This window comes from Camponotus vicinus, unplaced genomic scaffold (genome assembly GCF_025532165.1).
Source record: "Camponotus vicinus isolate PSW18456_S1 unplaced genomic scaffold, iyCamVici1.0 SCAF_10, whole genome shotgun sequence".
NCBI classification, from domain to species: domain Eukaryota; kingdom Metazoa; phylum Arthropoda; class Insecta; order Hymenoptera; family Formicidae; genus Camponotus; species Camponotus vicinus.
In genome coordinates, this window is record NW_028141946.1 from 8,030,148 (window position 1) to 8,091,455 (window position 61,308).

The 61,308-nt window shown below is 28.0% G+C and overlaps 6 protein-coding genes and 1 long non-coding RNA gene across 9 annotated transcripts; 2 read left to right on the forward strand and 5 right to left on the reverse strand.

The window, feature by feature from the left end:
* Window positions 1-2,483: 2,483 nt before the first annotated feature.
* Window positions 2,484-7,344, forward strand: LOC145960459 (CLK4-associating serine/arginine rich protein). Of its 3 annotated transcripts, XM_083079959.1 has the most exons (14): window positions 2,485-2,758; window positions 3,047-3,144; window positions 3,212-3,387; window positions 3,459-3,674; window positions 3,771-3,946; window positions 4,083-4,156; window positions 4,227-4,574; window positions 4,676-5,083; window positions 5,164-5,268; window positions 5,389-5,437; window positions 5,980-6,043; window positions 6,111-6,216; window positions 6,287-6,535; window positions 6,767-7,344. In XM_083079959.1, exons 1-14 carry the CDS (start codon window positions 2,627-2,629, stop codon window positions 6,783-6,785), a joined length of 2,220 nt encoding a protein of 739 aa, XP_082936085.1. In that variant the 5' UTR covers window positions 2,485-2,626; the 3' UTR covers window positions 6,786-7,344. The 3 variants fall into 3 exon arrangements, with proteins under 3 accessions (XP_082936087.1, XP_082936085.1, XP_082936086.1); XM_083079960.1 differs by lacking the exon at window positions 5,980-6,043 and having other exon boundaries at window positions 5,389-5,441; XM_083079961.1 differs by lacking the exons at window positions 6,111-6,216; window positions 6,287-6,535; window positions 6,767-7,344 and having other exon boundaries at window positions 2,484-2,758; window positions 5,389-5,441.
* Window positions 7,345-7,678: 334 nt separating this feature from the next.
* On the forward strand, window positions 7,679-10,936 carry Cin (Molybdenum cofactor synthesis protein cinnamon). The gene is made up of 11 exons (XM_083079854.1): window positions 7,679-7,913; window positions 8,196-8,350; window positions 8,422-8,609; window positions 8,677-8,884; window positions 8,999-9,277; window positions 9,341-9,407; window positions 9,506-9,620; window positions 9,708-9,983; window positions 10,149-10,288; window positions 10,376-10,563; window positions 10,636-10,936. The coding sequence occupies exons 1-11, from the start codon at window positions 7,883-7,885 to the stop codon at window positions 10,864-10,866; spliced, it is 1,878 nt and encodes a 625-aa protein (XP_082935980.1). The 5' UTR covers window positions 7,679-7,882; the 3' UTR covers window positions 10,867-10,936.
* Window positions 10,937-25,730: 14,794 nt separating this feature from the next.
* On the reverse strand, window positions 25,731-28,520 carry LOC145960675 (beta-keto L-gulonate decarboxylase-like). Its single transcript, XM_083080295.1, has 7 exons — window positions 28,451-28,520; window positions 27,590-28,004; window positions 27,405-27,503; window positions 27,163-27,335; window positions 26,656-26,923; window positions 26,338-26,537; window positions 25,731-26,029 (listed from the first exon to the last, which is right to left on the reverse strand). The coding sequence occupies exons 2-7, from the start codon at window positions 27,969-27,971 to the stop codon at window positions 25,880-25,882; spliced, it is 1,272 nt and encodes a 423-aa protein (XP_082936421.1). The 5' UTR covers window positions 27,972-28,004; window positions 28,451-28,520; the 3' UTR covers window positions 25,731-25,879.
* A 2,900-nt stretch (window positions 28,521-31,420) lies between these two features.
* Window positions 31,421-34,230, reverse strand: LOC145960583 (beta-keto L-gulonate decarboxylase-like). The gene is made up of 7 exons (XM_083080161.1): window positions 34,141-34,230; window positions 33,272-33,691; window positions 33,100-33,198; window positions 32,858-33,030; window positions 32,353-32,620; window positions 32,039-32,238; window positions 31,421-31,697 (listed from the first exon to the last, which is right to left on the reverse strand). The coding sequence occupies exons 2-7, from the start codon at window positions 33,651-33,653 to the stop codon at window positions 31,548-31,550; spliced, it is 1,272 nt and encodes a 423-aa protein (XP_082936287.1). The 5' UTR covers window positions 33,654-33,691; window positions 34,141-34,230; the 3' UTR covers window positions 31,421-31,547.
* Window positions 34,231-37,195: 2,965 nt separating this feature from the next.
* Window positions 37,196-39,350, reverse strand: LOC145960685 (beta-keto L-gulonate decarboxylase-like). The gene is made up of 6 exons (XM_083080303.1): window positions 38,975-39,350; window positions 38,801-38,899; window positions 38,559-38,731; window positions 38,070-38,337; window positions 37,749-37,948; window positions 37,196-37,440 (listed from the first exon to the last, which is right to left on the reverse strand). The coding sequence occupies exons 1-6, from the start codon at window positions 39,252-39,254 to the stop codon at window positions 37,291-37,293; spliced, it is 1,170 nt and encodes a 389-aa protein (XP_082936429.1). The 5' UTR covers window positions 39,255-39,350; the 3' UTR covers window positions 37,196-37,290.
* Window positions 39,351-41,207: 1,857 nt separating this feature from the next.
* Window positions 41,208-42,671, reverse strand: LOC145961119 (uncharacterized). Its single transcript, XR_014435563.1, has 3 exons — window positions 42,526-42,671; window positions 41,714-41,900; window positions 41,208-41,442 (listed from the first exon to the last, which is right to left on the reverse strand). It is a non-coding gene; the product is annotated as an uncharacterized LOC145961119 (long non-coding RNA).
* Window positions 42,672-45,877: 3,206 nt separating this feature from the next.
* On the reverse strand, window positions 45,878-48,446 carry LOC145960846 (ester hydrolase C11orf54 homolog). Its single transcript, XM_083080541.1, has 7 exons — window positions 48,392-48,446; window positions 47,573-47,986; window positions 47,399-47,497; window positions 47,157-47,329; window positions 46,663-46,930; window positions 46,336-46,541; window positions 45,878-46,027 (listed from the first exon to the last, which is right to left on the reverse strand). The coding sequence occupies exons 2-7, from the start codon at window positions 47,946-47,948 to the stop codon at window positions 45,878-45,880; spliced, it is 1,272 nt and encodes a 423-aa protein (XP_082936667.1). The 5' UTR covers window positions 47,949-47,986; window positions 48,392-48,446.
* Window positions 48,447-61,308: the final 12,862 nt, after the last annotated feature.

A 61,308-nucleotide genomic window follows, 5' to 3' on the forward strand; every position in this document is an offset into this window, starting at 1 on the left:
AACGCGGTATATATCGAACGCGATATATATCGAACGCGCGCGACACAATCGGCATACGCTAACGCTCGTGCACTCGTAAATAATAACGTAGTTTAAGGTGCACAAGAATTTTAATAAATCGCGAGTAATATACAAGAATTCAGAATAATCGTAAAACGGATCACAAATAGACGCGCCTCCGCACAACTTGACAGCTGGGCTTAGACTCTCTGATAGTCGTTGTCTATAACAATATCTTGACAACGCATGCGAAAACGATCTTCTTCGAAAGAATTCAACGGGTGACGAATACATTCAGCGGGACGGGACGCGGGGACGCAACAATATAATAAATAATGAATGTGATAAATAATTTATATTAATGACTTACATCATATCTTATTGATCCATCCACTTCCAAAACCTCCTTTTTTCTTTTGCTTCCGTCGCTCTTTTCTCGTGGCACTTTAATCCTCGTTGCACTTACACTTATTCACGAAAAGTTCCTCGTTGCACTTGCAATTGTGTTTAGAGAAAGAATTTGATAATATATGAAACGTCTCACATCACTACTTCACTGCTCAAGAGCCACTGAGCGAATGATCGTAAGTCAAGAACATTACCGCGGTACTGTTTATATCGCCAGGGGTCGACTATGGAAAGAAAGAATTTGATAATATATGAAACGTCACTACTTTATTGCTCAAGGTTCTGTGCGAATGATAATAAAGCCGTGTAACGTATTAACAATAGCGCGATACTGTTTATCAAGGTTGAACACGGTGTTATTGATAATTCTCTCGTTGCCGAAATATTCTCTGTAATATAAAATATTCGCGCGCCGAATATTAAATTATAGAAGTATTTTAATTTATTGATTTAAATTGATTATTTTTTAACAATTTATCACGGAGCCTTTCGTTATGCTATTTATTTGCATCTATAATTTGATTGTTTTACTTTGTATTCTCTCATAATCCAAATTATTTTTAGATTTTCAAGTAGAACGATAAAGTAACACGGATGAAATATATTTGTGACTCTAGGTATTGAAATAATAATTATTGTCCGTAAAGATCGCAACGATCGAAGCAATAATTTAACATTTTGGATTCCTATCATTTAATCGATTCTCGATTAAATTGTACATTGTTTAATTAACAAGGATTGTTAAAATTTAAAGTATTGGTCGAAATATAATTAATTCTAATATTGTTAATGAAATATAATAAGCATCAATGATCGAAAGTTCATAACATAATTAAGTCTCTTATCCCCATTTATGTATATTTTGTTTCAATTTTTAATCACGGTAATAAATGATTGCGATTTGATAAAGATTTAAAGTTGCGATACAGTTTCATGTCGTGAATTAATTTTTAATTAATTAATTTATATTAATATTTAAAGCAAATTATGTTTCGATACTAATTGTAATCGTGTTTAGTAAAAAAATTACAATACAATACGAAACGTTTCTCACCACTATCTTATTACTCGAGAGTCACCGTGCGAATGATGACAAAGCCGAAACATAGCGCGCTACTGTTTATATTTTATATTGCCAAAGTCGAACACCGTGTTATCAATAATTCGTTGCCAAAATATTTTATATATTATAAAATATTTACGCTAACGCGGAATATTAAATTATAGAAGTATTTTCATTAATTAATTAAAATTGATTATTTTATTAAATAACTTATCACGGAACCTTTCGTTATGCTAATTATTTGAATTTATTCGATTATTTTATTTTCAAAGTCAAATTCTATAATATTTAGTTTTGTATTTTAGAAGACTGACTTAGAGCGAGCTAAATAAATAAATAAATAAAAAATAAATAAATGATGTTGAGTAGAAAAAGAACACACATAAATAAATAAATAAATAATAGCGTGGAAAAAGAGAACATACTAATATTTTTATATAATAAATTATTATTAATTAAATTATTTATATTTTTATTATTATTTATATTATTTATATTATCAGAGAGACATATATGTTACCCTCTGAGAACATTCGTGGACATTGGTTTTGTAGTTCATGTCCACATTTTCAATGTCCATAGAGGGAGTATCGTTTTCAGGGATCACCTAAAAGCAGGCCACGACCTCTCAGTCTTCTCTCTGTACATACTCTTCTCTTATTTTAAATAATGATGATGAGGGAGATAATGTGCACTTTGATGATTCAACTTCAAATAAAAGGTAAAGAAATCTTTATTTACTGATTTAACTTTAGTGATTTTCTAGCTATTTTTTTAGATAATATATATATAAGATAATATAATTTCTTCAGATAATATATAAGAATAATAAATATCAAATTGCTGTAATCTTATTATTACATATAATAATACATATATAATAAAGTATTTGTAAATTAAATTATATATATGTATGACGAAATAATTTAATATTGATCGCCACATTTTCAAAATAATCCGCCAGTGGTCTGAGGGTTAAATGCAACAATTCCAGTCGACGCCGAGAGAGGTCACTAGTCTTCTGGAGGGCAATATGTCCATCTCGTGGGATAAGAAAGCGTGTCAATTATTAGTTCTTCAATTTTTTGGCGACCACAGGCGGTCGAATGGCATCCACGTCAAGCTAGCCGCGCGAAATTAATCCTCCTGGTGAAAATGAGCTTCTCCGTGAAGAAGACCGGCGGCAGAATGTGGCATGAGGCACGCAAGCAGGAAAAGAAGATTCGTGGCATGCTGGTCGATTATCGTCGTAGAGCGGAACGTAGACGTGACTACTATGAGAAAATCGTAAGATCGCGAAAGATGTACACTTTCCACGTCAAACAAGTTGCCTTGTATAATTTACGCAGTAAAAAAAAAAAAAAAAATCAACGTATTAAGTTATTTCTCCGAAAATCTCTCTCTACTATATATATTAATTTTCAATATAGTAAGATAGTCTGTCAAATTTTTTTTTTATACGTTCCCGATTTCCTTACTCCGCTTTTCCTTTATGTTTAGAATTGAATTAACAAGGACATATCGGAAAGCTCAGAATTACCGTATCGTAATTGAATATTTTTATGCTTCGTTTAGAAGTCTGATCCTACGCAATTTCTCCAACTACACGGCAGACCATGCAAGATATATTTGGATCCGGCAATAGCTGCTGCAGGTGCTAGTCCCGCAAACATGTGAGTGTTGCAATAATCAAGCACTAGTATAATAGATTTAAATGAGAAAAGTTCATTTTATTGGTAGGATGCCATGGCAGAACAATGATGACAATCTCATAGATCGTTTTGATGTGCGAGCACACCTAGATTGGATACCAGAGGCACCGGATACCATTGATGTTGATATTGCTCTGACAAGTGAAGATAGACATATCAATTATGAACGCTATCGTATAATTGTACAAAATGAATTTCTGGGTGGTACGTTGTTTGTCTTGCAAAATTGCTTGATAATTTTTTTCATGTTTTTATCTAAATGTCTTTCTGTTTAGTGACTGAAGAAAAGTTTCTTCATCAGATACATGTGGAAGAACAATTTGGTTCATCCACAAAATTGGATGCTGCAAAGGATAAGAAAAAATCTGCCAATAATGCTGCAATCGGGTATAATTATGAAACAGAAGAACCGATACCCGAGCCAGTAAAATCGGGAGATCCAGTAATATCGGAAGAAAAGGGAGATGACGAAGATAGCGATATAGATTTAGGTACAATTATTTTATTTTACGTGATATTTAATGTACTTTTAATCTCAATATCAGAAGAAAGGGATAATTTTTTTTTAATATAACATTTTTTATTAGATATATGCGTGGACGTATCTCAAATAGAACCATCTCAGGCACATGAAATGAATCTGGTAGCTCAAAAATATGGACTTTTAGGTGCTGATTATTTTAGCTTTTTAACACAAGACTTTGAAGAAGCTGAAACCTTGCGACAAGCTCGAAAGCAGGAAGAGGAAAAAGCTATGTATTCGGTAAATGATTATATTAATTCAAGTATTATAATAGTAATATAATGATATATAAAAAATATAATTAATATTTAAAATATTATTCTGATATATATAAAAAAACTTTATTGTGATGCATATCTATTTTTATTTTAAATAGGGTCGACGATCGCGTAGAGAACGGCGTGCGTTTAGAGAAAAAAAAATGATAGGTCGTGTTATGAGTCCTCCTAGGTAATAATTTGTTATATTTCCTCGAATAGATTTTACATTATTATATTATATCAATTGTTTTTTTCTTTAGTTATGCAGCTAGAGAGAGTCCAGAGTACAATCCTTATAGAAAATCCTCTTCCAAATCGCGATCGCGATCCGCATCGCCTGTAAATACCGGACAGATTACTTATATCACGAGCTTTGGTGGGGAAGAAGAGACTCATGGTAGCACATCACATGTGTCTTCGTCGAATTCGAGAAAAGTCAATTATTCATATCTCAGACGACGGAGATCGGATAGTCCTGCTTTTAACGAGAGATCCATTAATAGGAAAATATCCAAATCTAGATCAAGAAGTTGTTCACGCTCCATTAGTAGGATTAAATCTTATAGAACACATGATAAAAAGCAAAGTAGATCCAGAATAAGTTCTAGGTAAGTGTTGCAAGAGAAAAAGAAAATTAACATATGGAAAAAAATTAAATAAATGTTTTATAATCTGTTATATGTTTTCAATATTCGTTCTTATATTTTAGATCTAGGGGTACGCGTTCGAGAGCTCGAAAGTACACAAGATCACGAACAAGAAGTCATTCTAGACGATCACGAACGCGAAGCAAGTCACGTTCGCGCTGCAAAAGTATCAGTAGATCTCGATCGCGTTCAATTTCTCGATCGAAGACGAGGTCTAGATCTCGTTCGCGTTTGAAGAAGTCGAGGAGCTCATCCTCGAGCAGTGTGTCCAAATCGAGATCCAGATCTAAATCACGCAACAGGAGCCGTTCAAGGGACAGCTATCGAAAGAAACGCTATTCGCCGTCAAAATCGAGATCCAAATCTCGTTCCAGATCAAAATCTCCATCGAGATCTAGGTCAAGATCAAGGAGTCAGTCTAGTTGTAAACGATCGCGCAGCGACGATAATAAGATGCCAACACTGCCAAGGTAAAAATTTTATGCAGATTTTGTCGAACATTAATGTAAACTTTATGCAAAGCTTATTGTTTTCTTTTTTTTTTATATAGATATTATGGTCGGCGCGGAAAATCATCAAGCCTCGAACTAGAGCTATCTGATAATGAAGAAAAATCCAATTCAACAACACCGAAAATACCGATTAACACAAGCATGTAAGCAACGAACGCGATCTCGATTTGTGATATATTTAAAATTATTTGAATGAATATACATGAATTGTCATATATTCAGGTCAGTATGAATTTTTAAAATCTTTTTCGAATATTTTTCAGGAACAAGCCAAAAGCAGGGTTAAGTACAAATTCTGGTGTCGGACACAAAGTCAGTAAGAACCATAACGCTTTCTTAGTCACTTAACGCGCAGAGAATAAAGACAAAACATACTTGTCTCTAAATAAGTACCATCCAAACGAGGAGCCTATAAAGCGCTTCTCGTTTTCGTTGTTGTATTACATAATTAACGTGTCAACGTTGTATATTTTATATTTTTATTTGATATTTTATTTTTAATATATTTTAGAACATTAACACATTTTGTTAGAGTCACAAAGAAATTGACATTTTCATGTTGATATGCACAAAATACATATCACCCAACGGATTTAAATTCAATTATACTGTTATCACATTGCTATCATTATTTTTTTTAATTTGCTTATAGCTGCGTTTTACTAATCATTCAATAGAGGATATACATTTTTTGTGTGTATATTCAGTTATGTTTTGTAATTAATAATATAACATATATATTATCAGTACATACATGTACATATTGATTTAAATATATATAGTGGGCTAGACTTTTAAATTATGCCAAATATCCGCTATTTAATTATAAACCTTTAAGAGTTTAAATCTTTCAGTCATTGAAAATCACACCTCAGGAGCGGCTTAAAAAGAAGATGCAGGCCTTATTAAACAGGCAATGTTAGTTGATGCGCAATAAAAAAATATCTTGTATTATAAAAAGGAAACTAAAGATGTATCTTTTCAGATAAAGCAGACAAAAAGGCAGAACAGTTGAGAATCGAGAAGATGGAGCAACAAAGACAGGATCGAGAAGATGAGATACGAGAAATGTCTTTGAAACTTCGTAGAAAGTAAATAATTTTTTGTGTGACGTGCAGATACATCCATTTGAATAATAATATTGATTTTCACTTCTCACAGGCAGAGAGAACGAAGGCATCGTTATGAAGGCCATAGTTCTGACACACGCTCTTCTATATCTCGTACACCGAGCCCGAACCGTAGTCCAAGGCATCATGTACGTCGTGAGAGGCGTGATATGGACGGCGATCGTGAACGCGAGCGGGATAGAGAGAGAGATCGACGCGATGATCGCGATCGGAGTCGAACTGAATCGCGTAGAAAATACAGAGATTCACCACTTCGTTCGTTGAGTCCGAGGAGCAGTCGGTAAAATGTCTCCTCCCTTGATTTATTTATTAAAGTCGAATTGCATCGAGAGTATGCAAATGCTGTATATACTAATCACATAATACAGAAAGAAAATTATTTCATCAATCAACGTTTAACATTTCTTAAACGACGATTAATGTTTATTTAAATAATTATCGGTGCAATTGCATTTGAGTACATAAAATAAATTTATATGCTGTTAATTATTCCTATTTTCCATTATTTCAGAGGCCTAGTCGACTACTGACTTCAGGAGACAACAGAATACAGTTAATCTTCCATCCAAATAAGTTGAAACATTGCAAATATTTCCTATACAACTGCATTCCTTCCTTGAGTCATTGTTAATTGCTTAAAAATTCATGTTTTGAAGGAAAAGTATATGAAATAATGTATCACTTAAGCGTGTAATTGTTCTAAAACGTGCGTCATATAAATTAGTTTGATCTTATCTGCTTTACAATATATATAAAAGTAACTGGTATAAAAAATATTTATACATAATTTATGCATATTTGCAAATATATAAGAATTAGAAGAACCAATGTAAAAATAATGTAAGCATATTTCTTACGTTGTTTGCTAGTAAAAGCTATATAAAAGTAATTAATGTTATTGCAAGAAAATCATGTTTATAACTTTTCTTTCGCACGAACAGAGCAAGGACGGATGGATCAACAAGATACGAATCTTTTATTGGAAATATGATACCATCATATTTCAGAATCAAATGCACTTTGCTATCTTATTATAGGTACATTATTGTTAGATAACTATTCAACACAATAAAGACCCATTGCTCAGTAGGAGACAAATAGTAATTATTTTTCACGCAACCATTTACATTAGTATTTACTAATTAATAGTTCTATGTTATTTTACATAAGTTACACAAAAGTGTTTCCTACTTATTAATAAATTTATTAAAGATTTTACTTCAGTGTGTATAATGTAGAGACTGGAAGGTCTGTTTTTACATTTGCAAGAAAAAAATAACTAATAGTATGATTTTTTGCACACGAAAGTGAATTATTGGAGATGTATCACGTACTTCACTTTATCATATGATGGTCATACTCTATGAAACAGCATAAATCACATATTGTTATATGTATATAAGATATGTGTGTATGTCTGTGTTCATAATAAGACTAATATAGTATACATATACACGTTTCCTTATCTTCATAAATTTGTAATCGTTTTATCTTGTGTGCATATATATGTATATATCATTGCATCAATGGCTATCACTAACTTTTTTAGATGAGAGATTGGTTATCAAAGTTACTTGAAGCTACCTCAAAATAAAATTCATTAAAGGATTATTATAAATTGTTAAAAATGGTGCTAATAAAATATGCAATTTTAACTGGTATGTATTATACACACACACATATGTATATATATGTACACTTTACATTAAAATACATACATTAATAAGATCAATTTTAATGGAAGATTGTAAAATATTTTAAATTATATATTTAAGGTTACATATGGTGCACTTTCATATTCATTATTCTTAACTATTAATAATCTAATATAAGTATAAATGACTATTTCTCATTTTATAGAATGATTTAATTATTATTTGTAAATGTCGATGCAAGTTGTAAATATATTTATTATATATGTATATAATGTAATTATTTAGTAAGCGATACTTGTGCAAGTGGTGAGAAAGAAGACGAAAGTGGCCCTACTTTGAAAAAACTTATCAATAATAAAAATGAAAACTCAATAGGAAATATACTTAAGGGAGAAGTATCTTGCAACGCAATTGTGAAAGATGAAGAGGATTTAATAATGGTAACTACATAAGCATACTTTATCTTGTATAGTACATTGATATTTTAATTTATTATATTTGTGCAATGCAGAAACATTTAATTGATTGGAGCGATGGAAATAAAGCTGATGTTATTCTCACTACTGGTGGCACTGGATTTTCTAACAGAGATGTTACACCTGAAGCTACTAAAAAAATTATACATAAAGAAACACCTGGAATATCTCTAGCAATGCTCATATCAAGTCTAAAAGTAACACCAATGGCTATGCTTTCTCGGTAATGTTTTTTTTTATTTTATAATTTTTAAAATTATGTAATCTTTATATTTTTAATATATTTTCAGAGCTGTATGTGGAATACGAAATAAAACACTGATCATTAATTTGCCTGGGTCAAGAAAAGCTGCGACAGAATGCTTAACTGCAATTGCACATGCGATACCACATGCAGTAGATTTGATTTTAGATAATAAAACAAAAATTAAAGATACTCATAACATTGTGCAACATAATATTACACCTTGTTTACATGATAAATCTTGCACAAGTCCAGTAAGACACTTTTATAAATAATAACTATTATATATATATATTTTTTTTTTCTAAAGAAAATAATGTATGTGTACGTTTGTAAGAGATTGTGCATATATAATTAATTTATTCCAGATAAATTTCGAAAATGTAGCAACACGTCTTAGAGAATCCCCGTTTCCTATGATTTCTGTAAAAGAAGCAGTAGAAATGATTCGTAGAAGTGTCGAAAAAGAAAGAGAAGTTGAAATTATAAATGCAAATGATGCCTATGGCAGAATATTATCTGAAGATATATATTCCAATTATCATTTACCACCATTTAGAGCTTCTATTAAAGATGGATATGCGGTATTAGCAAGTGATGGAAAAGGTAGTAGAAGAGTATTATGTGGTGTAAAAGCAGGGACTACAGTAAGTTGCAATAATAAATATGCAATGTAATAAGTTAGAACTACAAAAAAAGAACTGTTTTAGCCCACATTGGTTTCCTTTCAACCTGGCACTTGTGTACGTGTGAATACTGGAGCACCCGTTCCTGATGGTAAGCGATTTTATTGTTAATAATTATACTGCAAATTATACATTATATTGATTTATTCATCATAAGAAATTCACTATCATTTTTATTTCTAATTGCAGGAGCAACAGCGGTTGTACAAGTTGAAGATACCAAGTTAATATCAAAGAGTTCCAATAATATGGAGGAAGAAGAGATTGAAATAATGACTCAACCAGTAGAAGGACAAGATATCAGGTATAAAACTCATTATTTTTCACATATTTTCTTTGATGTAAATTTTAAACCATATATTTATTTATTTCCTCATATGTATTATTGTAGACCCATTGGTTGTGATATAAAAAAAGGAAGCTTAGTTTTAAAATCACACACAAGTATTAGTTCAATAGAGATGGGACTTCTGGCAGCTTGTGGCTGCAAACAAGTTACAGTTAATAATCTTCCATCTGTAGGTATACTGTCTACTGGAGATGAGCTACAAGAAGCTGGAGAATTTTTAAAACCAGGACATGTCTATGATAGTAATAGAATAACTCTAATTACACTATTAAAAGAAAATGGTTACTATCCCTTGGATTTTGGAATTGCAATTGATGAGTAAATAAATCGAAATTTATTATGTTTTCTGCACATATTGTTATTAATATATTTAATTTATTATAATTGTTTAAATGATATTAATTTATTAATATAATTATAAATTAATACATTACTACATACTAATATAATTAATTACATACTAATATAATTATTATTTTGTAGTGAGTTTACTATGGTGCACAAAATTATGGAAGCTATAGAAAAAGTAGATATACTTGTGACAACAGGTTCTGTGTCTATGGGCGATAGAGATATGTTGAAACCTATTTTAGAGAGATATTTCAAAGCTACTATACATTTTGGTATATATCTTAACTTTTTTTTTATTTGTCAAGATTAAATATTTGAAGTTTTCTCAGGAAGAATACATGAAGAACATTTTCTCTTAGGTCGTGTAAATATGAAACCAGGAAAACCAACGACGTTTGCAACATGTATGTATCATAGCAGAAAGAAATATTTTCTTTGTTTACCAGGAAATCCAGTATCCGCTATTGTTACCGCACATTTATTTCTTTTACCCCTTCTAAACGAGATGCGCGGTGATTTTTCCGAACCCATCATAGTACAAGCTATGGTTTGTAAGATTATTTTTATATTTCTCAAAACGTGGAAATGCTTGATGCATATTATTATACATATCTTCTAGTTAATGTCAACATATAATTTGGATCCGCGCCCTGAGTACGTAAGAGTGATTTTGAAATGGAGTGACAATGAAATATACCCGTTGGCCTACAGTACGGGGGACCAAATTAGCAGTAAGCTACTTAACTGTAAAGGCGCTAACGCGCTTTTAATGCTACCAGGACGGACAACGAAGATACAAAAGCTAGATAAGAATAGTATTCTACCAGCGATGCTTATCGGTTTTAAGTAATATCTATCAAAATCGCGAGCAAAACTTTGGGAAAACGATTGGGAAAATATATCTAATTTCATATTTCTTACTATTATATGAGTAAATTTTTTAGGTATCTTTTGTAGAACTTTTTTTTTCTCTTCATATATATATATATATGTGTGTATATATATATATATATATATATATATACACACACACACACACACACGCACACATATTTCTCTCTCTCTCTCTCTCTTTTTCTCTCTTTCTCTTTCTCTCTCTTTCTTAGTTCTCTAAATAAACTTTATATATATATATATATATATATATATATATATATATATATATATATATATATATATATATATTTCTCTCTCTCTCTCTTTTTCTCTCTTTCTCTTTCTCTCTCTTTCTTAGTTCTCTAAATAAACTTTTTCTTATAGATATTGAAAGAAATATGTTGCTATCTCTCTCGATTTACTTTTATGCCTCCTTCTAATGTGTTGAATTCATTAATACGATATTTTTAACTATTATACCTTTGTTTAACTATTATACCTTTGTTTAAATCATGGCGTTCTTTAATATATTTTCTCTGTTACATTCATATACCACATCTATAAATTTAGACAAAGTATTAAAATATATTTCATCAATATAAAGAAAAAGATTCAAAAAATATTCGAAAGAATTTTGTATTATATTTTTGATAAACAAGTAGATTTCTTGTAAGTCTTTTAAATATTTTTAACTTTAAATAATTTGATTAGCCATGTTTAATAGGAAATGTTTTGAAACAATTCATCAATCCTTTAAAAATGAGATAATTTATACGAATAAAGAAAAAATAATAGATGAGTGGGCAGATTATGGTTATATTTTATTTCAAAGCTAAAAGAATATTAATAGAAGCTAACTATACTAACGTTGTCAAACTGTCAAGTTCGCCGAATGTAATTATATAAGAAAATATATATAATTATATAAGAAAACGTGTATAGGAGACACTCAGTTTATGACTTTGGTTAGTATAGTAAACTTCGTTTGCTTATAAACAAAATAAATAGAACGTTAGATTTGTTAATTCTAATTGAAACTTTAAATTTTTTGTGCTTTGCTATATTTTTTTCCAAAATGATTACGATAATGAATTTACCTAAAGAGATAATTGCGGTAATTTTAAAATATCAAATTATCAACATAAAGGACATTGTGAATTTTATTATTTATATTAATTCTACGTGCAAACAATTCCGGTACATGGATTATGGTAATAATTTTTGGATGGAAAAATTCTCTCAGAGATATATGTAAATTTTTATCTGTTTATGACTTTTTTTATTTTAATTTATTTAATTTGATTGATTTATTATACAAAAAGTAAATCTTATAACAATCTATCCAAAAGTTGAAATAAAGGCTGCGTTCCAAAATTCACTGCCAGTACTGAAAATTTATAGTTTACGTGACGTACACTATAGATTTTCAGTACTGGCAGTGAATTTTGGAACACAGCCAAAGAAAATAACGGTTTATTTCAAATGACTTTTCGCATCATTCAAAATAGCCTCTCAAACCTCAATACCCTAACAAAACACATGTCCAAAAGATGTCCAGAGGTCATCGAGAGGACATCCAGAGGACATAAAATATCCTTTGGCTGTCCTCTAGATATTCTATGGACGTCTTTTGGACATGTGTGTTGTTAGGGTAACCTTTACATCCCATGTGTTGATTTCTAAAACATTTCCTAAATGTATTCAATTATATTACTATTGAAATATATTCAAACTTATAATAAGAAAAAATAGAAAGAGGAAGATCGAAACAAATAAAATACAAGAATGATGATTACACATAATCATATCCCAGCAAACACAGAATATTGCAGCAACATTGTTGCAATATTGTAATATTGCCGCAACATTGCTGCAATGTTGTAATATTGCCGCAATATTGCTGCAATATTCTGTGTTTGCTGAGTAAAAAGTAGGAGTATGATGATAGGAGTATGATGAGGTCTTGTTGATCTCACAATTGGATGGTATAGGAAAATCAAATTTCTGAAGCCAATCTTATATGTTTGTAATATTAGTAGATATCTTAAGAGAGCAATTGAGGAATGTTTGTATTTCGAGACTTTACCGCGTATTATCTGATTCTAATTGAAAATAACAAAATGTGTCACAAAGTAGTATTGTTAATGAGCAATGAACCTCATTAAACATATTTGAATTATTTTACATTTGTATATATATATATATATATACAAATAATATACATATACATATTTTATGTTATACACATAATATACATATATGTTAAAGAATATATATATATATATATATATATATATATATTCTTTAACATATATGTATATTATGTGTATAACATAAAATATCTTCTATTTTAAACATCGCTATAATATCAATATAATATCAACACAATTCTATAAATAGATCAATAAGAGAGAGATAGGTCAATATTTATAGGTCGATTTTTTTATAGAATTAAATACATTCATTATGTACATCAAATATTATGCTAGTAAAATATAAAATGCTGCTAAAATATTATCCAAGAAATATTATCATAATTTTCCAAATCTTTTCCAATAAATAGTTTATACAACACATACGTTATATAACACAATATATATTTAGAATATATAAAAATATTACTAAAAACATTAACATTATGCATTTTATAATAAATGATTATATATATATTAAAATTAATATAATAATATAAATATAATTTTAGTAATATATAATAATATAAGTATATTAAAATTATATATAAAAGATATTTTTAATTTTTTTTATTAAAATGTTACCTAGAGATCTCTTAGACAGAGCTTTCACCAGCTTGCATAATACTTTGTAATTTACAATTCAGCTCTCGTCTTGTGAAGAATAGTAACCTTGTTGGTTATAGATCGAGGCACCGATCACGCCCAAGAACGTGGAAAGAATGCGCTATTTGTAATACGAGAGGAAGAAAAATATTGTATATGTATACAGTTAAAATAATTAAGCATACAAAAATCGTGTGCATTTTAAAATTCTTTTACTTAATTATTATAAATATTTCAATAAAATATCGTTAGATGTTGATTAATAAATTTGATACTTTTGATTCAAAAAGAATAAAACAATCTAATTTTTTTATTGCAGATCTTTATATTATGTGTAGAATTTATTTCATTGAACAATTTTTAATGAAAATTATTAAAGTATTAAAATAAATTTTAATATTTTATCTAAAGAAATATGTTTCATTCTCTGAAATTATTTCAATATCAAGAAAAATTGGGCTATTGGAAAGAAGTTCATACATTCTTTTGAATCTTCGCTAAACAAAGTTTGGATTTCCGTTAAATAGGATAAGAAATTTTTAATTTCCACTAAGAGAGAGTGTATTCAAATCTTCATTAAGTAGGATTTGAATCTTTGCTAAGCAGAGTTTCAATTTAATGTTGTAAATATTTCCGACAATAAAATATTATTTTCATCTTCTGATATAAATGCAAGTGTAAATATAAAATAAAAATACACACTTAATACATAATTATACATACATATAAGGATAAGAAATTTTAAAAAATTCTATGTTTTTTTACGCGAATTGCAATGTATCTTTTCAATTTCTTTGAGATTATTTGATTTGAAGAGCGATACAATAAAATGCACTTTATTTTAAAAATTTCTTTGCTAGAATCTCTTAATAATTGCCTTATTCAAATGAAATTCTTAGTCAAATGAAATTCTCGGTTGCCGTCTGTCTCATTAGCATATATGTTCGAGGCTTGCGCGGTAATTGAAATTATTCAGCAATCCAGAAGTCTCCGAAGAACATAGATAATCTTGTGAGAGAAGGATTTAGTGTAACACGTTCGCTTTACGGATAATTGCACATCATATATATGAGTATATATATGTGCATATACATATGTGTATAAAGATCGATCGCGAATCCATTTAAAACAGGTGTATTAAATCGATACTCGAAATCCTCTGTATCAAAATCCTCTCGAAAGTTTCGAAATTTATTATTGCCTTGGAAAAAAGGACTATATGGTAAAAGAACGAAGAGAGAGAGAGAGAATATAACTGGGAACTTGAAGATTCATAACTTATAATGCGGGTGATGTTATGGACGTAAATCATAATGCGAGATATTAACTATTAAAGTGCGTTGGTGCATTTGCAAATGTCGATATCGGATCGATACATGCTATAACGCGTGTTATGAAGGAGAGAGAGATGCGGGTACCTTATGCGAGATTATGCTAATATATGACACAATGCGTTTGCGTAACAGTTTGCCTTAAAATATATAATAAAGATACATTTTTTTAATAAGATAACTAAAAGTATTGCATCAATACTATTCAAGTATTCTATCCTAAGTATATTTTCCCGATATTATTTACGCGGTTATCTGGAAAATAATGCGAAATAAAAATAAATAATTCTCAATAACGCATAAAATTCTTGTAAAAAATGTTATTCTATCACTTATATAAGTCACTTTCGCGCAAACACATGAATGGATATTTGGAAACGTAGATATCATCAAGCATTATCGAGAATTATTTGTCATATGGCGAATATTGAAACGAGCAAATTTTTATAATAAAGCTAGAGAGAGAGAAAAAAAAGACAATAATTAATGATAGAGCGGGAGTGTATCTCTTTACAATCTTATATAATATTATAAAATCGTGCAAGCGGATATAACTTTCTAGATTACGGATCTTTCTATACTATGTCTGATTTCTTCTTTAAAGTGCCAAGTACAATATATTTATCCGCATATATGATCGCACGCAATATATGCATACTGTTTGATTCGCGTTCTCTCATTATATATATGTGTACGAGAGTAACGCGAGAATACATATATACGCGTATATATACGCATATGCATATGCGAACGGCAGATAATAATGCTTGCACGTGTATGTACAAGAGTATCGGAGTATCGGAGAGGTGCTAACATCGTCGAGAGGTGCCGCAATTACGCACGTATTACGCACGTAAATCCGACATTTATTCGCGTTGCGTTCGATTTCTCTGTTTCGACGATTAGTCCGAGGTCGGCTAAAATCACGCGACTTTCGTATTCTCTCGACGTGATCCCTAATTTTGCGAACCGATAACGGTTTCACCTCGATAATACGTCTCTGGGGGTGCGGTCGATTTATCACTATCGGAAATACGGTCGCTTTAAATTGAAACTGTCACAGAGCTGTTCGAGAAGTTCGCGCGACGTATACTTCGTTATTACCGAGCGCGAACTTTATCGAGGTAACACCTATCTTTTTATTCAAGCTTTTTTCTCACGATAATTCTTTCTCTTTCTCTCTCTCTTTTCTTCTTCTCTTCCAAAAACTACTGAGTAAGATTTAGCGCCGATTTTCACTTTTGTATTCCTCGGAAGTCCATCGTTTTAATGCCATTTCTCGCATCTGCATCAGCACGATATTTTAATGAATAAAATCTATGTTTAATGCAAATGTTGATGTGATTTAGATGTTGCGTTTTTATATTTCAGTGCCAGTATTGTAATAACTGTTGAGTTAGAAATTTATCATTGGATATCATAAAATTGTATCAACTGAAGGAATAATTTTAAATCACAAATAATTGCTAGTATTTGGGGAAGAATTGCCAAGATGAAATTAAGATCGGTCATATCAATTAGTTTTGTAAATTATAAATGCGATTTTCGAGCTGTACGCAGTTTTAGAAACGGTACATATTTTAAATCATTCATCATTTCTTCAGATTATATCAACTACACATAATTGTATATTTTATTTATACAAATGCATTTTTAAATTGCAATCAAGATGTAATCGAAATTTATTTTATCCATAATGTATCTCGAAATTAAGTTATATATATTTTAATAGCAAATAGTTTATTATATAAAAAAATTCTTATTAAAATGATTCATATATATAAGAAAAATAATTTTCAAAAAGTCAATGTTGAATTGAGAACTTTCAACTTTAAATAATTATGTCTTTATTAAAAAGTGAGAAAATATATTTTTTTTCAACATATAATTATTGCTATATTATTTAATAATCTAATAATGATATTAATTGAATTGATTCAATAATGGGACATTTTTAGTATTAATCAAATGAATAAAATGAACATTAGAGGTAATGAACATAAAACTTGTATTTGATACAAGTAACTTGGTTCCATTCAATATAATGTGAGGCGGAAAATATACAATTAAAAATTTCCTTTTTCTTCTTTTGTTGGTTTCTTTTCTCGAACAAAATCAGTATTTTTTCTATTTGCAGCGCGGATTGAGGTTCGAAGAAGTTTTAGAATGAGTAGAGAGATAAAAAAAAGTGATAAATTCCGTTGATTCTGTCAATACCAACAGACGAGTGGAACTGCAAAGGAAAACTTAAGGAATTTTGATGTGTCATGCGAACGTAAATTTTATTTTGCTTATTTTTTCTTCAGATTTATAAAAAGATATATTGATTTCCATGACATATGTACAAGGCATCTATACGACCTCGCTCTTTCAGATTATTTTCTTTTTAATTAAAGTACTCAAAGAACAGATCAATGGTCTGGGCTGTATGATGGATATTCCAAGAACTCAAATCCTAAGTTTTGAAGTGTTTCAACTATATAACTAGTGGCAATTTAATATATTATATACTAATATTTCTATTATTTTTTATTAAAAGCAATATACTATTATTCTAATCCATATTTGGAAATATTGCTAATCGCATGAAATGTTTAGCATATTAATGGTTTTTTCCGAATATAATATTCTTTTAAATATAATAAAGAAGCAGCATAAAGTATAAGACTGTATCGGTTATATATAATAACGATTTAGCATAATTTTATCAAATTATAAATACATTTTTAATTTTTATTTAGTAAAATCTATGTAAAATTACCTAAATTAACTTACTTAGTAAAATTTTTAATTACTAAAATCATATAATTGTCTTTTTATGATAACGATATGATAATTTTAAGAAAAAATAAATCACGTAAATCCGCGTAAAAAATTTGAATTTTTAAAAATTAAAAACATAAATTTAAAATAATACTAACGAAATACATCACAGAATTGAAATTTAAAGATCTATTTCCTGATATATTTCTTCATTGTTAATCAAAATAGGAACGTAGATCATATGAATTACGTGTTATTCAATCACAGTATTAAAATATTAATATGTACAGCGTTCTAAATTTCTTGCATTTCAAAATAAAACATATAATCATGCGAAACTAGAGATTTATATGAAATATACTTCTTATGCTACATTGAAGTAACCAATGTACTCTATCTCATTCGGCGTGACTGGCCGGCTGCTTCATAATTGGAGAAACTGTTAAATTTGTAATGACTATTTATCCAAATCTGCAAAATATTAAACTTATGACATATAGATATTTTGTGATGTATCGGCATTAAAAATTAAATATTGATATTAGTGAATAGTTAAATAATGTTACAATAGTCGAGATAATGAATATGAAACTTTAAAATATAATATAGTGATCCATTTAACATGAAGATTTATAAAATTGCGTATAAATTCGAATTAATTAAAAAAAAAGGTAAAAGCAAAATCAGAATTTGTAATTTAGTAATGATTCACTTAAAAATGAAACATTTAAAGCAATGATTTGAAAAGTAACGCTTGTTTGTGCATTTAACAAGTAACTTGCAGGACCCTCATTTCTCAGCTGTATCAAAGTACGCTTTGAATATTGGCTAATGCACCAACAATTATTAGATTTCTGTAGTCTAATTCATGACACTTTAACCATTTGCAAAACTCTATTGATGTAAGAAACCTTTCCTGATAATATTCTAGTGTAATATGTTGCATCACTCGTCCACTGTTTATTACAAGCACGCCACCCAAATCTAAAATATGAAATATATATATAGTTTATTTATTACTTTTATTATTATTGTGAATCGATTTCATTATTTTTATTCCCCATTTATCTCGTTAATCAAACTGTATTCTTATATAGATAATTTTTTACCGATTAGATGCGGATAACGATTAAAGAGCAAAGAAATTCGCTTATTACCTAAACCAGATTATTTTTTTTATTTGGAGATTATTTTTGTTTTAAAAAAGATATACGTTTCTAGATTCTAATCGATTCTCCTTGAATTATATTATATATATTGTATATGCTTTAAAATAATATCGTTAAATGATTAATAATTTATGAAATATTATATAATCATACATCGTGCACATCCTAATGCTATATCTTCTAGATCTTTATAAATGTAAAATAATCTTCAAACAGAGTATAGCGCTCATTATATGATTTTAAGCGCATTTCATATAATATTATATAACACGCGTTACAAATGTTTAACACGACATATAATTTTTATTGCGAAAAGAAGTGATGATACGATTTGTTTATGTTAAATATAGAGCGTATTTATTTTCTTTTCTTACAAAAATTCATGTAATATCCAAATGTAATAAAAAAATTACAGTATGAATATTATCGATGAATAGTAATGAGTTAATATGATTTTGTTAAATTGTAAATACATTATAAATTTATAAATTAGTATAATCGCATAAATTGTTTTTAATGTGATAAAAATATGATAAATATAATTTAAAAAGAGATAAATCGCATAAATTCCATAAAAAATTTGCATTTTCTTTAATTGGCTATATAAAACTAAAATATTGTCGACAAAAAAAGTTACATTAATATAAAATTGTGATTTAATAAATTGTAGTGAAAACAGTTTTATATATTAATTTATATTACTTAATTTATGCCAATATAATAAATATAATACGTATTTACCTAAATATATATTTTTCGTGCATGTATATTAATTGTTTATCGAAGAAGTCTAACAAATTTTTTTACCTGTAGAAAAAGTAAGGGAGAAAGTATTCAGAAAAATATATCGAACTTTTTAACGTTTCCATGATTTCTTCTTCATTGTCACTCAAGGTAAAAACGTAGACTTATTTGAACTATATGGTTCAGTAAGTATGAAAATATTAATAAGTATTGCAGTTTGTTGCATTCTCCAAAATAAAAGTGATAATTCTTGTGCAAAGGTAAAGATTTATGTGAGATATCTCCAGGGTTGGGAAGTAACTCGTTACTTGTAACGAAGTTACAGTTATAGTTATTTTTTTTTCGGTAACTCTAACTTAACTCGTTCCTTTTTTCCAATTTGTAACTGTAACTTAACTCAATTACATATTTTCGGTAACTAGTAACTAATTTAATAATTGCTTTAATAGTTACTTTATATATATATATATATATATGTATGTATATATATATATTAAATCTTTGCAAATCGGATTGGACCACCTTGCACTTGCGCATAAACGCTTTTATCGATACTTTATGATCCAATGCGTATGCTCTCATTTTTTATTAATAAAAATTTTAAACATATTGAATCATTTAATATGTATTAGTATTTCATGATATGTGTTATATATGTATTAATCATCATGATATGTAGTATTTCATGTATCTTATAAGTATTAAAAAACTAACTAAAAAGAAATATAGTAATAAATATTTGTAATTTGGATTATTCGTGATGCATATATATATATATATATATATATATATATATATATATATATATATACAAATATATAATAAAAAATATAGTAAAAAAGTAAAGATTTAATTATATACATATACTATCTATCTTAAAATAATGAAATTATAAGAGCGATGCAATAAAATTATATTATTTTAAAATTAAATTATGTTTTCTTTTACATTAAATAAAAATTTTTGTTTTTATTTAGCTGTTTTTAAATTAAAAATGTATATTTCTCTCTTTAAAGTGAATGTCATTCTAAAATTCTCTATAATTTGCAAAAATTAAATTAATACCTTACAAGATTGTCATTAAAGTTTTATTACTGCGTGCAGATTTAATATTTTTATTAATATTTTTACTTCCATTGCAAAAAAGTAATTACAAAGTAACGACTCGTTACTTTTTGAGTAACTGTAACTGTAACGCGTTATTTTTCAGAATCGGTAACTTGTAACTGTAACTAGTTACATTTCTTAGTAAAAAAACTATAACTGTAACTAAATACTTTTATAAAGTAACATTCCCAACTCTGGATATCTCAAGATAATATCTTTATTGCATATACGAAAATATCACATGTGAACATCTCTTGACACATAACGCATTAATAGAAAGAACTTGATTTTACATCATGTATAGAAATATTTATGTTCATATTATATTCGTAAATGATTTGAGTTAGTATATGATATTTTACTCAATAACTGTTTCCCTGAACATATCATAAAACGACACATACAAAAAAGAATTAATTTTTTAAACAATCGTGACCACAACAAGAACGTTGACGCAAATCTTAAACATTTCGACAGGACATCTTTTATTTCATTACCATACGTTAAAGATGTGAGTCATGACTTGTGCCGTTTACTGCGAGGCAGTGGCTTTAACGTCGTCTATAAAATAACAAAAAAACTAAATACTTTAATAAAACGTGGTAAGGATATTTTACATAATAACGATAAAACAAATGTTGTATATAAATTAAATTGCAAAAATTGTAATGTGTCATATATTGAGCAAACAAAAAGGCATTTACATACTCGAGTGAAAGAGCATTTTAGCAATATAAAACTGCATGAAACGAATCATTCCGTTATAAGTAAACATAGATTAGAAACAGGACACGAATTTGACTGGACGAAACCTAATATATTACACAATGAGAAATATGTGCGAAAGAGAGAAATTGCTGAAATGTTTTATATTAAAAAATCCAATAATTCAATCAACCTACAGAAGGACACGGATAACTTAAACAACATCTATGACAAAATAATAAAGGTCGTGTAGTTCAATATTTTCGATTTAACATATTCAGTTTTTGATGAAGTCTCACACTGACATAACGTTTTATCTCTCTTTTTCAAATGTGGCAAGACGTTAATGATCTTGTAATTGTGATATGTAGAGTTTACAAAATTAAGATTTACATTGTTATACTCTTTTATCTGAACCGTATGTACTCAAATTGTTCACAGTTAATTCATGTCTATTGCTGTTTTTATTCAAACCATCAAAAAATTAAAAAATCTAATTATCGATTTCAATATTCCAGTGTATACTTGAAAAGGACCACAACCATATGGTCGAAACGTCGTAATTTTTAATAAATAAACAAGAATTTTGGCTAGTTTTAGTCGATTATATATATGTTTTAATGATACTTTGATAATTCTACTAGCGATATTAAGATAATTTAAGAAAACCTTTTAAAAATAAAATATTTAAAAACCGATATGAGATCAATAATGTTAGCCAAGTACAATAAATTTTGTGATATTAATTGGTAATCGATACTATTATAAATGAGTTAAGATTACCTTAATTCCTAAAGCATTTTTTATATGATGTATATAATTTAAAAAAGTTTTACACAAATTCTAAATCGCATAAATGACCTTCAGGTTGAAGTAAGATATGAAAACTTGGCGTGCCCCGTATTTAAATCATATAGTTTAAAACAGGAAAAAGCTACATTTTTTATGGGCCCAATGTAAAATTTGAAATTTCACTACGGACCGCGCACGCGCGTAGCTAAATTTCGAACTTATATATCTTGTCTCCTCTGTATTACCTGGAAATCACCACATAGAGATTAGGCAAAGTGAAATCTCTTTTTTTATGAGTTTTTTTATTTTCTCTGCAAGTAAAGTTTGATTGTTGTAAGCCGGATTGAAAAGCTTCGCAGGTCGTTTCTGGCCCACAGGCTGCCTGTTGCATATTCGTAGTCTAAAGCTTATTTTATAAAAATGTAAATTGTACTTACTAAATGAAAGGATTAACAAATATATATTGTATATATGTATATTGTATAATCAAATTTTTTATTTTATTCAAGATATGTAAACGACGGGAGCCTGGGGGGGGAGGGGGCACGCCAAGTTTTTATAACTTACTTCGACCTGAAGGTCATTTATGCGATTTAGAATTTGTGTAAAACTTTTTTAAATTATATACATCATATAAAAAATGCTTTAGGAATTAAAGTAATCTTAACTCATTTAGTATCGATTACCAATTAATATCACATAATTTATTGTACTTGGCTAATAGTATTGATCTCATATCGGTTTTTAAATATTTTATTTTTATCACTTTTAGCTTTTTTGATTTTTTTTATGTACTTGGCGTATTTTTTTACCTTTATAAGGTTTTTTTTAGGGGATCTCACTGCTTTTTGTAAAAATTTATATTATTTCTGCAGAAAATATATGTTAGATTTTTCAAAGATATTTTTTTATGTACTTGACGCATTATTTTTTACCTTTATAAGGTTGTTTCTAGAGGGATATTACCACCTTTTTGTAAAAAATTATATTATTTTTGCAAAAAATATATATGCATTTTTAAAAATCTTTACTAAGGGTAAGTCGCGTATTTTTACAAGGTTTCATTTTCTAGATATTAGAATTCTCTCCCAAGGGGTGGTTTTTGAATATTGTTATAATACGATAAATTAGTCTCCTTAGAAGTCTTATCTAACGGCACAGTTTTTATATTTTTGTGATACCATTTTCGAGATAGATTAGATTTTATCCCCAAGAGGTTTTTGAAAATTGTTATGCGATAAATTAATCTCTCACACGTATACACACACATATATACATATCACACGTATGCACACACATGTACATAAATGGTTTTGTCTTTTAAAGCATTTTTGCACACTAAAGCGAATAATCATATATGCGCGGTATGAACGCAGCTTGAGGAATAAAATCGCTTTAAATGTGTGCGTGTGAAGATACGTTCATGAGTCTGAACCTTATTATGAAGGAAAATGAAAAATGTCACAATTCTGACATGCGATTAACATTTCTCGGGAGTGACTGCACCGATTTTATTCAAACTGGTCACAATCGAAAGTTTGTATTCACATTATATGAGAAAAATGCCGTTAGATTTTTAATTACGGCTTTAGTTTTTGAAATATTTCAATCGAAAGTTTATTTGACGTCAATTTGACCTAAAATTCCGGATATGCTACTTGGTAGCGCCGCGTCGAGAACAGTGACTCTCAATGCTCGGATCCAATTTTTTATCAGTTCTTTATGTACTTGGCGTCGCGACACTACCGCGTCGCTTGATACATACATGATATGTAAACTGTGCAGTAAAATTTGTACGAACATTGGGTGTTAACAATTTTCTATTAATGATATACGTTCAATTTTCGGATGCTCAGTTTCGCTTAGTTTAGCTTTTCCGAAGTTATAAAGAATACTTTACATTTCCTATTAGAATTACATTATAACATTATAAATTCTTTGTATTGCTTTTAATATAAAGTAGTACAAACAGAAAAGGCAAAAAAGATAGAAATTACGAAGTAAAAATTGCTAATTAAGTTGTGTACGTAGAAGTAAAAGAATAATCTGTTATACGACAGAGAAATAAAATTTTGTATTGCCTATTGATTTAAGATTACTATTTTACAAATTAGATTTTTACAAATAAAAGTCATTTTTCATTGCTCACACATATTAATCCTTTATTCTAAATATTCTACAATAATATTCTATTAATATAAAATATGCGTATTTTAACGATTGATATAATTGATTCAGATGATATCCTATTGATTTTTTACAATGTTTTTTACATAATTATTTTAATAGTGTATATTATAACGTGATAAATATAACGCCATAAGTATGAAAAATATGAGTCAAGATGTGATAACATATGTATCGTTATATAAACATGATATGATTTTTCGTAAAACTATATTTTTTATAAAAAAGCTCAGTCTTTTTTATAGATGCTAATCTTTGTAGATTATCGTTTTATAAAAAGTTTACCTTCTACAAAAATGCTAAATTTATGAAAAGCTTACAAAATATAATTATATATGTATATAACATATACATATAAAAATTATATTACATATAAAATATATAAACATGTAAAATATGTACATATATATTTATAAATTTATTATATATATTATTTCATTATATATATATATATATATATATATATATATAATATGTATAACAATATATAAATATATGTATGTGTATGCATTTTACAAACTTTTTGTAAATTACTTATAGTATAATTTTACTCTAAAAATTTTGAGAATTATAGCATATTATTATTGCATAATAATATATTCCTATCATTTTTTTTATTAAAAACGTTATTTTACTTTTCTAATCCATATATGTATATATTACTAATCCCATGAAATGTGTCGGCACAAATTATTGATTCTTACCGAATATAATATATTCATCCAAATATAATGAAAAAATGACAGTATAAACAAATATAAGACTGTATCGATCATGAATGATAATAGGTTAACATAATTTTAAATTATAGATATATCTATATTTATATCTAAATTATAGTTATATCAAAGATTTAGAAACTTAATTTTAACAAGTAATTTTAACAAAAAGTAAGTCATGTGTAAATCTATGTAAAAAATTTAAAGCTTCTAAATTGAGAATATATAAACATATTTAAAATATACTATCAACGAATTACAATAATTTTAGAAATTGAATTACAATAATTTTAGAAATTGAAATCTACGTCCTGCAATAGATACGGTTTTACATTTGTTTTATATTTGTTGATTGTTGTCATTTAATTTTTTTTTAGAGAGTCATATTTATAAAATGTACTTTTTGTACATACACAAATTAATACTAATTATTTATAAAAGGTCTGACAAATTTTTTTTATTTAGATCAAAACTAAGACGGAAAGTTTATGGAAAGATATCGAATTTTTTACCGTTTCCTTGATACTATTTTTCATCATTAATTCAAACAAAAGCGTAGATCATTTGATCTAAATGATTCAGTCACATTATTATTAAAATATTAATAAGTATTGTGTTCCTAATTTCTTGCCTTCCAAAATAAAACATATAATCTTTGTGCGAAACTAGAAATTATTCGTTAGTCATATACACATTTTGTGCTACATTGAAGTAACCAATGTACTCTGTTTCATTCGGCGTGACATCGTTCATAAACTGGCCGGCTGCTTCACAATTGGAGAAACTGTGAAATTTGTAAAGACTACTTGTCACATGTAAAATCTGCAAAACATAAAGCTTATGACATATAAATATTTCGTGATGTATTATTGAAAATGAAGTATTAACGTTGTCAATAATGTTACAATAGTCGAGATAACGAGCACAAAATTTTACAATATGATATATTAATTCACTTAACATGGATAACGGAGATTTTAAAAATGCATGTAAATGAGAATTAATCGGAAATATAAAAGCAGAAAAAATAAAAACAAAACCAGAATTTGTAATTTAATAATGTCCATTTAAAAATAAAAATTAACAATGATTTAAAAATAACGCTTTTTCATATGTAACAAGTAACTTACAGGCCCCTCATTTCTCAACTGTCCCAATTCATTGATTGGAAGGTTGGTTAATGCACCAACAGTTATTAGATTTCTCTTCAATTCATGACATTTTAACCATCTGTTAAAATCTAGTAATGTAGGAAATCTTTCCGGATAATTTTCTGGTGTAATAAGTTGCATCACTCGTCCTCCATTTGTCATAAGCACGCCACCTAGAGCTAAAATATGAAAAATTTATTTATTTATAGATGAAATATTATCAAACAATTTCATTATAGTTCATTAATCTGTTTATTTCATTAATCAAACTGTACTCTCATATAGATAATTTTTTACCAATTGCATTATCGTCATAATAATAATTGAGACAACATTGTATTAATGTTATGATATCATCACTCGTTCTGCGACCTTTAGCGCGCACTTCAATCACGTTTCCTGGTCTGCCTTCACTGAAAAAGAAGTTGCCCAACATAGAACATTTCATTTTATTGGGATTGTTGGTGGTTTTCAATATTCTTTCCCCAGTATTAGCTTCCTCATAAACGATACAACTATTATTCATAACATTTCCAGGTGGTGAGATTTTTGCGTTAATAGTAAGCTATAACAGAAATGGGTTTTTATAATGAAAGAGAGAGAGAGAGAGAGAGAGAGAGAGAGAGAGAGAGAGAGAGATAAATATCATAAGTTAGCGCTATTAAAATTAGTGATAAATATAATTACATTAATATTTATAGCAAGATATATCATAAAATTAAAGCAATAAATATTTTGCACATTCTATTTCTTTTAAAGAAGCCAATATATTCCCTTTGTGTGAAAATTATCGATAATACATACATGACCGTTGGCAGGCATAGATTCCTTCGCGGCATAACCTGCTCCAATGACAAAGAAATTGGAGCAATATTCTAATAATAGACGTCGAATATTATATATAGAATTTATTAATGGGACGGGCACTAAGTTAACTAATTTCCCCACTAGGAAAACAGATGGGTTACCAGATAATCCTATTAAAATGTAAATGTATTATATTTAGAACACTGAAAGTCAAGAATGTTTATTATTATTATTCTTACCAACTGCGGCAAGATTGTATGGCGGTCGCCTTAGACAAGGACAGCTAGCTATCTCAATTTCAAATTCATTGAATAATTGATGCAGTGCAACGTATAGAACTATATTATTACGTATAAAGATATAAATTCGTTAAATATATAAAATATTACATATTTAAATTGAATAATGAATTTCATAAACGTACCATTTTTTATGTGTTCGAGAGAAAATGGATATAACGGGTAGCACGTTGATGACATGACATCTTGACCTTCATCTTCAGGATCTATAATGGCATCACCATTCGGTACATTTCCATCTTGATTTTCACCTTCATTAAAATGGTTTGGTATAATATTATTTTCAACTTCCATGTGATTATCTCCTCCAATGACATTGTTTGGTTCAATATCATCTTCGTTTTCGAGATGATTATTTTCTCTAAAAGCGTCACCGTTTGGTATAATATCATTTTCCATTTCCATATGATTATCTCTTCCAATGGCATTATCGTTCGGTAGAATATCATTTCCATTTTCGTGATGATTATTTCTCCTAATGGGGACAGGATGCGGAATGGGCTCCATGATGCTCGAATTAATATAAACGCGATATGATAACTATAAAATTATTAAAAATTGTTAAAAAGATTATCAAATTACAAAGAGAGTAAAACGTATAAAGCTATATTATTTCGTATTTTTAAAGGTAAAAGGATATTATATTAATTTTGTATTATAATATACATTCAGAAACGCGCACAAAATTATATGATTTGAATAGGCAAATCCGCTAATAACAAAGAAAGTTCGCTTATTACGTAGATTAAATAGATCATTTTTTTAATTAAATATTATTTTTGTTTTAAAAAAATATATATTTTTAGATTAATCGATTGCTTGCATCTTTTATATTGCATATATGTTAAAATAATATCGTTAAATGATTAAAAATTTGCGAGATATTATATAATCATATATTGCGCACATCTTCTAATACGAACAAATACACAACATATATACTTCTCTCTCTAAATATGATGTAGATATTATATAATCAGACTTACGCAAAATTTATGGTGCTTAGTTCGAGATATTAATTAATATTATCGTCGAAACTACGTTTCTCCTTTCATAGATCGCTAGGTATGAGTAACTACACGGAACGTTTCAAGAAGAACGGTCGTCTTAAATGTAACAGAAAACAGAAGGAGTAAACAAAATATTAGATTAGCTGTTACAATGATAAGTAAGACAAAGGTTAAAACAATTTTGAATTCATTCCACAACAAACTGAAATATAAATTCTTATAATTTATTCTTCAAATAAAAAGAGATTATTTGGACGAGATGTTAAATTCATAAACTTTTTTTTGCTTTAAGAGCTTGAAATTTGACTTCAAGTTATTAACGCTTCTCCCAAAACTTAAAATGGTTTATTACCTGGTGAAATCGTTATCTTTTAATGTGTTAATACTTTATATATAATTTTTACATGATATATATATATGTACATATAAATAATATTTATATAATATTTAAATAATATTTATATGTACAAAATATGTTTAATTATTTTTACTACATATACACAAAATTTTTTTGTAAATTATTATGCAAAGCTGTTATGCAAAAAAGCTAAAATTACTTAAAAAATTTACTTAATACTTAATAAATAATACTTAATAAATTTTAAAATATACCTTTTAGTATACTTTTAGTGAAGTTAAAATATCTAATAGAGTTTTGAAAATAACATGTTTGGAGCTTTTAGAAACGTAAATATAACAAATTTTAAGAGTGTAGCGTATATTATACATATAATCTTAAGCACATTTTTTAAAAGAAAAAACTCAAAACATACATTAAATGCTGAGCACAAAGTATGATTAATTAGCTATGCCTAAAAGATACTGTGATGATAATATTTATTTACGTGAAATATAAAATATACTATTATTATCTTACAGATATTCATCTATGTCTTAATTTATATATATATATATATAATATGTATTCCAAGAGTCCAATTATTTCATGCATGACTAACGCCAAAAATTTTCATGTAATTTTGTACCATATCATATTGAAATGCAGAAACTTTTGTTCGAATATGGAATTAGGAAATAAGTAGTCCTTCACTTCTAATACTACAAAAGTTAGAGGAGGAACATTTTTAATGAAATATAAGAAAAAGAGAAAAAGAAAGAGATGACACGCAGCAAAATTTTTCTTGACTACACTTAAGATTTTTTTTTAGAAATCCTTTTACGCTTGATAGAAAATTAGTTTTATTGGAAATCTTCAAAACGTTATCGTCTTTTCCGACTTCTATTTATACATACATGATATGTAAATTATGCAGTAAAATTTGTGCGAGAATCTGGTGTTAGCAACTTTCTTTTAACATACGTTCAATTTCCGGATGCTCAGTTCCGCTTTTCCCGAGTTACAAAGAATACTTTACTTCTAAACTTTATAATTCTTATCAAAATTGTAGAAACATTATGACGGTGTTGCTTTTAATATAAAGTAGTACAAACAGAAAAGGCGTAAAAGATAGAAATTGTGAAATAAATATTGCTAATTATGTCGTATACGTAGAAGTAAAGGTGTAATCTGTTATACGACAGAGAAATAAGGTTTTGTATTGCCTATAGTTTTATTTAAGATTACTATTTTACAAATTAGATCTTTAGAAATAAAAGTCATTTTTCATTGCTCACACATATTAATCCTTTATTCTAAATATTCTACAATAATATTCTATTAATATAAAATATGCGTATTTTAACGATTGATATAATTGATTCAGATGATATCCTATTGATTTTTTACAATATTTTTTACATAATTATTTTAATAGTGTATATTATAACGTGATAAATATAACGCCATAAGTATGAAAAATATGAGTCAAGATGTGATAACATATGTATCGTTATATAAACATGATATGGTTTTTCGTAAAACTATATTTTTTATAAAAAAGCTCAGTCTTTTCTATAGATGCTAATCTTTGTAGATTATCGTTTTATAAAAAGTTTACCTTCTACAAAAATGCTAAATTTATGAAAAGCTTACGAAATATAATTATATATGTATATAACATATACATATAAAAATTATATTATATATAAAATATATAAACATGTAAAATATGTACATATATATTTATAAATTTATTATATATATCATTTCATTATATATATATATATATATATATATATATATATATATATAATATGTATAACAATATATAAATATATGTATGTGTATGCATTTCACAAACTTTTTGTAAATTACTTATAGTATAATTTTACTCTAAAAATTTTGAGAGTTATAGCATATTATTATTGCATAATAATATATTCCTATCATTTTTTTTATTAAAAACGTTATTTTACTTTTCTAATCCATATATGTATATATTAATAATCCCATGAAATATGTCGGCACAAATTATTGATTCTTACCGAATATAATATATTCATCCAAATATAATGAAAAAATGACAGTATAAACAAATATAATACTGTATCGATCATGAATGATAATAGGTTAACATAATTTTAAATTATAGATATATCTATATTTATAGATATATCTATATTTATATCTAAATTATAGTTATATCAAAGATTTAGAAACTTAATTTTAACAAGTAATTTAAACAAAAAGTAAGTCATGTGTAAATCTATGTAAAAAATTTAAAGCTTCTAAATTGAGAATATATAAACATATTTAAAATATACTATCAACGATTTACAATAATTTTAGAAATTGAAATCTACGTCCTGCAATAGATACGGTTTTATATTTGTTTTATATTTGTTGATTGTTGTCATTTAATTTTTTTTTAGAGAGTCATATTTATCAAAATGTACTTTTTGTACATACACAAATCAATACTAGTTGTTTATAAAAGAAGTCTAACAAATTTTTTTTATCTAGACAAAGACTAAGACGGAAAGTTTATGGAAAGATAACATCGAATATTTTAACGTTTCCTTGATACTATTTTTCATCGTTAATTAAAATAAAAACATAGATCATTTGATCTAAATAATTCAGTCACATTATTATTAAAATATTAGTAAGTATTGTGTTCCTAATTTCTTGCCTTCCAAAATAAAACATATAATCTTTGTGCGAAACTAGAAATTATTCGACAGTCATATACACTTTTTGTGCTACATTGAAGTAACCAATGTACTCTGTTTCATTCGGCGTGACATCGTTCATAAACTGGCCGGCTGCTTCACAATTGGAGAAACTGTGAAATTTGTAAAGACTACTTGTCACATGTAAAATCTGCAAAACATAAAGCTTATGACATATAAATATTTCGTGATGTATTATTGAAAATGAAGTATTAACGTTATCAATAATGTTACAATAGTCGAGATAACGAGCACAAAATTTTACAATATGATATATTAATTCACTTAACATGGATAACGGAGATTTTAAAAATGCATGTAAATGAGAATTAATCGGAAATATAAAAGCAGAAAAAATAAAAACAAAACCAGAATTTGTAATTTAATAATGTCGATTTAAAAATAAAAATTTAATTTAATAATGTCGATTTAAAAATAAAAATTAACAATGATTTAAAAATAACGCTTGTTCATATGTAACAAGTAACTTACAGGCCCCTCATTTCTCAACTGTCCCAAATAATAGATTGGAAGGTTGATTAATGCACCAACAGTTATTAGATTTCTTTTCAATTCATGACATTTTAACCATCTGTTAAAATCTAGTAATGTAGGAAATCTTTCCGGATAATTTTCTGGTGTAATAAGTTGCATCACTCGTCCTCCATTTGTCATAAGCACGCCACCTAGAGCTAAAATATGAAAAATTTATTTATAGATGAAATATTATCAAACAATTTCATTATAGTTCATTAATCTGTTTATTTCATTAATCAAACTGTACTCTCATATAGAAAATTTTTTACCAATTGTTTTATCGTCATAATAATGATTGAGACAATATTGTATTAATGTTATGATATCATGACTCGATCTGCGACCTTTAGCGCGCACTTCAATCACGTTTCCTGGTCTGCCTTCACTGAAAAAGAAGTTGCCCAACATAGAACATTTCATTTTATTGGGATTGTTGGTGGTTTTCAATATTCTTTCCCCAGTATTAGCTTCCTCATAAACGATACAACTATTATTCGTAACATTTCCAGGTGAGGAGACTTTTGCGTTAATAGTAAGCTATAACAGAAATGGGTTTTTATAATGAAAGAGAGAGAGAGAGAGAGAGAGAGAGAGAGAGAGAGAGAGAGATAAATATCATAAGTTAGCGCTATTAAAATTAGTGATAAATATAATTACATTAATATTTATAGCAAGATATATCATAAAATTAAAGCAATAAATATTTTGCACATTCTATTTCTTTTAAAGAAGCCAATATATTCCCTTTGTGTGAAAATTATCGATAATACATACATGACCGTTGGCAGGCATAGATTCCTTCGCGGCATAACCTGCTCCAATGACAAAGAAATTGGAGCAATATTCTGATAATAGACGTCGAATATTATATATAGAATTTATTAATGGGACGCGCACTAAGTTAGCTAATTTCCCCACTAGGAAAACAGATGGGTTACCAGATAGGCCTATTAAAATGTAAATGTATTATATTTAGAACACTGAAAGTCAAGAATGTTTATTATTATTATTCTTACCAGCTGCGGCAAGATTGTATGGCGGTCGCTTTAGACAAGGACAGCTAGCTATCTTAATTTCAAATTCATTGAATAATTGATGCAGTCCAACGTATAGAACTATATTATTACGTAAAGACAAATATATAAAATATTACATATTTAAATTGAATAATGAATTTCATATACGTACCATTTTTTATGTGTTCGAGAGAAAATGGATCTAACAGGAAGCACGTTGATGACATGACATCTTGACCTTCACCTTCAGGATCTATAATGGCATCACCATTCGGTACATTTCCATCTTGATTTTCACCTTCATTAAAATGGTTTGGTATAATATTATTTTCAACTTCCATGTGATTATCTCCTCCAATGACATTGTTTGGTTCAATATCATCTTCGTTTTCGAGATGATTATTTTCTCTAAAAGCGTCACCGTTTGGTATTATATCATTTTCAATTTCTATATGATTATCTCTTCCAATAGCATTATCGTTCGGTCGAATATCATTTCCATCTTCGTGATGATCATTTCTCCTAATGGGGACAGGATGCGGAATGGGCCCCATGATGCTCGATTTAATATGAACGCGATATTATGAGATAACTATGAAATTATTAAAAATTGTTGAAATGGTTATCAAATTACAGACAAAGAGAGTAAAATGTATAATGCTATATTATTTCGTATTTTTAAAGGTAAAAAGATATTATATTAATTTTGTATTATAATATACATTCAGAAACGCGCACAAAATTATATGATTTGAATAGGCAAATCCGCTAATAACAAAGAAAGTTCGCTTATTACGTAGATTAAATAGATCATTTTTTTAATTAAACATTATTTTTGTTTTAAAAAATATATATTTTTAGATTAATCGATTCCTTGCATCTTTTATATTGCATATATGTTAAAATAATATCGTTAAATGATTAAAAATTTGCGAGATATTATATAATCATATATTGCGCACATCTTCTAATACGAACAAATACACAACATATATACTTCTCTCTCTAAATATGATGTAGATATTATATAATCAGACTTACGCAAAATTTATGGTGCTTAGTTCGAGATATTAATTAATATTATCGTCGAAACCACGTTTATCCTTTCATAGATTGCTAGGTATGAGTAACTACACAGAACGTTTCAAGAAGAACTGTCGTCTTAAATGTAACAGAAAACAGAAGGAGTAAACAAAATATTAGATTAGCTGTTACAATGATAAGTAAGATAAAGGTTAAATCAATTTTGAATTCTTTCCACAACAAACTGAAATATAAATTCTTATAATTTATTCTTCAAATAAAAAGAGATGATTTGGACGAGATGTTAAATTCATAAACTTTTTTTTGCTTTACGAGCTTGAAATTTGACTTCAAGTTATTAACGCTTCTCCCAAAACTTAAAATGGTTTATTACCTGGTGAAATCGTTATCTTTTAATGTGTTAATACTTTATATATAATTTTTACATGATATATATATATGTACATATAAATAATATTTATATAATATTTAAATAATATTTATATGTACAAAATATGTTTAATTATTTTTACTACATATACACAAAATTTTTTTTGTAAATTATTATGCAAAGCTGTTATGCAAAAAAGCTAAAATTACTTAAAAAATTTACTTAATACTTAATAAATAATACTTAATAAATTTTAAAATATACCTTTTAGTATACTTTTAGTGAAGTTAAAATATCTAATAGAGTTTTGGAAATAACATGTTTGGAGCTTTTAGAAACGTAAATATAACAAATTTTAAGAGTGTAGCGTATATTATACATATAATCTTAAGCACATTTTTTAAAAGAAAAACTCAAAACATACATTAAATGCTGAGCACAAAGTATGATTAATTAGCTATGCCTAAAAGATACTGTGATGATAATATTTATTTACGTGAAATATAAAATGTACTATTATTATCTTACAGATAGTCATCTATGTCTTAATTTATATATATATATATATGTATATATATATATATATATATATATATATATATATATATATAATATGTATTCCAAGAGTCCAATTATTTCATACATGACTAACGCCAAAAATTTTCATGTAATTTTGTACCATATCATATTGAAATGCAGAAACTTTTGTTCGAATATGGAATTAGGAAATAAGTAGTCCTTCACTTCTAATACTACAAAAGTTAGAGGAGGATCATTTTTAATGAAATATAAGAAAAAGAGAAAAAGAAAGATATGACACGCAGCAAAATTTTTCTTGACTACACTTAAGATTTTTTTTTAGAAATCCTTTTACGCTTGATAGAAAATTAGTTTTATTGGAAATCTTCAAAACGTTCTCGTCTTTTCCGACTTCTATTTATACATACATGATATGTAAATTATGCAGTAAAATTTGTGCGAGAATCTGGTGTTAGCAATTTTCTTTTAACGTACGTTCAATTTCCGGATGCTCAGTTCCGCTTTTCCCAAGTTACAAAGAATACTTTACTTCTAAACTTTATAATTCTTATCAAAATTGTAGAAACATTATGACGGTGTTGCTTTTAATATAAAGTAGTACAAACAGAAAAGGCGTAAAAGATAGAAATTGTGAAATAAATATTGCTAATTATGTCGTATACGTAGAAGTAAAGGTGTAATCTGTTATACGACAGAGAAATAAGGTTTTGTATTGCCTATAGTTTTATTTAAGATTACTATTTTACAAATTAGATCTTTAGAAATAAAAGTCATTTTTCATTGCTCACACATATTAATCCTTTATTCTAAATATTCTACAATAATATTCTATTAATATAAAATATGCGTATTTTAACGATTGATATAATTGATTCAGATGATATCCTATTGATTTTTTACAGTATTTTTTACATAATTATTTTAATAGTGTATATTATAACGTGATAAATATAACGCCATAAGTATGAAAAATATGAGTCAAGATGTGATAACATATGTATCGTTATATAAACATGATATGGTTTTTCGTAAAACTATATTTTTTATAAAAAAGCTCAGTCTTTTTTATAGATGCTAATCTTTGTAGATTATCGTTTTATAAAAAGTTTACCTTCTACAAAAATGCTAAATTTATGAAAAGCTTACGAAATATAATTATATATGTATATAACATATACATATAAAAATTATATTACATATAAAATATATAAACATGTAAAATATATAAACATGCAAAATATGTACATATATATTTATAAATTTATTATATATATTATTTCATTATATATATATATATATATATATATATATATATAATATGTATAACAATATATAAATATATGTATGTGTATGCATTTCACAAACTTTTTGTAAGTTACTTATAGTATAATTTTACTCTAAAAATTTTGAGAGTTATAGCATATTATTATTGCATAATAATATATTCCTATCATTTTTTTTATTAAAAACGTTATTTTACTTTTCTAATCCATATATGTATATATTACTAATCCCATGAAATATGTCGGCACAAATTATTGATTCTTACCGAATATAATATATTCATCCAAATATAATGAAAAAATGACAGTATAAACAAATATAATACTGTATCGATCATGAATGATAATAGGTTAACATAATTTTAAATTATAGATATATCTATATTTATAGATATATCTATATTTATATCTAAATTATATTTATATCAAAGATTTAGAAACTTAATTTTAACAAGTAATTTAAACAAAAAGTAAGTCATGTGTAAATCTATGTAAAAAATTTAAAGCTTCTAAATTGAGAATATATAAACATATTTAAAATATACTATCAACGATTTACAATAATTTTAGAAATTGAAATCTACGTCCTGCAATAGATACGGTTTTATATTTGTTTTATATTTGTTGATTGTTGTCATTTAATTTTTTTTTAGAGAGTCATATTTATCAAAATGTACTTTTTGTACATACACAAATCAATACTAGTTGTTTATAAAAGAAGTCTAACAAATTTTTTTTATCTAGACAAAGACTAAGACGGAAAGTTTATGGAAAGATAACATCGAACATTTTAACGTTTCCTTGATAGTATTTTTCATCGTTAATTAAAATAAAAACATAAATCATTTGATCTAAATAATTCAGTCACATTATTATTAAAATATTAATAAGTATTGTGTTCCTAATTTCTTGCCTTCCAAAATAAAACATATAATCTTTGTGCGAAACTAGAAATTATTCGTCAGTCATATACACTTTTTGTGCTACATTGAAGTAACCAATGTACTCTGTTTCATTCGGCGTGACATCGTTCATAAACTGGCCGGCTGCTTCACAATTGGAGAAACTGTGAAATTTGTAAGGACTACTTGTCACATGTAAAATCTGCAAAACATAAAGCTTATGACATATAAGTATTTCGTGATGTATTATTGAAAATGAAGTATTAACGTTGTCAATAATGTTACAATAGTCGAGATAACGAGCACAAAATTTTACAATATGATATATTAATTCACTTAACATGGATAACGGAGATTTTAAAAATGCATGTAAATGAGAATTAATCAGAAATATAAAAGCAGAAAAAATAAAAACACAACCAGAATTTGTAATTTAATAATGTCCATTTAAAAATAAGAATTAACAATGATTTAAAAATAACGCTTGTTCATATGTAACAAGTAACTTACAGGCCCCTTATTTCTCAACTGTCCCAAATAATTGATTGGAAGGTTGGTTAATGCACCAACAGTTATTAGATTTCTTTTCAATTCATGACATTTTAACCATCTGTTAAAATCTAGTAATGTAGGAAATCTTTCCGGATAATTTTCTGGTGTAATAAGTTGCATCACTCGTCCTCCATTTGTCATAAGCACGCCACCTAGAGCTAAAATATGAAAAATTTATTTATTTATAGATGAAATATTATTATCAAACAATTTCATTATAGTTCATTAATCTTTTTATTTCATTAATCAAACTGTACTCTCATATAGATAATTTTTTACCAATTGTATTATCGTCATAATAATGATTGAGACAATATTGTATTAATGTTATGATATCATGACTCGTTCTGCGACCTTTAGCGCGCACTTCAATCACGTTTCCTGTTCTGCCTTCACTGAAAAAGAAGTTGCCCAACATAGAACATTTCATTTTATTAGGATTGTTGATGGTTTTCAATATTCTTTCCCCAGTGTTAGCTTCCTCATAAACGATACAACTATTATTAAAAACATTTCCAGGTAAGGATATTTTTGCGTTAATAGTAAGCTATAACAGAAATGGGTTTTTATAATGAAAGAGAGAGAGAGAGAGAGAGAGGGAGAGAAATATCATAAGTTAGCGCTATTAAAATTAGTGATAAATATAATTACATTAATATTTATAGCAAGATATATCATAAAATTAAAGCAATAAATATTTTGCACATTCTATTTCTTTTAAAGAAGCCAATATATTCCCTTTGTGTGAAAATTATCGATAATACATACATGACCGTTGGCAGGCATAGATTCCTTCGCGGCATAACCTGCTCCAATGACAAAGAAATTGGAGCAATATTCTGATAATAGACGTCGAATATTATATATAGAATTTATTAATGGGACGCGCACTATGTTAGCTAATTTCCCCACTAGGAAAACAGATGGGTTACCAGATAGTCCTATTAAAATGTAAATGTATTATATTTAGAACACTGAAAGTCAAGAATGTTTATTATTATTATTCTTACCAGCTGCGGCAAGATTGTATGGCGGTCGCTTTAGACAAGGACAGCTAGCTATCTTAATTTCAAATTCATTGAATAATTGATGCAGTCCAACGTATAGAACTATATTATTACGTATAAAGACAAATATATAAAATATTACATGTTTAAATTGAATAATGAATTTCATATACGTACCATTTTTTATGTGTTCGAGAGAAAATGGATCTAACAGGAAGCACGTTGATGACATGACATCTTGACCTTCACCTTCAGGATCTATAATGGCATCACCATTCGGTACATTTCCATCTTGATTTTCACCTTCATTAAAATGGTTTGGTATAATATTATTTTCAACTTCCATGTGATTATCTCCTCCAATGACATTGTTTGGTTCAATATCATCTTCGTTTTCGAGATGATTATTTTCTCTAAAAGCGTCACCGTTTGGTATTATATCATTTTCAATTTCCATATGATTATCTCTTCCAATTTCAATAAAATTATCGATTCCAATTTCAATAAAATTATCGATTCCAATTTCAATAAAATTATTTATTCCAATGGCATTATCGTTCGGTCGAATATCATTTCCATCTTCGTGATGATCATTTCTCCTAATGGGGACAGGATGCGGAATGGGCCCCATGATGCTCGATTTAATATGAACGCGATATTATGAGATAACTATGAAATTATTAAAAATTGTTGAAATGTTTATCAAATTACAGACAAAGAGAGTAAAATGTATAATGCTATATTATTTCGTATTTTTAAAGGTAAAAGGATATTATATTAATTTTGTATTATAATATACATTCAGAAACGCGCACAAAATTATATGATTTGAATAGGCAAATCCGTTAATAACAAAGAAAGTTCGCTTATTACGTAGATTAAATAGATCATTTTTTAAATTAAATATTATTTTTGTTTTAAAAAAATATATATTTTTAGATTAATCGATTGCTTGCATCTTTTATATTGCATATATGTTAAAATAATATCGTTAAATGATTAATAATTTGCGAGATGTTATATAATCATATATTGCGCACATCTTCTAATACGAACAAATACACAACATATATACTTCTCTCTCTAAATATGATGTAGATATTATATAATCAGACTTACGCAAAATTTATGGTGTTTAGTTCGAGATATTAATTAATATTATCGTCGAAACCACGTTTATCCTTTCATAGATCGCAGATATAAGTAACTACACGGAGCGTTTCAAGAAGAACTGTCGTCTTAAATGTAACAGAAAACAGAAGGAGTAAACAAAATATAAGATTAGCACAATAACAAGTCAATATGAGGTGAAAGAGGTTTTGAATTCACCAGCAAATTTGAATGTAAATTCTTATAATATATTATTCTTATCGTATTCTTCAAATAAAAAGATTGTTTGAACGCGTAATTAAATTCATAAAATTTCTTTTACTTTGTGGATTTGAAATTTAAATTTGTGTTAAAATGTGTTCTTGCGCAATTTAAAGAATTTATTGTGGAATCAATATTTCTTTAATATGTTAAAACTTTTTTTTTATGTATGTAAAATATTTGTTATATATATATATATATATATATATATATATATATATATATATTTAATCTTTTCTGCATAAGCTATGGAATACACGCGTCACAAATGTTTAGCACGACATATAATTTTTACTGCGAAAAGAAGTGATGATACCATTTGTTTATGTTAAATATAGAGCGTACTTATTTTCTTTTCTTACAAAAATTCATCTATATTCAAATGTAATAAAAAAATTAGAGTATGAATATTATCGATTATGAATAGTAATGAGTTAATATGATTTTGTTAAATTGTAAATACATTTTAAATTTATAAATTAGTATAATCACATAAATTGTTTTTTATGTGATAAAAATATGATAAATAATAATTTAAAAGAGAGATAAATCACATAAATTCCATAAAAAATTTGTATTTTCTTTAATTGACTACATAAAACTAAAATATTATCGGCAAAAAATGTTACAATAATATAAAATTGTGATTTAATAAATTGTAGTGAATACAGTTTTATATATTTATTTATATTACTTAATTCATGCCAATTAAATATAATACATATTTACCTAAATATATATTTTTTGTGCATGTATATTAATATTAATTGTTTATCAAAGAAGTCTAACAAATCTTTTCCACCGTAGAAAAAGTAAGGGAGAAAGTATTCAGATAGATATATCGAACTTTTTAACGTTTATATGATTTCTTCTTCATTGTCAGTCACGGTAAAAACGTAGACTTATTTGAACTATGTGGTTCAGTATGAAAATATTAATAAGTATTGCAGTTTGTTGCATTTCAAAATAAAAGTGATAATTCTTGTACAATGGTAAAGATTTATATAAGATATCTCAAGATAATATCTTTATGGCATGCACGAAAATATCATGTGAACATCTCTTGATACATAACGCATTAATAGAAAGAACTTGATTTTACATCAAGCATAGAAATATTTATGTTCATATTATATTCGTAAAAAATATTGATATTTCACTACATTGAAGTAACCAATGTACTCTGTCTCATTCGGCGTAACATCGTTGATGAATTAGCCTGCCGCTTCATAATTAGAGAAACTGTTAAACTTGTAAAGGCTAATTGTCAACAACTGCAACATATGAAGCTTATAAATGTTTTGTGACATTATCGGCGTGAAAAATGATATAACACTACTAATAATTTTACAATTGCCAAAGCTAACAAGCATAAAATTCTCAAATATATCAAATTACTAACACATAACGGATATATAACAAAACGTTTATAAACGCAAATTAATCAGAAAAAAACTCAATTTCTAATTTAATAACGATTTTTTTGAAAGTAAGAAATTTAAAAGCAATGATTTAAGAAGTAATGTTTATGAACAAGTAATTTACAGGTCCATTATGCGCTCGTAATTCTCGAATTGGAATGTTGCCTATTGCGTCAACAGCTATTAGATCCATGCAGTACAATTCGTAGCATTATTTCCATGTGAAAAAATTTGCGAAATCATGTATCCTCTCCGTATAATTTTCTGCTGTAATATGTTGCACCACACGTTCTCCATTCATCAGTAGTACACTGAAGAGAAAAATAACTATTGTTTATAAGGATTGTAACGAAATGTTAATTTAAAATATTTGCTCACATCCCATTTATTTGAGAAAATAATCGCGCAAAATAACTAATACTCGTGGCAAAATGTGATTATTCATCAATGACGAGAAAAATAACGAAGTATGTAATAGAGTTTGTATTTAATTACACATAACTAATTTCAATAACTTTTAGATATGTTAGGTACTTCGACATGGTCAATTACTTACTTTGTTTTATTTAAAAAGTTATTAAAAAAACTAGAAGAGGACGAGAATAATCTTCGATGCACGCCTTTTGTATATATATTTAATTTAAGAATTCAAAATTTTAGATTAAATATATGGTCGCATATTTGAGATTACAATTCTTCTTTAAACTTTATAAAAGATATACAGAAGATTGTGGTACATGCTTTTTAAAAAAATTTTAAGAAATATTTGTTTGTTTTCAAACAAAAAATGTTGCAATATAATTAAATTTAAAAAATATATTTAAATTAATTTAAATCATGTAATAAGTAATAAATATAATTCCCTAATATATATTAATACACATTTATTATGTTACATTATATATTCTTTGTATTCTCTGTTTAAATTTGTATTACCTATTTATATATATGATCTATAGCAGGTGCGAAACTTTTAATTTTTAGATTATACACACACACACACACACACATATATATATATATATTGTTGCGCCCGGGGCGAGGACTTCGAGATATATCGAAGACGCGCACTAAGAGAACAGCTGTCGCGGATCGCGTTAAATAAATAAACACTTTTTGAGAACACACAGGAACTTTAATGCGAACACAGAACACACACGAACAACAGATTAATACAACGGATTAATAACACAATAATGGCTCGTATGAAAACGCGTCCGGACAGCTTGACAACTGTCTTTCGACTCAGCTGACCATCGTTGTTTATAAACATTCTTCTCTACGGGATCCGGACAACGGCAGGATCATAACGACTCGGGCGCGACATTATCACTATATATATATACAGGGTGTTGAAAAAAAAGGGTCACATATTTTGATAGCAGGTAGTATTGATCAAAACAAGAAGAAAAGGTCTAATTAACATGGGTCCAAAGACTAATATCTTTAAAGATACAAGCTATTTTGTTATTTGAGCTCTTTGTCATTTTCTTATTAGTCGTGTCATCTTTAGAATGTAATGAACAAAGGAGTAGGGGAGAGTGGGGTACAATGAGGATATCTTTTTTCTAGGTGCCTTAAAAAATAAAAAATAAACAAAGAGAGATAAAGAAACAATTTTTATTTTAATATGAAATGTAATCATTTATCTTCCATAAAAAAATTGAAGTAAAGAAACTGAATGTATGATAACAAAATGGAAGAAGATAAATGATTACATTTCATATTAAAATAAAAATTGTTTCTTTATCTCTCTTTGTTTATTTTTTATTTTTTAAGGCACCTAGAAAAAAGATATCCCCATTGTACCCCACTCTCCCCTACTCCTTTGTTCATTACATTCTAAAGATGACACGACTAATAAGAAAATGACAAAGAGCTCAAATAACAAAATAGCTTGTATCTTTGAAGATATTCTTAGGACCCATGTTAATTAGACCTTTTCTTCTTGTTTTGATCAATACTACCTGCTATCAAAATATGTGACCCTTTTTTTTCAACACCCTGTATATATATAATATGTATTCCAAAAGTCCCATTATTTCATGCATGACTAACGCCAAAAATTTTCATATAATTTTGTACCATATCATATTGAAAAGCAGAAACTTTTGTTCGAATATGGAATTAGAAAATAAGTAGTTCTTCTCTTCTAATACTACAAAAGTTAGAGGAGGAACATTTTTAATGAAATATAAGAAAAAGAGAAAAAGAAAGAGATGACACGCAGCAAAATTTTTCTTGACTACACTTAAGATTTTTTTTTAGAAATCTTTTTACGCTTGATAGAAAATTAGTTTTATTGGAAATCTTCAAAACGTTCTCGTCTTTTCCGACTTCTATTTATACATACATGATATGTAAACTGTGCAGTAAAATTTGTACCGGAATCGGGTGTTAGCAATTTCCTTTTAATGATATACGTTCAATTTCCGGATGCTCAGTTTCGCCTCTCCCGAGTTACAAAGAATACTTTACTTCTAAACTTTATATTTCTTATCAAAATTGTAGAAACATTATGACGGTGAATTCTTTGTATTGTTTTTAATATAAAGAAGTCCAAACAGAAGAAGATAGAAATTACGAAGTAAATATTGCTAATTAATTCGTGTACATAGAAATAAAGAAATAATCTGTTACACGACAGAGAAATAAAGTTTTGTATTGCTATAGCTTGATTTAAGATTACTATTTTACAAATTAGATCTTTACAAATAAAAGTCATTTTTCATTGCTCACACATATTAATCTTTTATTCTAAATTTTCTACAATAATATTCTATTAATATAAAATATGCGTATTTTAACGATTGATATAATTGATTCAGATGATATCCTATTGATTTTTTACAATATTTTTTACATAATTATTTTAATAGTGTATATTATAACGTGATAAATATAACGCCATAAGTACGAAAAATATGAGTACAGATATGATAACATATGTAACGTTATATAAACATGATATGGTTTTTCGTAAAACTATATTTTTTATAAAAAGGCTCAGTTTCTTTTATAAATACTAATCGTTGTAGATTATCGTTTTATAAAAAGTTTACTTTCTACAAAAATGCAAAATTTATGAAAAGCTTACGAAATATATATAATTATATATGTATATAATTATATATATAAACATAAACATATAAAAATTATATTACATATAAAATATATAAACATGTAAAATATGTACATATATATTTATAAATTTATTATATATATTATATATATATATATATATATATATATATATATATAATATGTATAACAATATATAAATATATGTATGTGTATACATTGTGTATACATTGTATACATTGTATACATTGTATACATATGTGTATACATATATATATATATAATATGTATAACAATATATAAATATATGTATGTGTATACATTTCACAAACTTTTTGTAAATTACTTGTATAATTTTACTCTAAAAATTTTGAGAGCTATAGTATATTATTATTGTATAATAATATATTCCCATCATTCTTTTTATTAAAAACGTTATTTTACTTTTCTAATCCATATATGTATATATTGCTAATCTCATGAAATGTGTCGGCACAAATTATTGATTCTTCCCGAATATAATATATTCATCCAAATATAATGAAAATATGACAGTATAAACAAATATAAGACTGTATCGATCATGAATGATAATAACGTAATTTTAACGTAATTTTAAATTATAGATATATCTATATTTATAGATATATCTATATTTACATCTAAATTATGGTTATATCAAAGATTTAGAAACTTAATTTTAACAAGTAATTTTAACAAAAAATAAATCATGTGTAAATCTATGTAAAGAATTTAAAGCTTCTAAATTGAGAATATATAAACATATTTAAAATATACTATCAACGAATTACAATAATTTTAGAAATTGAAATCTACATCCTGCAATAGATACGGTTTTATATTTGTTTTATATTTGTTGATTGTTGTCATTTAATTTTTTTTTAGAGAGTCATATTTATCAAAATGTACTTTTTGTACATACACAAATCAATACTAGTTGTTTATAAAAGAAGTCTAACAAATTTTATTTATCTAGACAAAGACTAAGACGGAAAGTTTATGGAAAGATAACATCGAACATTTTAACGTTTCCTTCATACTATTTTTCATCGTTAATTAAAATAAAGACATAGATCATTTGATCTAAATAATTCAGTCACATTATTATTAAAATATTAATAAGTATTGTGTTCCTAATTTCTTGCCTTCCAAAATAAAACATATAATCTTTGTGCGAAACTAGAAATTATTCGTCAGTCATATACACTTTTTGTGCTACATTGAAGTAACCAATGTACTCTGTTTCATTGGGCGTGACATCGTTCATAAACTGGCCGACTGCTTCACAATTCGAGAAACTGTGAAATTTGTAAAGACTATCTGTCACATGTAAAATCTGCAAAAGATAAAGCTTATGACATATAAATATTTCGTGATGTATTATTGAAAATGAAGTATTAACGTTGTCAATAATGTTATAATAGTCGAGATAACGAGCACAAAATTTTACAATATGATATATTAATTCACATAACATGGATAACGGAGATTTTAAAAATGCATGTAAATGAGAATTAATCGGAAATATAAAAGCAGAAAAAATAAAAACAAAACCAGAATTTGTAATTTAATAATGTCCATTTAAAAATAAGAATTAACAATGATTTAAAAATAACGCTTGTTCATATGTAACAAGTAACTTACAGGCCCCTCATTTCTCAACCGTCCCAAATAATGAATTGGAGGATAGTTGACTAATGCACCAACAGTAATTAGATTTTCATAGTCCAATTCATGACATTTTAACCATCTGTTAAAATCTAGTAGTGTAGGAAATCTTTCCGGATAATTTTCTGGTGTAATAAGTTGCATCACTCGTCCTCCATTTGTCATGAGTACGCCACCTAGAGCTAAAATATGAAAAATTTATTTATTTATAGATGAAATATTATTATCAAACAATTTTATTATATTTCATTAATCTGTTTATTTAATTAATCAAACTGTACTCTCATATAGATAATTTTTTACCAATTGTTTTATCGTCATGATAATGATCGAGACAATATTGTATTAATGTTATGATATCATGACTCGTTCTGCGACCTTTAGCGCGCACTTCAATCACGTTTCCTGGTCTGCCTTCACTGAGAAAGAAGTTGCCCAACATAGAACATTTCATTTCATTGGGATCGTTGAGGGTTTTCAATATTCTTTGTCCAGTATTAGCTTCCTCATAAACGATACAACTATTATTAATAACATTTCCAGGTGGTGAGATTGTTGCGTTAATAGTAAGCTATAACAGAAATGGGTTTTATAATGAGAGAGAGAGAGAGAGTGAGAGTGGGGGTGGGAAATATAATAAGATAAGTTAGCGCTATTAAAATTAATGATAAATATAATTACATTAATGTATATAGCAAGATATATCGTAAAAATAAAGCAATAAACTGTTTGCACATTCTATTTCTTTTAAAGTAGCCGATGTTCTTTTTTGTGTGTAAATTATCGATAATACATACATGACCATTGGCCGGCATAGATTTCTTCGCGGCATAACCTGCTCCAATGACAAAGAAATTGTAGCGATACTCTAATAATAGACGTCGAATATTATATGTAGAATTTATTAATGGGACGGGCACTAAGTTATCTAATTCACCCACTAGGAAAATAGATGGGTTACCAGATAGTCCTATTAAAATGTAAATGTATTATATTTAGAACACTGAAAGTCAAGAATGTTTATTATTATTATTCTTACCAGCTGCGGCAAGATTGTATGGCGGTCGCGTTAGACAAGGACAGCTAGCTATCTTAATTTCAAATTCATCGAATAATTGATGCAGTCCAACGTATAGAACTATTTTATTACGTATAAAGACAAATATATAAAGTATCACATATCTAAATTGAATAATGAATTTCATATACGTACCATTTTTTATGTGTTCGAGAGAAAATGGATGTAATGTGCGGGAAAAAGATGACACGACTTGACCTTCACTTTCAGGATCTCTAATGGCTTCACCATTCGGTACATTTCCACCTTGATTTTCACCTTCATTAAAATGGTTTGGTATAATATTATTTTCAACTTCCATATGATTATCTCTTCCAATGATATTGTTTGGTTCAATATCATCTTCGTTTTCGAGATGATTATTTTCTCTAAAAGCGTCACCGTTTGGTATAATATCATTTTCAATTTCCATATGATTATCTCTTCCAATGACATTATCGTTCGGTTGAATATTATTTTCATCTTCGTGATTATTTCTCCTAATGGGATTAGGATGCGAAATGCGCCCCATGATGCTCGATTTAATATGAACACAATATGATGAGATAACTATGAAATTATTAAAAATTGTTAAAAAGGTTATCAAATTACAGACATAGAGAGTAAAACGTATAATGGAGTATTATCTCGTATTTTTAAAGATAAAAGTATATTATATTAATTTTGTATTATAATATACATTCGGTAATAACAAAGAAAATTCTCTTATTACATAGATTAAATAGATCATTTCTTTAATTGAATATTGTTTTTGTTTTAAAAAAATATATATTTCTAGACTAATCGATTTCTTGCATCTTTTATATTGCATATATGTTAAAATAATATTGTTGAATGATTAAAAATTTACGAGATATTACATAATCGTATTGCACACATCTGCTAATACGAACAAATACACAACATATATACTTCTCTCTATATATAATATAGATATTATATAATCAGACTTACGCAAAATTTATGGTGTTTAGTTCGAGATATTAATTAATATTATCGTCGAAACCACATTTCTCCTTTCATAGATCGCTAGATATGAGTAACTACACAGAACGTTTCAAGAAGAACTGTCGTCTTAAATGTAACAGAAAACAGAAGGAGTAAACAAAATATTAGATTAGCTGTTACAATGATAAGTAAGATGAAGGTTAAATCAATTTTGAATTCATTCCACAACAAACTGAAATATAAATTTTTATAATTTATTCTTCAAATAAAAGGAGATGATTTGGACGAGATGTTAAATTCATAAACTTTTTTTTGCTTTACGAGCTTGAAATTTGACTTCAAGTTATTAACGAAGAAGAAATATGAAAGTGAAGAAAAAATATGTAAGTGAAGAAATAATATGTAATTTGCAATTAACAATTCCATATTTTTTCTTAAAAACAACTATGTGTTTTCTTTACACCAATTGATTTCTCTCATTATTTTGTACATAAAAGTATTAAGGTAAGATAATCGAAAAATGAATATTTTACAAGATATTTTACGGTTTATGTAAAATTAAGAAATTATTTCAAGCCTCATAACTCAAAAAGTACTTAACGAAAAGGTACTTAATTATAGTGTTTTGGAAAGCTCTCGAGATAAGCTACAAGAATGTGCAAAAATATATAGGGTATTCCATTTAAAAAAATTGAAGTGACCTTCACGTGACCTTCAAATGACTCTTCAAGGTCAAACCAATGGTACCATCTTATGGCCCTCTCGAACCAAACAACTTTTGTCTGAAACATTTTTCTCTCCCGGGCTTGGTTTTCGAGATATTCGACTGGATGGATTAAAATGGGCCACCCTGTATATATATATATATATATATATATATATATATATATATATATATATATATATGTATGTACATATAAATAATATTTATATGTACAAAATATGTTTAATTATTTTTACTACATATACACACAATTTTTTTTGTAAATTATTATGCAAAGCTGTTATGCAAAAGAGCTAAAATTACTTAAAAAATTTTAATAAATTTTAAAATATACTTTTAGTATACTTTTAGTGAAGTTAAAATATCTAATAGAATTTTGAAAATAACATGTTTAGAGCCTTTAGAAACGTAAATATAACAAATTTTAAGAGTGTAGCGTATATTATACATATAATCTTAAGCACATTTTTTAAAAGAAAAAACTCAAAACGTACATTAAATGTTGAGCACAAAGTATGATTAATTAGCTATGCCTAAAAGATACTGTGATGATAATATTTATTTACATGAAATATGAAATGTACTTTTATTATCTTACAGATATTCATCTATCTCTTAATTTATATATATATATATATATATATATATATATATATATATATATATATATATATATATATATATATATATATATATATATATATATAAAATTTAAGGAAATTATATATATATAATTTCCTTAAATTTTAAATAATTTTCTTACGTTATTACGAAAAGAAATACATGCCTAAATAATTAGCGCCGTCAATATGGCAAGAGTAAGGATATCGCACGCGATTGATGACACAAAGTTCTCTTTCGAAGAACCTCAGTCAGGCAAACAAATAGTCGGAATTCATTATCGGAGTGTTGACGGGTACTCCTCGGAGTGGATCAATATAAGTTCCTAAGACCTTCGTTTCCTCTCGTCGCGTATTTGCTTCGAAGTACTCTCTTCGAAATCTCGATTTTCGCGAGAAAGAGAATGCATCTATCTTATTCATTATACACATCGGAAATTTTACATAGCGACTTTCTGAGAAATTAAATTCTTTCCTCCAATGTAATGTAACATAAATAAAATAAGAGACATCAATCTATTGAAACAATATTACTTTTATCATTCAAAATTAGAACATTCATAGAAGAAGAGAAAAATATGCGTGTATTACATTTTCATAATTAAGTTGATTTTAATAGATGATAATGACATACGTAATATATTATAATTAGATTTATTAGATTTCTAAAACCTAATAAAAATTCGATAGATGTAACGGATGTGTGAAAGTGCGTAATATCACGCTTCAGCCCATATAATGAACGTAATTTGCGCGAAAATACGCGTTTCATTGAACGGCAAACGATTATATCGCAGGCTCCCTCTAAATTCAGTCTCTTTTTTGCAAAAAGAGCCTTTCATAAAAGCTTTTTACAAAACGCCGACGTTTAAATAATAAACGGCTATTAATAACTTAATTAATTTAGATAATTAGTTAATTAGTGTAACTTTTTTATTGTATTAAATATTCTTTTATTTCGAATTTTGTGACTTTTCCCAATTATGTTGTATATATGAGACGTATCTTTAGAAATATTTGTTATTGTATATTACGGGGACGTTATGTGTGTGTATTAAATTCAGAGAGCGTCTGCTGACATGTATGTGTATATATTTGAAATTCTCTAGCTCTCTGTTCTTTCGTGTTTTCACGCCGCCTCGTGCTGACCTTCCAACCGACGCGATGTCACAAAATACATACCCGAGGAGAGTCCGCTTATTGCGCTTTTCTGAAAGCGCAGAGCTCTCCATTATTATAACTCGTCTGCGCGCGACGCGCGTCAACCCCCGCGATGTTCGCGCTGCGAGTTATGAAATATCGCGAAAAGTCGGATGCGAGGAAATGCATAGTAGGTCAGCGTTTACTACGTTGGAGGAGTCTGCGCGATGATGAAAGCGCGAGGGAAAGAGAGAGAAAATTCACCGTCGAAATTTTGGCGCCGGGCGAGTATAAGTTTTACTCGCCGCGTCGACGCGAAGAGAAATGTCCCTATTTTTTTGTCGGCGTTATGAATTATTATCTTATCGCAGGCACATCGGACGCGGCTTCCTCCCTCTCTCTCTTTTTCACGCTTTCTCACTCCGATGAACCGGAAATTGGAAGAGTCTGTAGGTGGCAAAATAAAAATTAAAATCGCACACGATGACGTGACGGCATCTCCAGCTTCGGCTTTCGATCGATTGCTTTTCGAGTTTGCCGACTCAATGTCGTCTCGAAATGTTGTCATTCGCGATGATGAAGCCGATAATGATAACGCATCTGGTGATTCTGTAAAAGTAACATGTAGTCCACGCGTTGTCTCACTGCAGCAGTATAATACGTTAATAAATACTACAATATATTTTATATTGATCTGTACAAGATGTTTATGAAAACCGATAAATATTGAAATATTTTGCGAAATCGTTGGTAAAATTCCTGGTTTAACCAGCAATTTATCTCTTTCAAAGAGAGATAAAAATAGAGAAGAGAGAGAAATATTTTATATAAAGAATAAATGAAATAAGATTCGTAAAATATATAAAGGTGTTAATTTTCGAAATTAATTACTCAATTATTTAATTAGAATTTAGAAATTTTAGGTTTGCTTTTAAATAATGTAATACAAAATAGAGAAATAAGTTTATTTTATATAGTAATAATAGAGTAATAACTTTAATAATCTTCTAACCATGAATAATAAAAAATTCATATTTCTTTAACTCCCAGTTTCTCGTGTGTACAGAATATGTAGTATATAAAATAAATACATAGAAAAAAGAAAAAAATAAATTAAAATATAATAGCTTAATCTTATACCTTTATTTTGATGATTTATAATAAACTAATGGGAGGAAATTTTACAAAATTCTTCTAATTTCAAGTGCTTTATTTATCTCGCTATGTTCGTTTTCGCCCCACTGATGGATAAGGCGCTATGTCCACTCAATTTCTTTCTGTCAAAGTGATGGAACGAACATAGGTGGACCATTGGAGGGATTTAAGAGAGAAGTAATACTTCTCTAGCTAGCGCGAGTGCAGTTTATATTAAAAATCTTCTCGTATCTCTATCCGATTAATTCTTGCAAGTAATCTGTTCTGGATACAGGATTCTGAAAGTCTCTTAAATCACGCGGGTGATCTCGAAACGTAGCGCTTCGAGACAAATAGAGAACATCTTCTCCAAATGTCTTACAGTGGACACGTGTTTCGTGCTACATTGAGAGATCTGTCAACTTTAAATTAAACCGAAGTTTCGCTCGCGTATTTGCGAAAACTTGGAGTTTCGCATCGAGATTACGTGTATACGCTCCTTAAAATATCATCAGCGCGTATTTTACATCGAATCTCGCATATTTCACGTACATATAATCGATCTGAGCTCTTCAAGTTTTAAGCGCTTCGATGAGATAGCTTGAATTACGCGGTAGAAGAAAGAAATTAGAATCTCGCAGAAATATACGACGGCACGTTAACGAGGTACGTTATTTCGAGGTGTTCGCGAAGAACGGGCGCGTCTTACCTTATGGCAAGAGGGGAAAGGAAAGAATCATATTTTATATCGACTCTCTTTCTCGATAACTGCCACCTGACTCTCGCATTTCTCCTCCTCGTCGGATCGACGGGAAAAACGAGAAGTTGACGGTGGAGCGCTGGGATAAAAAGTCGGAAGGGGATAAAAGGGAAGAGAGAGAAGGGGAGAGAGAGAGATAGATACATAGATAGATAGATAGATAGAAAGAGAGAGAGAGAGAGAGGGAACGGATAAAGCGATTCAGGAAATATCGAAAGAGGATATACGATGAGAATTAACTCGAGGTCACCCGAGGACGCTCCTCTTCTTTGCCCTTTCTAAGGGCGCGGCGCGCGATCGCACGTAGCAGTCACGTCGCGATGTTAGTGTGAGTCTCTGATTGTTTTTCGATATCGCGGCTAACCGGCTCTGGCTTGTCGTCGCTGGCGATCAGAACGAAAAATAACGAGCGTGCCAATTAACGGATATCCGATGATGTATCTGTTTCTCTTCTCTTGCTTCTTTAAATTTTATCTATGTATCTCTCATACGCCGAGAAATGCGAAATAATTAATATTTATCAAAATAATAATATTATATAATATATAATATGATTTATTATATAAAAATATAATAAATAATATTTGTCTTGTACTGATACTTTATTTTATAATTGATATATCTCTTGTTGATTTTTAATAAAATAAGATTTTTCAATTAAATTTTATTATTTAATACTTTTAATACTTTCAATTATTTTTTAATATATTATGTTCGGAAAGATTTGCGTTATATAAAGTTGCATTTTTTAAATGTATTCTTACTTCGCAATTTTATATAATGTTATTAAAATATTATGTACATAATGTATCTCTATGTACGTAACAGTAATTGTATTATTGTTATATCGTTATGGCATTACATTATCTTTTTTCTTCACGATTTCACAAATGACATCTACAAATATATGTAAGAATAGGATAAATAGTCTCCTCTTCTCTTTCCGAGTTGGAAGAATATCTTGTCTCAACATTCGCACTTTTGCACACTCCGCAGACTTAGGCTCTTAGCCTAATCCAAGTAGTAGTACGTTGATCTCGTAAACAGAGCTCAGTATCGTCGAGCGAATTTGCATTTCAAGACGCAAGTTTTTTGTCTCTTTTTTTCCTTCTTTCCCCTTTTTGATACTCCAACTTGATGAAATAAACCACTTGATATATACATGCAGCCATTTTCCGTACCGATTTCTTATTCACGAATTCGTAGCACGCACACCGAACGCAATAGGGGAGGAAAATCATGCAATTTGCCATAGAATCGTGTCTGCAAAAGGACACGCATTAATTAACAAATAGATGAATTTATTTTGCACTTAATACACATATTTCTCTATGTACACATTGTATCTTGCAGAAAATTCAAAACCCTTGCTCGAGAAACATTATTCGATTAATGCAAAATGATAGTTCTATGAATCTTGTTCAAATTCAACGATTTGCATTAAAATTGATAATATGTATTTTATTAATTTTAAATATTTTCAATATATTATTCCTCAAACAAAATTTTTTAAATTATCGTCAGAAATGCAAGAACAAATAAGCTTTATGATTTTTATAAAAATTTGCCTTCAAGAATCTTCGTACTTTTATATTATTTAATCAATAAATATATAAGCTTTAAGAAAAAAAATAAATGTATTTTATTTATAACACACAAATACAGTAGTTCGGTTATAATAGTTTGCTATAGTTTTCAAGAATTATGTAAAATTATAAATGAAAAAAGCAATACAAAAGTGTTAAATAATTGAATGTTGCACTGTTTTTTTTGACAGAATAATATTCTCGGATTCGCATTATCGCAATTTTACGAATTGTTTTAATGTATATGCGTTTCGTGGTAAAATAATAAGATTCGCATCATTATACTAAATCCTTAAATGCGAGAGTCATTAGTAAGATTGTATCTTAAGTAGTTACTCTTAAAGCTGTGCTTTGAATATGCGATCGTCCTTAATGACCAAAAATATCAGCATGTCGATATATTATACAAGAATTATATTCTCTCGCTAATTAGATCAAGTTCCCCTTATAAAAAAGGTAATATAAATGCAAAATAGATTAATTGCTATATGGATATATCTATAATTTTCGTGTATGATTTAAAGAAACTATATTATAAAATTGTATGTGTATGAGCGTAAATAAATTTGCTAAATGCATATAATTTATAAAAATATGGCTTTACTTTCTTTTATTAAAAGATTTATTTAAAAAAAACAATTTTCTACATATAAATTTATTGTAAACAGAAAAAAATGATAACAATTAATAATTCATTTAAGTAATTTTGTATTTTGTAAATCTTGCGGAATATTTCTATTCACAATTAAAAAAACTTGAACATATATAATATTACAATATACTAACAACTTCTATATATATCGATTAATATATATCGATTAATATATGGAATATAAGATAGTTAATAGGTTCATACATTTTTTTTTAAATAAATTTAAGGGGAAAGAAATATATAATATTTCTCCTTTGCCTATATATATTATTTGACGCAATATATTAAATAATTTTTTTAGAATAAATAGAAACATGGTATACAACAATGTAAGCGTACATTAAGACTGATAAGACTGACTATATTACTCGGTAGAAGATACTGATTGTGAGACTGATAAAATAACAAAAACCGAAGATATTGTTAGATACAAAGTACATACATTTAATTTTGGATATATTTAATTTGAATCGTCATAGATACGACCACCTGTTGCACACGTTAAATATGTTTCTGTATTATATGCGCTAACTAACTACACTTCCATGTGCTCCCTTATCTTTTCGTTATTTGAATAATCTTCGCTCATGTTTTAAGCGCGATAGACTCATTAAGTTGATACAATGTAATAGATTTTTAATTAGCGCATTTATTTAAATATTTTTTCTTAAAATGAAGATCATAAAAATTGCTTAATATTAGTAATTTATTTATAATCTTATGATTATTATTTTTAAGATAATAAAATATACTGCAGAGAAAATGTTCATATCTAACTAACAAGTAAATCATATCTAACAAATAAATATTTACATGAGAGAAATATATATTTTTTAAATAATACCACTACATATATAAATTCATTCGTTTAATAAAAACTTGCTTGCTGCACAACTTTGATGGAGCTATCCAACAAGTAATAGAAGTTATGTATTTAGGAACATTGTACTTTGAGATATAATTATCTTTTTAATGAAAATGAAAATTTTAAAATTTCAGCTCGGTTATGCTATTTTCAACAGTCATTAATTTTCAATTACACGCTCCGCACAGTCGTTTAATTTTCATTGAAAAAAGTTTGTTTCTATATCTTCTCTGCAAATATTTTGTATATTAATACAGCTTTCTCTACTTTCAACAAAAGTCTTTAATATCGTAAAATTAAATTCCTGAAAGGAAAGAAATCGTTGAAAATTAGAGAACAATATTATTTTAAAAAGCTCTGAATTTTTATTTAACTTATATAAGTCACCACTGTTCATATGTGCATATGTGTAACATAACATTACAAATAAAATAAAATAATTACTAATAATAATAAAATATTCAAATATAATAATTATATCAAAGTGCAAAAGTTTTGTTTTGTTTAATTATACAAAATAGTACTCTATTGGTCAGTTAAGAAAAACAATTATTAAAGAAATTTCTCTCTAAACATCTTCTTTGCTAGAGAAATAACGTTATTTCAATATTTTAATGTCATTGTTATATAATTTATACTTAATATTACAATTATTTTATTAATATCCTAACATGAAATTAGGATTTTTTACATTCAAAATTTTTGAAACAAAAAAAGAGTAACAATTAATTAAGAGATTAAAAAAGAGTAAATTAATTTTTTCTTCCAAAACTATTTTATAGGCTACGATAGCAATTTCGTGTATTAATAATAAAATACGCGTCAAAAGAATTTATCTTCTATATAAATTTTCCTATATAAAGTTAATGTACATATAGTATACTGCACATTTCTCTCTCTCTCTCTCTCTCTCTCTCTCTCTCTCTTATTCAGTGCAACTTAATGCTTCAATATATGAAAAAAATTTAATATATGCTTGATGTAATATAAAATAATATATAACGATATATTTCGAGGGAAACTCTTTACAGTATATTCTCGCATTATTACGTATATCTATACGAGAAAAAATAGAATCTTTGAGCTTTCGTTTCGTTAATAAATTTATGAGTAATATTATATCGCGCTATAAGTATTTGTGAAAATGATACATATCGATATTAAAAATGTTTCAATAAGAAGTGGACGAAACGCATGCGATGAGAATTTAACATACCGATCCTTCCGTTTTAGATATCTGTTTCTTTCAGAACGAATTTTCCGTTTACAATCAATGCATTCGTTTTCCTCTGATAGGTCACTTCAATTTATAATCATTTGGAACACAAAAGCATCGGCGAATTATTTCTTTTCGATAATACCCACGAATACTTCTAATATATACGCCTGTATTCTGGCATACGGTATATATAGATGAGGAAGAGAGCACGACTACAGAGATGCGATCTAGGAAGAAAAATTACCGATCGCCTTCGGTCCCTTCGAGTTTTAATCTGCGCTTAAGGAGAGAAGGAGAAAGAGAAAGAGAAAGGCCAGCCCAAATATTTTACCGCTTTTCTATGAGAATTCATTCTGCGCCGGTTTGCTGACGCGATTATTTTTCTCAGGAGGAATTCAATTGTTCTTTTTGTTCGCGTAATCCCTTTAAAGTTATAGAAAAACAGAGAAAATGGACAATATTTCAGCTTACAGAGGATTGATCGGCAACCGGAAACTTGGGAACTAATTCGTTGAAATAAGGAAACTTTAATCAAAACGAATTGTTATTTCATCACCACATGACGTAATCGCAATAGGCTAATTGTGTGTGTGTGTGTGCGCAAATTAGCATTAATCGAGATGTGCTTATTTCTCTTTCTTCGTACAATTATATAAAACAATGATATAATTTAATTACATAATACTTTTAATTTTACATATCATTTCATATGCATTTCGTCCATTCTAACATACTTTTTTCTCACAAAGTTGACAGTTTAAAAATTTAATTATCATTTAAAATATTCGTAGGGCAAATATTCATGTAATATATAAAAATTGAATTGTTTGATTTTTGTCTCGCATCTCTCGGTGCATTTTTCATATTTTTCTTTTTTTTTATTAGAGAGCGCGCTCTCAAAATTTTATCGAGTAGAACGTTTAAATCGCCGCGATGTGGGAGAGCAAACGCAATTCTTTGGACATATCTTTCCTGCCATTGCGCATTCTTTTTTTCCCCTGCCAAAGACCAGATACATACACATATATCGTTTCTTTTCCTTCTTTTCATCTCTCGCGCGAAGGTGCCGTAAAAAGGAGCTCGAACGAGATGTAAGTCTTCTCGGATTTTTCTCGGTAGCCTCGAAGCTTACCCGGAAATCCATTTTCCGTGCTGGAGGAAGAGGGTAACCGCGCTCGACGGACGAGCATCTCATTCGGAGATGCTCGTATAAATGCGGAGAGTATCCGATATACACGCGTGGACGCGTTTAACGCGGCGGAATCGGTCGGCCAATAATGGAATTTACATCGACCCGACAGAGAAGGGGGAGTTAGCGAAAAGGGAAGGGAGGAGAAAGGGGTAGCGAGGAGGAGAGAGAGAGGGGAAATAAAGTGCCGTTGCACAACATAACGCGATAATCTGATATCGCGATGGATGCGAGGACCATCCCGTATTCGCGCTGGAAGCGCGGATATTTGGATGAATCGATATCCCTACGATTCTCGGATTTTCCTCCCCTCCTCCCTCTCCTCGCGTTTCCTCTGGTCCTCTCTGATAGCTCTTTCTCTTTCTCTCCGCCAACCGTTCTCGCCATTTCTCTCGCATCCAGTTGCCTCGGTTCGCCGATAATCTAACCCTCTTCTCCACTCCCCCGCTTTGTCTGCGTGTCTCCCTTTTTAGCGGTAACGACCAGACTATTGGAGCCAGGGCGCCGGCTAGTCTAGCCGAATAAAAGTTGAAAGTCGTCTGGCATCCGCCAAATAGCAGACGATACTCCACGTCGGTCTGAGGATGCTAACTCTCCCTCTTCTTAAGTTGAGGATGTTGCCCTTGTGTTATTGCAGCATCAACATCCCGATCTCGAAATACTTTTGGCATTTGTTTCTCTCTATAACATAATATATAGATATATATGTGATGTATTTTTTTAGTAGTCATGAAAGATAAAGAACAGGAAATCGAAAGCATTGATATTGAAACATTAAAAGAACATAAAGGAAATATAGAAAAGGAAGGGTGAAGTGAATAAAATTATTATTGGGGACACACATACATGTTTAACGGGGAATTTTAAGATTAATATAACTTATAATCATGTAATGCTATAAGATTTTTCATATGTCAAGAAAGTTTCATATGTTAAGAAAAGTACAAAGTAACAGAAGTACACAGAATAAAAAGTACAAAATGAAATATAAAAGAATAAGATATAAATATTAGAATAAAATATAAATATTGGAGAATCAACTATCTTTCGTGTCTTCGATGCCTAGGAACAATTTCTGAACAAACAAAAATTTCTGGCAAAAAGAAATTAAAACATTAAAAGATTTTTTATTTACAATTTTTTTATTTAGAAAAATTAATATTTTTTCATGTAATTTTAGTTTATACATTTATAAAATTATATATTTCATGCAATTTTAGTTTATACATTTATAAAATTACATTTCTTCTCTTTCTCTTTTTCTCTCTCGCCTTTAATTATAAAATACTTCTTTTACATTTTAAACGAGCTTGTTGTATATATAAGGAGAAAGATGTAAATCCAGGAATATCTTGAGTAGCTTTATAACATGCTGTATTTTTAGCATACTGTTTTTTTATTTCTTTTATAAATTATTATAATGTGTCTAAGTAAAAAAAAAAAAGAAAAAATAAGATCCATAAAATTAGCATAGAGAGCCAGAACAAAAATATCTTTATTAATCTCAAAATAGAAAAATGCCTTTAAATACAATAATCTTTTTAACGATAGATGCAATTATGTTTTTTTTCTTTCTATAATAGCGAAAATTAGACAGACGAATTTTCATCCACATACTTATCCATTAATAGCGCTGAAAAAGCGTAGCATCAGAAACACGCCACCTATGTAAAATATAAGGTAAGATTTAATAAAATTCTCAAAATTCCGATCAAAATTCTCTCGGTATTATTAAACGATGATAGAATATTCAATCTAAGTCGTCTTATGCGTCTTTTGAACGCGCGTTGGGTCTATTTGTCCCGCGGCAAAGAATTTATTTCTCTCACGACTTTGTAAATTTTATCGTAGGACCGAGCCGTCCGTCTTCGGTCTTCTTTTCCGCGCTACTTTACGCTGCTTTTCTTGCTCTTCACTTTACCTTTTGCCCATTTGTCTTGACATTTTTTTCTCACGATTTTCTCTCGGCCAAAAAATCCGCCTTGGAGCGAGATTTATTGCTTCCGATCAATCATCCGTACCGAGGTTGTCTTAGACGCGAAACACACACCAGAGCCATGTCCAATTATGGGGAAGTTAATTTTTCACGTGGACGGTAATCTCAGTCGTTATAGCCGACGCTGATTTTCAGAAATATAATAGGAGATGCTTCTTCCTTTGTGGCGACAGAGGGAGAGACAAATAATACATTATTTTTCATATTTCATGTAAAATTGTGTTAAATTTTATTTAAAAATATTCTATTTCTTTATTTCTATATCTTATATCTATATCGTCTGAAAAAATAATATATTTTATTATATAAATATATAAATTTATTATATATATATATATGGCGAAACAATGCCACCAACAAATGCATGTATCTGTCACACAATTACAAAAGCAAAAATATTATAAAAAATAGTATATATATATATATACAGGGTGATTCATATAAAGTGACCGATGTGAATATTAGCTAAAGTTGAAGAGCTATGAAAAAATGTTTATACCAAAAGATGTTTGACACAGAGGGGGACATCGTATGGTACAAACGATATTTTTATAGATGAAGGCATTAAGGAGATTTCAAGATCAACTTAATTTTTTTAAATGGAACCCCCTATTTTTGATTACATATTCTTGTAGCTCATCTCGAGAGCTTTCCAAAACACTATAATTAAGTTAGTTTTCATTAAGTACTTTCCGAGTTATGAGGCTTGAAATCATTTCTTAATTTTACATAAACCGTAAAATATCTTGTAAAATATTCATTTTTCGATTATCTTACCTTAATACTTTTACGTACAAAATAATGAGAGGAATCAATTGGTGTAAAGAAAACATATAGTTGTTTCGAAGAAAAAATATGTAATTGTTAATTGCAAATTACATATTTTTTCTTCGAAACAACTATATGTTTTCTTTACACCAATTGATTCCTCTCATTATTTTGTACGTAATCGAAAAATGAATATTTTACAAGATATTTTACGGTTTATGTAAAATTAAGAAATGATTTAAAGCCTCATAACTCGGAAAGTACTTAATG

Coding starts and splice junctions, on each gene's coding strand:
- LOC145960459 (XM_083079959.1), top strand. CDS start 2,627: ATGAGCTTCTCCGTGAAGAAGACCGGCGGCAGAATGTGGCATGAGGCA. Junction 3,388..3,458: donor ACAAAATGAATTTCTGGGTG/GTACGTTGTTTG, acceptor CTTTCTGTTTAG/TGACTGAAGAAAAGTTTCTT. Junction 6,044..6,110: donor GGCCTTATTAAACAGGCAAT/GTTAGTTGATGC, acceptor GTATCTTTTCAG/ATAAAGCAGACAAAAAGGCA.
- Cin (XM_083079854.1), top strand. CDS start 7,883: ATGGTGCTAATAAAATATGCAATTTTAACTG. Junction 8,610..8,676: donor CCAATGGCTATGCTTTCTCG/GTAATGTTTTTT, acceptor ATATATTTTCAG/AGCTGTATGTGGAATACGAA. Junction 9,278..9,340: donor GTGTAAAAGCAGGGACTACA/GTAAGTTGCAAT, acceptor GAACTGTTTTAG/CCCACATTGGTTTCCTTTCA.
- LOC145960675 (XM_083080295.1), bottom strand. CDS start 27,971: ATGGAGCCCATTCCGCATCCTGTCCCCATTAGGAGAAATAATCATCAC. Junction 26,538..26,655: donor TTATGACGATAATGCAATTG/GTAAAAAATTAT, acceptor TTCATATTTTAG/CTCTAGGTGGCGTGCTTATG. Junction 26,030..26,337: donor AGTTGAGAAATGAGGGGCCT/GTAAGTTACTTG, acceptor TATGTTTTGCAG/ATTTTACATGTGACAAGTAG.
- LOC145960583 (XM_083080161.1), bottom strand. CDS start 33,653: ATGGGGCCCATTCCGCATCCTGTCCCCATTAGGAGAAATGATCATCAC. Junction 33,199..33,271: donor TCTCGAACACATAAAAAATG/GTACGTATATGA, acceptor GTAATAATATAG/TTCTATACGTTGGACTGCAT. Junction 32,239..32,352: donor TTATGACGATAAAACAATTG/GTAAAAAATTTT, acceptor TTCATATTTTAG/CTCTAGGTGGCGTGCTTATG.
- LOC145960685 (XM_083080303.1), bottom strand. CDS start 39,254: ATGGAAATTGAAAATGATATAATACCAAACGGTGACGCTTTTAGAGAA. Junction 38,900..38,974: donor TCTCGAACACATAAAAAATG/GTACGTATATGA, acceptor GTAATAATATAG/TTCTATACGTTGGACTGCAT. Junction 38,732..38,800: donor ATACAATCTTGCCGCAGCTG/GTAAGAATAATA, acceptor ACATTTTAATAG/GACTATCTGGTAACCCATCT.
- LOC145960846 (XM_083080541.1), bottom strand. CDS start 47,948: ATGGGGCGCATTTCGCATCCTAATCCCATTAGGAGAAATAATCACGAA. Junction 47,330..47,398: donor ATACAATCTTGCCGCAGCTG/GTAAGAATAATA, acceptor ACATTTTAATAG/GACTATCTGGTAACCCATCT. Junction 46,028..46,335: donor GGTTGAGAAATGAGGGGCCT/GTAAGTTACTTG, acceptor TATCTTTTGCAG/ATTTTACATGTGACAGATAG.